Source organism: Pelobates fuscus, chromosome 3, assembly GCF_036172605.1.
Source record: "Pelobates fuscus isolate aPelFus1 chromosome 3, aPelFus1.pri, whole genome shotgun sequence".
NCBI classification, from domain to species: Eukaryota; Metazoa; Chordata; class Amphibia; order Anura; family Pelobatidae; genus Pelobates; species Pelobates fuscus.
This window is the reverse complement of record NC_086319.1, coordinates 368,028,078-368,100,166: the sequence shown is the minus strand read 5'-3', so window position 1 is coordinate 368,100,166 and position 72,089 is coordinate 368,028,078. Positions and strand designations below refer to the sequence as shown.

Genomic DNA, 72,089 nt, shown 5'->3' with positions numbered 1-72,089 from the left:
AAATTGGCGTGGTTGACAAATTTTAGCTCAAACTGTAAAAAAAAATAACGCAGCAGTTTATATAGATAACCCTCAGTGAATTTTGCAATCCAGAGCCCGACCTGAGTGAATAACTAGAGAGAACATAATAGCGTCATTCTCTAAAATGGGATCTGCAAAATCCAGGCAAAAACAGCTGAATTGGAGCAATTATTCTACTCAACTCATTTTTCAGTTTGGTTACTTGACTACAACATCTCCAATTCGATGCTAGATATTTTTGTATTTTTATTTTATTTTAAATGCAATAAGAAAGCTCTTAAGACAGAAAAATTACAATGTTTTCATTTGAATAAATTCTGTATGCTGAGGTTGCTCTAACGGTTTGGGAATTGAACGGTAAAGGAAATGTCTGTGAATAACTGTTTGTCTCTCTGTGACGGGAAACAAGAGGTTAATTGCCACCTCTCCTGCCCTGGAGAGGGTTTCTCTGAGAATTTTAAACCAATCAAACTGTTATCCTGTTCCTCCCCCTCCCCTCCAACACACACCCTGTGATATCACCACTGGGATGTTGAGGGGAAGAGAAAGAAGAATCAGCATGGAGTCTCCTCTGAGTGGGAAGCAGTGATAGGGTGTTACTTGTGGCTACTGAATCCAGTCTAGAGGCGACCAAAACCTGCACCTCACTTGGAAAGCTGCCCTATTTCACTTTAAGGTTTGATCTGCTTGGTAAGTTCTTTATCCATTGTGTGACTGGGGTGGCAGGAGGGAGGACCACCCCTGGGACTCCAGGTCAGGAAGGAGTTAAACGCATTGTGTGTCTATTGTTACTTTGTATAGGAATGGAACGCGCAGAACGCTCTCAGAACGTTTGTGTATTCCAGATCCACAATGTGCTTCCAGGTAGCTGGGAATAACGTGTTGTGCTTTGTGGTCACATGATCAGGGAGCACTCTTTAACCGTGAAATAGACCCCACCGGTAACAGTAACAGCCAGTGGTTGTAGTACACATGCGCACACTTGTTATTTAGCTGAGCTCCCAAGGCAGATCGATTTAACTCACCCCATTCCAGGAATAAACCACATATCTGTGACACACAGGACTGTTATGGCAATGCTATGTGACTTGTGCCTTTCTATTTAGCATGGAATTAGGTTTATTACACAGATTTTTATAGGGCTGCCAGCTATTTATTTGTATTTATCCTTACAGAGATATCACATGTTCATGCTGACAGGCAGGCCATGAAAAGTTCTGCCCTGTAAATAGTCTTCAGAGAAGGAATATTTTCAAAGACTGACTGTTGCTGCTTCAATTATAGCTCAGCATAATAGCCAAGTAAAATCTTCAGGCTGTGTTAAAAATAGTTTAAAATGTATTTATATTTAGTATGTTGCTATGCCATACATTGGGTATGCACTGATGGACAACATGCAGGGTTAGATATGGCAGCATGAAGGATGTCAGCTCCATGGCTTACATAGTTCTGCAATAGCTGGGGATGTACCTTTAGTGCAGTCGTGAGAATCCGATTTACTGTGGGGAAGCACTTTTCACGTGCTGCCCATCAACATGAAGAAAGTATATGCAGTGTCCAGGAAAAAGGGTGGGTCTACTTTTCCTATCCCATATGACATTGTGACTCATAGTGAAGGCAGACAGTGATCCCCCCTCAACATTATGTTGTACAGGACAAAAGGGAAGCCCTGAAGCTGTGTCTGCTGCCAAATAATATACAAACTGTCTGCTGATCTTCCTGATTCCTCCCTACTAACCCCCAACCAAAGCTGAGCATCCGCAGAAGGATGGGGAGAATGTAATGCCAAATGTTTGTATTGTGTCTGTCACTGTGTGTGAGTGGAACTATGGCTCTCTTGGTTTGTGTGAGAGTGGCTTCTTCAGCTCAATAGAGTGGGGTTATATAGGTAGATGTGAGAGAGTGACTTTAAAGCGGCACTGTCACCAGCTGCAAGCTGAGTATTTCCTAAAGATAAAATCATTATAAAATACGTACATTGATTGTGGTGGAATTTCACTGAAATCCCAACCCAGTAAAAAGATATACTGAGTGGTTGGAGCTACCATTGTCAAGTAGTGTCAATCCCTCATCATCAGTGATGGCTGCAGGGAATTGGCTCTATCTATCTATCTCTCGATCATCCATAGGCCTCAGTGCTGTACTTGCGTGCATGCGCTAGAATACAGCAGTGATTTCATCAGAAGAGGACCGTCCGGAAGACAATAGTGGCGCCTTCGAGGGACAGGTTCTGGTAAGTAAAACTTTTGCCTGCCCCCTCAATTTATCCAAAGTCTCCAGATTGTGACAGTTCCCGCTTTAAAGGGAATATATAGCCTCCTAAAGGGTAACAATTTCTTTCTGCTCACCCCCTTTGGTATAAAGAGGAAAAAACACTAGCAACATTATAGATATTCAAAAGAGGTTATTTTCCCAGCTGTCAGTCAATGCCTTGTCATGCGCTGTGGTTGCTATGGAAACTACATAGCCGGCACTTCTAACCCCACGGAGCGGAGGAAGGCCCGGAGGTGCATGTTATACAAAGAGTAACACCCACGAAATGACACTGGAACAGAGGAGAGGAAATTAAATCAATTTTTTTTTTACATTTAATACACCTTGTATGTTTGAGATATATGGCATATACAATGCATATGGGAGTGATTTCATGTAAGTGAATCTTTTCACAACAGGTTCACAAACCTGTATTTCTGACCCTGTAATGTTAAAAACACCACGTGGACCTCCCTAAACATAGTAAAATCTTACTTTAATTCCAGTCTGCTGCGGCTGGCTCTGCCTCTGAAAGCATTGGATTGGCTGAGACTGTCAAGGAGTCAGATCAGAGGCAGAGCCAGCACAAGTCAAACACAGCCCTGGCCAATCAGCATCTCCTCATCAAGATGAATTGAATCAATGTAGCTCTATGAGGAAAGTTCAGCGCAGAGGGGGGAGACACTGGTGGTCAGTGTTGCACAGTTTGCAGCACTGCCCCAGGAAGCACATCTAGCAGCCAGCTGAGGAGTGGCCAGTATCCCTAGGCTGTAATGTAAACAATGCATTTTCTCTGGGAAAACAATGTTTACTGCAGAGTCTGAAGGGAATGAACAAATACAATTAGCTGTTGTTGTTCTGTTGACTATAGTGTCCTTTTAAACATTACAGTTTCTGCAAAACTAATGTTTTACATTGCAGGGTTAAAATGACAGGACCACTTCGCTGAGATGGTGTGGTCTGGTTGACTTTAGTGATCCTTTATTTAAGGTCTGTGTGAGTTGCTGATAAATTACCCTTTGACCCTGGCTTCTAATTTTTTGTGAATTCCATTTAGCTCGGTATTCTGCCATTAGACTAGATGAAAATACTCCAGTCCTTTGAGGGATGAAGGAAGTTAGTACTCGAGAATGTACCCTGAAGGCTCAATAATCTATAGATCTGGTGATTGTAGGGGCTCTGAATTGAGTTTGGCTCCATCCTGGTGTTTGTGAAGCCACTCCTTTTAGTCAATGTCTGCGAGGGCATTACCATCCTGAAATCTGAAAACATCACAAAGCAACACAGTATTTGCTATAACATGTAGCTTGCCTGTTAAATAGCCCCGTATTCCCTAGTCATTCTGCATCTATACCTAATGACTCCCACAAGATGGCTGTCAGTGACATTACAGTTCCTTTGTTATATTTCTAACAAACAATGTTGGATCTATTCACTAAAGGCCAAATTTGCTTTTGTAATTACATCTGTTTGCATTTGGCTAAATTACACCACCCCAACCCCACCCGCCCCTCATTCATGCAGTGAGATTAAATTTGAAAATAGCTCAACCGAATTGCAGACAGATTGTAACTGAATTTCTCTGCCACAAGGGGAAAAAGATGCCAATAACGTGAGTCAGGTTTGGGGGAAAATTTAGGGTTGGAGAATCCTTATAATTTTTAGGAGGTTTGGAGTAGCATTAAGGATTCAGATTATGGGGCTCGGTTTTAGGTGCAATTCCCCTGCTCCGTATCAGGAGAATTAGAACAACTGAATGAAGGCTATATGGCATATTGGTAGTATTATTATATGAAAGGCTGACTATACAGAGAAATCTGTCATTTTATGCCAGGTTGTAGTTACACCCCCATCACACATGACGCAGTCAGCATAGGACTCTGTTCAGAGAAAATACAGTGTTTACATTGATTGATAGGAATACCTCCAGTGGCCGTCACTCAGACGGCCACCAGAGGGACTTCCTATCATGTAGGGCCCTAAAAAGGCCCTGTACACGTCAGACATATTAAAATACGTCTGACGTGTTCAGGAGAGAGAAGGCACTATGTGTGCGCCTTCTCTCTCCAGCCTGTCAGCAGAGAAGGGGGCGGGCAAAGACTGCAAGCTGAGCTGTCACTCAGCTCAGCTTGCGGCCGCGCACACCGTGCGCATGCGCGGTAGTGCGCTAAGGACTTCAGAGGGCGGCATGAATGCTTCCCTCTGAAGTATGTGCGCATGTGTGGCGAAGCCGCGCATGCGCACAAGGGAGCAATGACGCTTCCAAATGGAAGCGTCTGATTGCTCCCTGCTCGCGCCCACCTATTTCGTCATTTTGACGAAATAGGGGGCGCTGCTTCACGAGGCTCCCGGCGCTGGAACGAGGTGAGTAAAGAGGCTTGGCTGGAGAGTCCCTTTAAATTAGAGGGGCAAAGGTTTAAAAATAATATCAGGAAGTATTACTTTACCGAGAGGGTAGTGGATGCATGGAATAGCCTTCCAGCTGAAGTGGTAGAGGTTAACACAGTAAAGGAGTTTAAGCATGCGTGGGATAGGCATAAGGCTATCCTAACTATAAGATAAGGCCAGGGACTAATGAAAGTATTTAGAAAATTGGGCAGACTAGATGGGCCGAATGGTTCTTATCTGCCGTCACATTCTATATTTCTATATATAATTTCATTCTAAGTGTATTTTGATATAAATATAATAATATAAAAATACAGTTAGAATAAAATAATATATATATATATATATATATATATATATATATAAATATGTATTTAAAATTTATTTATTGAATCAATGCATCTCTATGGGGAACGTTCAAGGCCTCTGAAAAGGCAGCGTTTACGTTAATCTGTAGTGGTTATGGTGACTATTGTGTCCCTTTTAATGAGTAAACTGTTGTATCAATGACCTAATATAAACTGTTCCTCCTAGATGGGAACATCCCACTGCAGTTGTTGGAAAGATTAAAGAATGTACTTTGGGTAAGCTGCTACCCGAAAAATATAACAGGATGTGGGCATAGTGGCCAGATGTCCAGGTCTGAATTGGGCAGTAGCGCTTTTGGGTGCTGTGTCCAAGATATATAATGTGGAAATACTACCAGAGACATGTAAACAGTGCCTTGATTATTTAAAAATATTTCCCCCAGATGTAAGCTTTCTCTGTGTGCGGTGATATGCTCATCACATGCGTCTGTGCAACCTTCAATGAGTAGGTTATGCTGAAATAATAGCCGGATAAATAGCTAACATAACTTCCCTTCCAGATCCCTTTTTTGATACCCAGGGGAGGTTTTGGTTAATAAATATATGTAGGAAAAACGTTCTAGCTTCATCGTATATATGAGAACATTTAAAAACAAAACAAAAAAAAACTTAATTCCAGAGGAATAATGTGGGAAGGAAATTTTACATTTCATTAGGAAATGGCCGGTCTAGGTGGGGCAGTTGTGTTTTTCTTATTTTATTTTTTTTATCGGCTATGAAACTGATGGTTTACTTATTTAACCAGGCATTCTGGAAAATTAAGGAGGTGAAGAAATTGTACGAGCCATTTGTACAGCATCTACCTGATATATTATTCCATCAATCACACAGTAGATAGGGGAGGAAGATGCTAGTGCCATTTGCAAGTCTGCTACCTAGTGAATCCTTTGCGGCCCTCACCCTGTATACTGGATTCACTGCCCCCACCCCCATCTTGTGGTCAGTGGTAATGCTTGTCAATAAAAGTACCATTACAAATTTACATCCTGCAAAGTTGAGGCTGCAGAGAGAACTCTACACTCACTCTAAGCTCACAGTAGAATTTTGCACAGATGACAATTCGTAACCTGCAAATACTTTTTGTGTTTACATAGTTACATAGCTGAAAAGAGACTTGCGTCCATCAAGTTCAGCCTTTCTCACATTTGTTTTTTGCTGTTGATCCAAATGAAGGCAACCCCCCCCCCCCCCCCCCCAAAAAAAAACAGAATGGCAGTCAGATTAATCCTTGGATCAAGCAGCTATTACCCTATTTTGAAAAATTATATCCTTGAATATTCTGTTTTTGCAAGTATGCATCCAGTAGCTGTTTGAACATCTGTATGGACTCTGATAAAACCACTTCTTCAGGCAGAGAATTCCACATCCTTATTGTTCTTACAGTAAAAAACCCCAAACATTTCCTTTGCCTTAGACGAAATCTTATTTTTTCCAGTCTAAACGCATGACCTCGTGTCCTACGTAAAGTCTGGTTTCTGAATAGATTTCCACACAATGGTTTGTATTGGCCCCTATTATATTTGTATAATGTTATCATATCCCCTCTCAGGCGACGTTTTTCTAAACTAAAGAGGTTTAAATTTGTTAACCTTTCTTCATAGCTGATATGTTTCATTCCTTTTATCAATTTTGTAGCCCGCCTCTGCACTTTTTCTAGTACCATAAAATCATTCTTTAGAAATTGCACAGCATATTCAATATGTGGTCTTACCAGTGATTTATAAAGAGGCAAAATGATATTCTCATCCCGTCTCATTCTTTAAAAAAAAAAAAATTCTTCCTGATTTCCAAGTATTTTATTTTATTTTATGAGTTATGGTTTCATCCACCCCAGTATAGAAGGCTGTCAGTCACCGTTCTATTTTAAATTTGTGAATACTTATTCAGTACTTGTCCACATGCCTAATAAATCATTCTAGCCTTGGAATCTAACATATTTTTTTTTAAAAGTCTTTTTCATCTAAGCAAATTTTATCTGTCATTTGCTGAAGGGATTTTGTATCGCATGGTTTTCTAAATCCTTTCTCAGTAACAGCCTGTTTTCATGCTTGCTTAATGTTTGCACGATCTTGTTTACTGATGGCATTCAGGAAATGAAGATGAAAGAGAATATCGGCAAACAACATTTTACACATTTACCATAAATTCCTCACTTTCGCTGTCGCACACTCTTACACACCACCCAAGTGTCCCTATTTAGGAGGGACAGTCCCTATTTTGGAGGCCAAATCCCTGTGTCCCTCTTTTCTATTCTAATGTCCCTCTTTCCTAGGAGCTCCATATTGTTAGTGTGTGAGTGTATAACGTAGCTCCAGAGCAATAATACTCCCAGTAATGTGTCTTTAAACGACAATAAATGTGTTTAGAAATCAGTCTGTACAAATAAGATGCATTGTTCGTGTTCTAAATGCCATTTTTGCTGCATTGATGGTTAAAGGGACACTATAGTCACCTGAACAACTACAGCTTAATGTAGTTGTTCAGGTATGATCTATAGCTCCCTGATTGATAGGAATACCTCCAGTGGCTGTCACTCAGATGGCCAACAGAGGGACTTCCTATCATGCAGGGCCCTAAAAAGGCCCTGTACACGTCAGGGGTATTAAAATACGTCTGACGTGTCTAGGAGAGAGAAGGCACGTTGCCATGGTTGTAACAGAGCTCCCTGTACCTCCATCAAGGACCGCTTCCTAGGTGGAACAGGGAACAAACCTCAGCACTCCTGCCCCCCAGTCGCCGTGACTTGACTGGGGTCCTGGAACCACCCTGTCCTGGAGCCGAATGGGGGAACTCGCTCTATCCACTCCCAGGCACTGGACGACACTCAGTCCTGGGAGCTCTAGTCCTTACAAGGACTTTCCCCGTTAAATCCTGTACACTGGAACAAGCTGGAGTAGTGATTAGCCCTTTCCCCTCCCAGTAACCATTCGACACATAGTTCTGGGAGTACATGCTGGAATGCTTTAATCTGGCCAGATGGCCTGCATTTATACATTTATGGACACAGTCAGACACGCCCATGACACTCCCATACAAAACAGGGTAATTCCTCCCCTGTGCCTGGGAGATAATTGAGTCAGGAACTGTACTAACTCTATTATCTCCAGGGACAGAAAAACACATAATTTATAAAACACCCAAAAATACACATAAAATACACGAAAGCCCCACAAAGGTTACACCCCTGATAGCCCTGATCTGGGTGACCACATATCCCAAAATCACCCATATCGCCCAAAATCACCCATATCAGTTCAGGGGTTTGTGATTTTCATGGAAGTCAATTATTTTACTGACTGTGCACATGGTCCTATGCCCAAAACAGTATCATGAAATCATGGCTAGCGGTCGGTCTAGTTTGGTAGTTTAAAAACGAACAAACTACCATACATAGTCAATAGTCTTACCCTAGAGCTTATTCACCTAGTTTGTGGGAACATTTCCACCGAACAGTGCCCTTCTTAGTGGTGTAGAACCGAATGCAGGCGATGCTGGAAGTCCAGCGCTGTTCGGGAGTTTCTGTGTCCGATTTCAGTTCCATGAACTCGACAACCAAACAATGCTGGCTGCGTTCATGCGAACAAGATGGCTGCCATCTTGTGATCGTTCACGCGAACAGCTGCCACCTAGACAAACACTGCTGTGGAACATGTTACAAACTCTCCATTAGGCTTATCAAGCTCCCGGGTGGTCCATGGTTCGTGCGCCTGTTCGGTTCCCGAACAGAATAGAGAAAGGGCACAAACAAAGTATTTTATGAGCCTTTTCGCATGGCCCATAGTCTTGAGGCAGGAGGCTGGCAAGCAGACTCCTCCAGGAGCTTGTGGAAAACTCACGTGGGAAGGGGAGTTTGTCACAATGGTGACCACGCACCATGAGTTTGTTGAAACATTTTGGTAGAACTACAATCGGAATCAATATTCCATAGTAACGTTCTCTCAAACCATAACTAGTGTAATATTCTGACAAGTTGTGCGCATACTCTGATTGTCCTACTTTAATGTACGCATGTATGTTTAATGCCTGAATCCCTGACACACTTGCATCAACTTGTCTGTTAGAATGTAACCTGCAAATTTCAATACACCTGTTAATTATGTCAATCGTGTGACTGTCCTATATTTAAAGATTAGCGCTAAAAATAATCAGTTGCCATGGCAAAGAAATGTAAAAATATGATCTCTCTAGAAAAAAAAAGTCCTTTCAGTTTTTGCGTATGTGGAATATGAAGTTGGTTCAGTATTTTGTTTAAAGGCAATATTCAAGTACTATTATTTATTAGCACCAACACATTTATATAATTTTTAAATGGGGATATATCCACAAATAAAAAAACAACTATTACTCATGATATCAGACAATGAGTTGTTATATAGGACCGTGGTCCATTGAGGTTACAATCTAGAGCAGGTGAGGTATAAAACCAAAGAATAAGAGCACTATGAGTGGAAGCGTCTTTGTCCGTGGTGAGTTACCGTAATCTGCCAGGGTTGGAAATGTGACCATCTTGAGGTGTATGTTTTGAGTGCGACTTCCTTGCCCAGGGCAGGGGTGAAGGTTGCACAAGGAGATGGCCATGGTGAGACAGGAGAAAGTAGAATGTGGTGAAAGTGAAGACAAGTGATGAGCAGAGAGAATTAAGGTTTCTGCTCAGTTGAGAAGACTAGGGCTAAGGGATGTTGGGTGAGGGGAATATTGAGAACAAATGGTAAGCTATGGTGATCTGAGAGAGGAAATAGGATGTTTAAAGAGATCTGAGGCTAAGATGCTTTTTAAAAGATGAGGTCAAGAGTATTGCCAATAATAAGCTGGCGCTATATAAATACAAATAATAATAATAAGTGAAGAAGTCCACTGGGATAGTCCAACAGAGGAAGCAAAAGAAGTCTCTGAAGCTACTGAGCTACAAACCGGGTTTACGGGATTGTTTAGGTTTCTAATGATAAGGGTTGGAATGTTTAAGGTAGTGGAGAACCAAGCAGAGAAAAGGAAATGAGAGCCACGGGGTGGTATATAAGAGTAGTGTGGGCAGAGATGTGTTTGAACAGGCGGACTGAGGACTGTGTCAACTTCAGATGAGCAGAAGGAGGAAGGAACAGTGGTTGGAATGTTCAGCGGGTGCAGGGGGAGACAACTCTTTTGGGTCTCAGACCCTTTGTCAATGCATTGTGTCCTTCAGTCTAAAGTCTAGATTCTAGAAGATAATTTGCATCCTTTTTCCCAGGGGCAGGGCTATAAATATCTGTTATACTACAGAAAATGGAAGTTTGCGGTATATTTTCTCTATGTTGCTTTGACCTTCTGTGTGCAACTCAGGTGTGAAATGCTTGTGTCAATTTGCTCAGAAATGCTTTCGTTTTGATAAAAGAGATTCTCCATCTTTATCTATTTTACATCCGCATTACTGGACTAATACAGATCATTATTAGACTTTGCTATATATATATGAAGTCTTGTTGTCTGAATTCTTCTTGCATCTCATATTCATAATATTAGAACAAATTAAAATGTTCTAAGAAGTCCAGTTATATAAAATAATTTCTGCTGTATTTATCAAGGTGAGAACCCAAGCAATTTTGAAACCCAATAAATGCTGATGGTTTCAGAAAAAAATGTTCTTGTAAAAGTCAATATTTTTGTGTCTTTTAGAGAGAATTTCACCAAAATGTGTTCTATGCAGACCTACTGAACCAAGGGATATTTTTAGTGTTTGCAATTCCTCATGATACCTAGGACAATTAACAAAGCATTTTCATTTTTTTTTTTTTCAAGTATGTTGGAGTTTTATAATTAAAATGTGAGAATGGTCATTATATGTATCTATGCTTTTACTATTAAATAGTGCTGCATGTTACCAGTCAAGTTCGGGAGTTCTGCTTTTACACTGTGACATACTGTATAATGATTAACATTCCTATTTAGATACAATGCTATGTTTATTTAATGCCGATTTTCCTTTCTGTGCTGGATGTGGTATAACCCATAACTTACAGTCATTTTTCTCTGTAGATCTGCGTGACCTAAAAATGTCTTCCGTCTGTTTGCTTCTGCTACTTCACTGTGTGGCCAGTAAGTTGTGTGTTTTTTATATTTTTTATTTTGTCCTATTATTTCTTATCCTGAGGCAGTCAGTAACGTAAGACCCTGAGGTCTATAAGTCAGTCTTTGTTAGATGAATGAGATATAAATAATTGTTGGTAAATGGACCAAATATTGCACATATCAAAAATGCACCTCCCCCACCCACGCCAAATAAATAAATCACTAATATATTAAGGTAACGTAATGTTAGTAAGCACTTCTTTGAGAAGTACATTTTGGTTTTCCTCAGAACAGAGACTGTATTCCACGTGGTTGTAAGTACTGAGTGGAACCTTGGATAATGGATTCTTGGTACTACAAGGTACTGGTTTTTCTACTAAAATTAGGCAGCGTAGTTAGTCAATACTTGCACCCTGTCACTTTGTAATGAGGTGGAAGAAGATAAGGAACAAAGTAGTATTTTTGGCAAATCACTGAGGATCATGGCCCTAACCAAATTTAGGGATGTCGTTTTTATCATCTCCTTTTTTACATAATTTTTACATTTATTATATTTACACCCTATTGTCTACCAGTTCTACTTTCTCCTCTCTCTAGTTTAATTTTGTACATTCAACATATGTGTCCTCACACCTTCCTGCCTTCTTGTTTGCTTCAGGTGCTATTGAGCTACAAGTCCCAGATGCTCCAGTCATTGGACTTTTAGGTGAAGACGTTCTGCTCCCTTGCTGGTTCTCGCCTCCAGCCGGCTTCTCTTTGGAGGCGCTCAGTGTGTTTTGGAAGGTGACAAACTTTCAACAGGTTCATGCTTTTTCTCGGGGTCAGGAGCAGCTGGAGAACCAGGATCCAGAGTTCAAGAACCGTACTCTTTTATTCCCTTCAGAGCTTTCCAATGGTAACATGTCCCTCCTCCTTCGAGAAGTACGTCTGTCAGACGAAGGCATCTATACTTGCTTTGTTAACGTGGAGACCCCCAGCTCAGCTGCTGTTATACTGCAGGTGGCAGGTGAGATTAAGCTTATGTAGGTTGGGACAGAGGGCTCTGTAGTGTTAGGAATACAGATTTGTATTGCCAACACTATAGAATATCTTCAATTAAATATTTTCTCTTTCCAACTGCAGCCCCTTTCTCCAAGCCTGTTCTGCACTTGGAGCCTAGTGAGAGTCTTAAACCTGGAGACAATGTCACGATAACATGCCATACCTATCACGGATACCCACAGGTCGAGCTGGTATGGCAAGACGGAAATGGACACAACTTAACAGAGACAGTTACCACATCACAGGTGGCTAATGATGAAGGCCTATTCCATGTCCAGAGCAACATCGTAATCACCCTGGAGACCAGTGACACCTATACATGCTTAGTGTACAATCCAGTGCTAAGAGATGTGATAAATTCATCTCTCACGGTGACCGGTTAGTGTGTGACGGGCTTCTTTCTTTTATTGGGATTATTTCAAAACTTTAAAGTGTCCATATTTAGGAAATACTTTTTTTATTTGTATTTTTTTTAACCCCAATTTACCTTTTAAATGAAAACAAGATGCCGGATGTGTGTATCTCACAGCAACAATTCTGGCATGAACAAGCGTTCACGTTTTTAAATTTTTGTGTTAAAATAAATACTTGTTTGTTGTTATTCGTGCATTACTGAAAGGAACACTCCAGGTACCATAACTTCTGCAGCCTGGCGTGGTGTTGTGGTGTTTCGGTAACTCCTTGTCCCATTGCTTTACGCCTTAAACATTCTCATTCTTTTTTTTTTTTAAATGCCAGGACATATAATATCTCTCTGTCATTACTCAGGATGGATTACACGGTATTGTGAATTAATGCGTTGCATGTAGCACTAAAGATAGAACCGCCACATTCTCAGTGCAATATTTTTAATCACAATGATTGTTTCCCCAGGTCAGCATCTCTCGTTTCCTCCGGTAGCCATGTGGGTGACAGTGGGTCTGTGCGTGTGTCTCCTGGGTCTCCTTGTGGCTCTGGCATTGGTTTGTAGAAAGCAGCTGATACAGACCTGTGAGGAAGAGCAGGCGGAAGCAGGTACTTGGTGTGGGGTGAAATCTGTCATTGCTATAGGGGGACACCCAGAACATGCATTCATTTCCAAGCAGTGGTGCTGCCGTAAAGAGCAAAGCATATACAAAATACAGTTAAAGGAACTGCGCACACACAAACAAAAATCCAGCTTTACAGTTAACAAGGCTACTTAAAATCACCTATATTAGCAAATAAATATAGGGATTCAGTTCCACCATATGGCCATATTGTGCTAAGCTCACCACTACGTCACAGTACCCCAATATCAGTGGGTCCTACACTATTAACATTGGAGATTTATGCTATAGAGGGAACAGCAAACATTTAATGTTTCACATTGGAATGGGGTGTAATTCATGCAACCCATAGAGGTGTGAAGGTGCTGCTCATTGTTTGTGTTCCATCTAGGGAATGAAGAAGTTGAAGAAAACGGAGAGCTAAAAACAGGTAAAGAGTTACATTGTCCCGCCCACTTCTTTTGTTCCGAATGTGCTTCTTCTCTTTGTTTGTTCCAGTCGTGGAAGACACTGGACTCTTTTACCTTCCTAAACGATATTAATTTTAATGTGGTGTGTTTCTTTTTTTGTTGTTGTTATTTCTTTCGCACTCTCTCTGCTTGTCTCTTATTTATTTATTATTGTCCGTGTATACCGTCATTGCCCAACATTTCTACTTGCCCACTAGTCGTCGTTCAGTGAAACCACCCAGGCTTGCAGTGGCGTGTAACATTTAGGCCTTGCAAAAAGCGAACAATATTAAATTTTGAGCCTCGCTGTCTGTCTGTGTGGATAAAAAATAAATATATTGTCCGGTTCCTTCTTGGCCTCTGCTCACCCCACTTCCTCCCTTTTCTCATTTTCAGCCATGCAGCCTCTGAAAACGAATTCAACAGGAGACGGTGAGATTTATTTATTTTTCCCTGTACTTCCTGTCCGTATAAGCAACTTCCTGTGATGCCATAGTTAGGCATAAGATAACTGGGAAATGTTACAACAGTATGGTTTAACATGTTGTAGATGAGCAATGACTGGTTTGTTATTGTCGTGTGGTGTGTGGGTTTTGTTTTGTTTTTTTCCCCAGACGTGAAAAAAAAAAAAGTGACAAAATGTAATGCCTCAGAGCTATTAAAATAATATTTCTCAATAAAATTTAATTACACAACATGAAAATGAAAAAAAGGAAATGTAAATTTCCATCCACATTAAAATCTAGGTAATTAGTCATTGGAGTGTAGTAGATGCTCGTGTGTGTATATATCTCAACAGAGGTATTTATTAATTACATTGCTGGTGTCGTAAATCAGTACTACTATTTATTATTCCCAAGAGATCTATCCTGACTCAAAAGATTAATAAGTTTCTTACTCCTACCAACATAACTGCATGAAATGTATGAAAGATTCTATTGTCTTTATAAGAAGCATGAAGCTGGGCCACTTAGCATAGGGAGAGCAGAATAAAAGCGCAGCTCAGGCAAGTTAAAAGGTTACTATAATCCTATTGAGAAGGGGGACCTTTCTGGCACAATATGCCCTAATGGGCACTGTGGGGAAGGTCCTCCCTCTCAATTTGTTGTAAAACCTGAGGGGCGGAGATTAGATTTTATTTACCCCTGACATCACTGGGACCACTTGCAGTCCAATCAGTGACCAATTGCTCGCTTGGAGTGCATAGCGAGGGAGTGCGTAGGAGGAAGGTTTAAAAAAAAAAAAAAAACACACACTGGCACATACAAACACACACACAGAGACACACAAACTGACACATACACACTCAGATATACAGTGACACATACACATACTGACACATACACTGGCACATGCACACACACAATCCGACATATATCAGAGCCACCCTCCTGTTTTCTTACTTTTTATTTCCAGGAGGGTGTCTTGCTTGTGGTCCTGGTGATGTTGGCTGAGGCTGATGCATGCAGCAGCTCACTCCAGCCTCTCCTCTGCCATGCATGCTGCTCCCTGTCTGTGCGGCCATCTCCAGGCTCTAGCCTCCTCCCTCCCTACCACGCTGCATCAACTCTTTGATGCTGGGAGGAAGTCATCTGCTGTCCGTTCTTCCCAGCTGGCCAATACTACAGGGACCCGGTCATGCTCTTAAAAGTGTCGCGGCACCCGACCGGGCCCCTGTTAAGTGATACAATTACTTTGAACATTTTGGTTAGAGAAATCACGGCGGAATCTCATTCCAGGGAAGGGGAAATCCTGATCCCTGTGGGTCTGGTGGGAGATGCAGCATGTCTGCAACCCTGGGGAAAAGTAAGAGCGTTTTCTTGGTAACCTGCCGCAATGCTCTGATACTGTTGAAGGAGCAGAGAACTTGGTCTGTACCTGCAGGAGGGTCAACCCAAGTTCTCCCTTCTACCTTTGGCATCAGGACAGCCTGGCTGGCGAGAAAGATCTTTGATCTCCCCACCAGCTGTACAGCCCACTCTCCCTCTGCAGTGCCTGGCCGGGGAGATGTTCCTTCTTTACTTCTCGGGGGAACTTGCCGTGACTGCATTGGTTATGGTTGTTAGAGTAACCCTTTGATAAAACCATTATTTCCCTAGTGTATTGAAACTGTATGATGGTGGTGATTTTCTGCTCGTACGTAAAATATACAGCTCACTATACCTTGCTGGGTCTGAATTTGCTTCCTAGCTTGTGGGTGCAATATTTGGTGGTCCAGAGTTATTTTCTCCCATGGCATACTGTTCCCTATGCACTTTGTTTTATTTTTTTGGAGATGGAAATGTACACCTGCATGTGTTTGCTGTATTCCAAGGTTCTCTTACATGTGAACTCCTCTGTTCTTCCAGATGATGGCACGTCGTTCTTAGAGTGAGACTATCCATCTGCATCGTGCTATCATCATGGGTTGATGATGAAGGTTTTGTATACGGATTTTACAGAGGTTTCCGCAGCACACTGGCTCCATGCTGGGTTATCACAAGGGATCTCCATCAAGACGATCCATCCACTTGAAAAATGCAACTTGCAGATTCTGAATTCTTTAAAATAAACTAGGACATTTTATAGGTTAAACCTCCTGTTGCCAGGTTGGCTGGCTTATGGCTGCATAAGTACATTGCCATATTCTACTGGCAGCAGTAAATGATATGAAATAGGTGGCCTTATCGTACTGCAATGGACTAATACTGGAGGATGGAAGGCAACCTATTATAATTCTCCAAAGTGCATTTCGAATAGACACGGTGGGCCTCTCTTCCTCCATTTTTCTTCCCACAAGGCAGACATACTGACTCAGGCCTAGTTCTGTGTAAAAGGAACAATCCATGTTTAGACCATTCCAGGAAGGCAGGAGGAATATATGGACCCTTAGATGACTACATGGCTTTTAAATGTGCCGTTGCTGACCAATAGAAACACTGTATTTTATCCAAAAGTTAGCGAACTGTGGATGTAAAGACATTTCCGTGATGAGAGAAGGCCCTAATACAAGTTGCTGTTTTTAATATATTTTATCTTGCAAATCCGCTGGTTCGGATTTGTTGTCGAAGGTCACGGAAGCATGAATCAGCTGCATCCCTGTCAGAAAAAAAAAAAAATCTTCAATATTGTGCCTTACCTAGGTTGCACATGCCTGTACAAATCAGATGTGGACAATCCCAACAAGTGTGTGTTTTTGTAGATTTTAAATAAAAAATAAATAAAAATGTAAATTGTTGTACTGTGTTTATGTCTTGTATCGTTTTATTTAAATGTCACGTATAATAATATTTGAATGCCCGCAATAATCTCTGTTTCAATGCAATACATCCATTGGTTGCTTAACCATGTAGAAATGTCATCTCTGTGTTTAGACAATGTATGAGTTCCGTTTTCCTGCTGCCTTAGTAACGCTTTTTATACTTAACCCCCAAAGTATCAAAGCGTATAGGCAGTGGTGAATGACAAAGACTATGTCATTTAACAGGCAGCAATCTCTGACTGGAAGTGACATTGTATTGACCTTGTGTATTTGTATTAATTCTCCAACACACTATTACACCATAACCTGCTTGAATGTCCTGCCACCCCACGCAATAAGGCTTTTTAAAACACAAGCCCCGTCTAGCCTATCTTTTAGGTGTTTCACAGACACACAATCTAGAATGACAAAGGGACACTGTGTAGAGGGGACACAACTCTACACAGTGATATAAGGTTGCTGTCAATTCGTTACTGTTTTGGCCCACTTGACTTCAGTTTAATATTATTTAGGCTGGCTATGCACTGGACTTGCTCTAATTAAAGAGATTTGTAGATGTAGAACATTTTGTGATCCTCAATCTTAAAATCATAATGATAACTGGATCACGTGCACTGCATGTCAATGAAGCTCACTAGTACGTCGCAGACTCCCCACCGCCCTCTAGATGGCAGACTGCTCATTGGACTTTACTAATACTCAGTGAAATGGCATCTAGCTAGTAATTTAGAGCACTGATATTTTTTGGGAATAATTGCAATAATTTGTATGTCTTTAACAGAAGAAGATGAAATTTAAAGAAACCTGTTCAGACGTTTAGCTGCAGTTTTCCAAAATGAAAAATAATTTTTGAAGCTTGTTTGTTCTCTTTCTTCAGTCGGCAAGGATTGGTGGGAAATTTCCAGATAAATAGTGGAAGGAGCTCTGATTTTACTTGGCCAACTAGACGTTTGCTTAATCCACTAATTATGAAGACACCAGCTTCTTCCATCCAAGTGCTTTCAAGTGGTGTTCAAGCTGAGCTTCTAAAAGTTTATCTTTAGTGCATATATCTTTATAGAGCAGGGCTAGAGGCAACCTCTGGCACTCAAGACATTTCTGGATTACATCTCCTATAATGCTCTTACATCCATAATGCTGGCAACGCATCAGGGGAAATGTAGTCCACAACATTTCGAGTACTGATGGTTGCTTACCCCGGTTATAAAGAATACAACACATTCAATAGACAAGGAATTGATGGGAATTACACATTTTAGACCAAAAATAGATGAACTGCCTTAAACAGAACTGAAGAATTAATCTAATTTGAATGGATTGACTTGAACTTGCAATTTCCTATTCATTTTCCAGCTTAGTGACTAGCTCCTTATATTGTACGCAAGAACCTGGGGTCAAGACTAATCTTGGGGGTCAAGGTAAAAAAAAAAAAACTGATTGAAATTGTCCTTCAGCAGGGTTTACTTTTATGATCTTCTAGGCAGTCAGTTTTTGAGGCAGCTTGATTTTATTTTTATTTTTATAACCATTCATGAGATTGTGTACTTTTAGGAGCACAGAACACGTTTCAGCGGTAATGTCACAGATAAGGACTGACTATTAATATCGTTGCTGCCCACAGCATACTGCACTGTACACATCCACTGTTTGCTGCAGAGGGCATTGAGGACAATGCTGACACTCGTGTTGTGCATTTCAATGATGGGGATTGCTTGCAGGGCTCACACATACTATTTGTCAAACTAAGGTTCGTTTTACCATTTACTCTGTTTATCCAGGGCTGTGGAATTGGTTGGCTGGCCCTAAATAAACCATAAATGATAGACTATTATTAATGTACCTTAGAATGATATGCAGAGTTAAAATATATAAATAAAATGTAGGCTCACACACTACAGGACATTAACGAAAAAGTCAGTTTGAGCCAAAGTCTTTCCTACATAAAATGTTCAGAGAGGGCAATTAATATTTGGCAATCAATAGTGGTGCTCCAACACTGCGGTACTGGGCTTCTCAGTCTTATGTTAGTTTGAGTTTCCGAGAGTGTTCTTTGGATGTTGGTGCTAGTTCCTGAGGGTGACACTGATCAGACATAGCTGGGTTGATGCCTTGTGTATAGAGAGGAAACATATATGGATATCTGTGTGTTGGGGGAGATAGAAGAGAGCAATAAATAGTGAAATGAATGGAGAAGAGAGAAAGGATTGGAGGACAGGGGATGGCTGGGGCAGGGGGGTTTATTTTCTTAATTCCAGGCAGATGTGTCTCCAAGCAGCCATCTATTATAGAAAGACATATCACAAGGATGGGCTGTGCCAGGCTACTTAGGGGGAGGCGGTGGTGCCCTCCTGTTAAATAAAAGGTGCTGGGGAACAGAAGTTTGCCACTCATTCCTCTATTAGTTAGGAAGCATGGCGGGATCGCATTAAATACCTGGCTGTGCAGCATGTACTAGCTCCGGGCTTTGCTTTCACTTAGATGCTGGAGAGCACCGGCCACAGTACTGTAATTGGTAGAAACTATGGGACATTCTGACATATCCTAATATCTGTTAGTGTAGGGGTTATCAAGTTTTCTTTTGGGTTCAAGCGTGTGTGTGTTATTCTTCTCTTCCCAGATACTGGAGGTATGCATCCTGTTTGAAAAGACTGTAGATTCATCATGTAGGCCTGATGTGAAATTGCTTAATTCATACAATAAAACTCCACTTGTATTGGACCCATATAGGGTAAGCCATAGAACATAATTTAGGTTTCATTCGGGTAGAGCTGAAGGCTATGCACCTACATTTATTAGTTATGTTTGAAAAGAGTCACTTTTCAACTGTTTTTCTATATTGACTAATGTATTCCCTTATTTGTCACAAACTATTTCTTACTATATGTTTTATGTTCCTATTTTTCCTTTCCATTTTTTTGGGGTTTCACAAATGTGTCGCTTCCAATGTATAAAAAAGCAAGGAGTGCGAAAGTGCACCTTTACTTTTAGCTGAGTTTTTCCACGACTGGTGGATTGGTGGGTTTATTGAGAGGGGTAAGCGGCTTTTATAATCTTCCTTAGTATTTAACAGATGAAAAAAAAAAAAAAGTTTAATCGTTTGTCTTCTTTTGTATATATAATAATGGTAAAATTCTCAGGGAACACAAAAAAAGAAAAAGAAAATCCAAAAAAAGAATAAGATAGATTGATTATTTGGAACACTGCAGCAAAGTTGAAAAAAGTCACCAATTTATAAAATGAGTAACAGTTTTATACATAAGAAAATAGCGCTTGAGCATAAAACTAGTGCAAATGTAAAAAAGAATGCTGCAATTTTTGTACGTGAGCACTATATATCGCTGAGGGTCTTTCTGTAAAGCACTATGAGGCAGACATTACAAATCTACCCTATATCTGGCAAAGTTATTAAAATTTGAATGCACTTCCACAGTTATTCCTCTGGTGCCTTCCTCTCTGAGATTTTAGATCAAATAGCTTTTATCATATTTTTAAAAAAAAAAATAATACTTTCTCCTTGAGACGCTCTCCGACCCTCATGTCTTACCAGCAGCCATGATCTGGTTCCTGGTGTGCAGTCCGAGTGAGAATGAGAGGGGGCACAGTACAAGTATTAGGAAGAAGGTGTTCCACGGTACCACCAGCTGTTAGGATAATAGAGAGAGAGAAGCAGAGGCGTAACTAGATACCATGGGGCCCCAGTGCGAAAATTGCCCTGGGCCCCCCCATAGTCTACAGCCCCCCTCCTCCCCCACACATGCAAACAGATACACACACACACAGACACATAGACAGGCATGCAGACACACATACATACAGACACAAACACACACACATACAGAGAAACATTCATACAGACACACATACAAAATGTTTTAGTCACCCTCCTATTTCCTACCTTTTAGATACAGGAGGGTGACTTTCCATGTGGCCCAGCCTGATGGGAGTCAGAGTTCCCACTCGTGACGGGCCTGGTCGCAGCTGCGACCGCGCTAGTTCCACCACTGGATAGAAGCATTTACACCTTTCCAGTAGTGAAAGAAATCCGTTATGACTGAAATCTTTGAATGCCCAATATATAGCTGATCCCCTACACTCAGGAGTCAAGTCCTGGGGAATAAAGTGTGGGAACTCACCCAAGATCCACCCGCCCCCCCCCCCCCAAAAAAAATCATATACACTCGTATGCATATATAAATGCGTGCACACACACACTGACAGGTGCACACATACACACTCACAGACACACACACACACTCTAAGACACACACACACTCACAGACACACACACCTACACTCACACTCTCACATACACTCACACACAGACATTCACAGACACACACACATACTCAGACACATACACTCACAGACATACACTCACAGAAACACACAAATTATTTATATTTAAAAAAAAATTTAAAAGTCCACCCAGCCTCCCTACCTGGAGAGCTGGCATGGACCTGTCCCTGGGGTCCAGTGGGGCTTAAGTGAGGCTGGCGCCTGTCTACCAGTCAGACGCGGCGAGGGGGCTGTATTCTCTCTGATCTTCTCCCTCTCGCCGAGCGGGCTGTCTACTGATGCCAGGAGCCAGAATATGATGTCATATTTCGGCTCCCGTCATCAGCAAACAGCACGCGAGGGAGGGCTCTGATTTGCAAAGGACGGTGTCAAACCGAATAACAGAGGAGACCGCAGACACAGGGGTAGGAGGCGCAAGTGTTACAAGAGGCAGACGAATCAGCTGCGCCAAGATGTACCACACAAAAGAGCGCATGGCAGGTGCCGTGAGAGCAGGTGTCAATTGATCCCTTAGACTTTCCTCTGTCAGCTGGGGCAACACTGACCGATGGGCTGTCTGCAGTCAGCGCTGCATAAAGCACTTTAACTTCATTCCACGGAGATTGTGCTCAGCTGCCTACTGTGTGTCTGGGCTGCAGTCCTCTAAATAGACCCTAGCAGGGTCTCTACGCCTGTCCACAATCTCATTCAGCACAAATTACAGCTTAATTGGCTGGGAAGCAGATGTAATTATGAATACAGTCAGTAAATGGCAGTAACCCCATCTTTTGATAACACCATTGATATTTGCAGAGGGTTTCTTAAAGGTTCGGGGTGGGATTAGGGTAGAGGTAGGGTTAAAATTAGGGGTAAGGTAGGGTTAACTGAAGGATTAGTGTTAGGGAAAAAATGTAGCTAAATTACTTTAGCTAAATAAAGCAGTCTTAGTGTATAGATCATTCCCCTGCAATTTCACTGCTCAATTCACTGTCATTTCGGAGTTAAATCCCTTTGTTTCTGTTTATGCAGCCCTAGCCACACCTCCCCTGGCTATGACTGACAGAGCCTGCATGAAAACAAAATTGGTTTCACTTTCAAACAGATGTAATTTACCTTAAATAATTGTATCTCAATCTCTAAATTGAACTTTAATCACATACAGGAGGCTCTTGCAGGGTCTAGCAAGCTATTAACATAGCAGGGGATAAGAAAATCTTAATTAAACAGAACTTGCAATAAGGAAAGCCTAAATAGGGCTCTCTTTACAGGAAGTGTTTATGGAAGGCTGTGCAAGTCACATGCAGGGAGGTGTGACTAGGGTTCATAAACAAAGGGATTTAACTCCTAAATGGCAGAGGATTGAGCAGTGAGGCTGCAGGGGCATGTTCTATACACCAAAACTGCTTAATTAAGCTAAAGTTGTTCAGGCGACTATAGTGTCCCTTTAATGTTGTTTTAGGGTAAGTGATAGTGTAGGGTTCAGGGTAGGTATACAGTTAGCTTTAGTGTAAGCATAGGGTTAGGGTTGATGAAGGTTTAACATTAGCGACCAAAAATTTATTTAGATCCTAGACGTCATGAGGCATATAACAATCAGTAGTGTATTATAGTGTATTATGAAGATCACCTTCTAACAACAAGTGATAGTTAAAAAACGATAAAATGTCTTAGCTTCACATCAAAGATCCAGCCTTCCAATGTTACCTCCCAGTTGGTAATCCGTAAGAGTCCAGAATATATACACACACAAAAATATGGGATACAGCTGTATTCATTTTTTGTGTATGTGTATATATTAACTATCAGGATTGATATATGAATCTATTTTGAGTGCGTTTTCTTTAGCAGTGTAGGATGTGCAAAAAACTATCATGAGAAAAAATGTGAAAAAAATTGTTTTTTTTTTTCATCTTTTCCCCATTTTTAACATTTCATTCACACTTAATTTTGTGTAAGGTATACAAGTAGGGTATTAAATTAAATCCACTTTTGACCTGTAAAAAACAAGACATAATACGTATGGGGGCACTTAAAGAGAGACGCTTAAATTACTGTGAAACAAACACAGCGCTAATTCTAGGATTTGTTTTGTATCAGATCTTGGACCCACCGCACCAATCTAGATGTCTACATTCCTCTGGAACTACCCAGACTTCATCAAAACAACCCCACAGATGTTTTACCCCTCCATTCATCTCCCACGCGTGCTGGTCCTCTTGCAGCCTGGGTTCAGGAACTTGGATTGTGCTTTTCCAACTTGCACACACGTCTCCAGGGTGTCCTGGATTGTACATGACGCAGAATCGTGACATCATATAATCATATAAAATATCAGTATATCGTGATGTCATAACCCTGCACCGTGTACTTTACAGGTGTACAGCCAGATAGCACACTAAATAAGGAGTAGTTCGACCCAGGCGAGAGCAGGAAGGGGGATGCTGTCAGGGAGCACCCAAGGCTAGTGTGTTGTGAATAATGGCTACTAGTCAGAAAATATGATCTTTGATGTTTTCCATGAGTAACTGAAGGCTGGCCTATATGGTAAGGCTTACGTGCCAGAAAGCCTTCCTGAGTTTTAAAGAGTCTTCAAAGAAGTTGTACCTAAAGTAAAATACTCAATAAGTGAAAAAGAATATGAAACTACAAGAAAAACCAAACAACTATAGTAACAAGAGTAATAGCTGCTGTATTGGTAGATTGATATTGGAAAATGTGGAGCACTTTTAACATTTGGCCCAGGGTCGAATAGTTTCTTCATTGAATCCTGGAGAGTCAAACGGTTTGCCCCAGATATGGCTATCAAAGGACTATCATCTTGCAGCTGCTATTTATTATTAACATTATGCTCACATAGACTTGGTGTCCAGATGAACTGTGACCTTTCATCACTTCACAATATTGTTACATTTTGCACCAGACTTTTCTTTTTAAAATTCCATGAGTTGGTCAGAACCGAAGCAGTTGTCCAGCAGGAAGACTCGAGCCTAAGGGATAAAACCTGCTCACTGTGTTCCTTTCAATGCGTTGGTGCATGACTGGATCATACAGCGTCATACAAACAATGCTCGGACTTTTTAATGCTGGATCAGCAATAAATGTATCAGATCTTTTTGTACAGGATCACAGTACAGTGGCTTTATTCCTGAAATCTCCACCTTTGATAGCTGTATGGGTGGATGTGTGAGATCTGTGACATATGACCATACTTAGAATACATTGTTGCTTTTGTTCTCTTTAATAATATAGATGTGAGGTGAAGATTTTGCTTGCGCAGGGTAAAGAAAAATGTGAGGTCACAGCAGGGGTTGTGAGGTCATAATATGGGGTATGAGGGTCCACGCTCTGCTGCCCCTTACCCCCATAGTTCATAAGAAAGATTAAAAAGTGCACCATATATTGCCCATATTATATAATAAGTTAGAGTGAATATAATTCACACTGCATTAATTAATTACTTGCTCTACTATTACGGTCGCTCTGTTCTGTTTCACACGCTCATTCAATCTATTCATTCAAACTATCAACACAGATGGATTTCTATTATTTTTTTGTTGTTGTTGTTGCTACCTTGACTTATTGTCATTTTGCTCAATTGACACTCCTTCTACTCCCACCATCTCATACATTTTTGCCGTGTTTTCAATCTATGCCCATGATATACTCTCTTTTTACTCAGTGCTTATCTTTTCCTTTTTTTGGCACATATGGTAGCACAGTCTGGGTGCTTTTGTCGCACACAGTTTGGGTACTGCAGTTCCTTGTCCCTTTACGGACTCCAGTTAGTCCTCCTTGCTTGTTCTTCAAAACTGCACTAGGGGCTGCAGGTCTTGGAGCATCACGTAGAGTGTCCTGGGGAAATGGAGGATCTTCACTATCATCACAGCACAGGGCATGGTACAGGACTTTGTCACTGAACCTCACCCTGTCCCTTGATCCAGGGTTCCTTGTTGGTGGGGGTTTCTCTGGGGGAATAGGGGTTTCTTCACTGGAGGAATCTGGTCCATTGGGGGTGGCACTCCCATTGAGCAACCTGAAGTCTGAAGGGCGGTCTGAGCCATCTCCAGAGTCGGATGGGGTGGAGGCTTCAAGGAAGGAACAGAATTCCCAACTATCAGAACTGAGGAAGTCCAGGGGTCCCAGGTCACAGAGAGGACCCCCCTTCTCACTGCTAGATGTGCTGCTAACAGTTCCAGGGGTCCAGTCATCTGCATCCAACTCAAACTCAAAGTCCGAAGTGAGTCTGTCTATCTGCTCCACCACCTGCAACACATACACACATATCAGAAATTGCATTGAACAAAGGATAGTCATAAACCACAAGATGGCATGATATCGGTGTTCTTGTAATTTGGGTCTCATCTACAACACTGTATGGTATCTCTCTGGTCCTGCCCTTTTCATTCTAATTATACTGTTTCATGTATTGAAATACCACGAGGAGGGCAGGAGGAGAAGGGAAGGTGCTGTTAGTTTTATGTCACAGGAGAGGCAGGAAGTCCCGCAAAGTCAGAGTGATTGTAGCTCCGTTTGCCCAAACATCAGCCACAATTTCATGAAGGGTAAAACAACAACATTGCAGACAACAGGTTTATGTACACAGACCCCCAGCAAGGGGTCTACAGTAGAGGTGTAGGTAATCCCACCCAGGTGCCTCTGTGTTTGGGGGAGGATTGCAATATACACTGCTACTTTAATTCTCTCTCAGACACATAGGCGTATAACACATATATTCACAAAACACAACTTTATACATGATAACTTCTCACACTTATTGTATCCTCAGATATCTGATACCAGAGCGACAAATTTGTGATTTTTTTTTAAGCCCACGATGCATTATCTTGCCCTTATCCACATTAAATGTCAGTTGCCACAGCTCTGAACATTTTTCTAGTTTACCTAAGTCATTTGCCATTTGGCTTATTCCCATTGGCAGATCCAGGGGGGGTCAACGGGGCAACTGCCCCCCCCCGAGAAAATATTGCTGCCCGAGGCTCTCCCCTGCCGGTCCATGCAGGGCGCTGATTGCCTTCACGGACCGGAGGGGAGATCAGTGATCTCCCTCCCCGGCCCACAGGCAGATTGCTGGGCGGCCGGCAGAAGAGGGAGTGAGAGAGAGAACCCAGGGGAGCTCTTACCTGCAGCTCCGCAGGGTTCTCCTCTTGCAAGCACGGAGCGTTACCATGGCAACGCTCAGTTCTCGCGAGAGTGAACTCTAGCCTGAGCTGCAGGTTAGAGTTCACTCCCCCACTAGAACCACCAGGGACTGGAAGAAAAAGCAATGTCTCCCCCTCCCTCAGCAAAGGTAGGAAGGGAGGAGGGACATTAGCTATATTTATTTATTAATTAAAATAAAAAAATATATATTTAATCTGCCTCCCTATCCCCTCACACACTGCACGACACACAGCCCCCCCTTACATACACAGGCCCCCCTTACCTACACAGCCCCCCCTTACCTACACAGCCCCCTTACATAAACACCCCCCCTTACATAAACAGCCCCCCTTCCACACACAGCCCCCCTTACATACACAGCCCCCCCCTCCACACACAGCCCCCCTTACCTACACAGCCCCCCTTCCACACACAGCCCCCCTTACATACACAGCCCCCCCTTACCTACACAGCCCCCCTTACATACACAGCCCCCCCTTCCACACACAGCCCCCCTTCCACATACAGCCCCCTTACATACACAGCCCCCCCTTACATACACAGCCCCCCTTACACACACACAGCCCCCCCTTACACACACAGCCCCCCCTTACACACACAGCCCCCCCTTACACACACAACCCCCCTTATATACACAGCCCCCCCTTACACATACAGCCCCCCTTACACACACAGCCCCCCTTACATACACAGCCCCCCCTTACATACACAGCCCCCCCTTACACACACAGCCCCCCTTACACACACAGCCCCCTTACACACACAGCCCCCCCTTACACACACAGCCCCCCTTATACACACAGCCCCCCCTTACACACACAGCCCCCCTTACACACACACACCCCTTACACACACAGCCCCCTTTACATACACAGCCCCCCCTTACATACACAGCCCCCCCTTACATACACAGCCCCCAGTTACACACACAGCCACCCAGGGCTCGAGTCCTGCAGGAACGCGTGGGAACGGCGTTCCTGCACTTTTTTTAGTGCAGGAACGCCGTTCCCGTTTATGGTCCTGCAGGCACTCAGGGGGCGGCAAAAAATGCCGCCCCCAAATGTCCCCATGTTCCCCCTGTCATGGGGGGCCCAAGAGGTGGCCTAATGGCCACCTGAAGGACCCCCCCCCGGCCGGCTCTTGTCTTGCTGTCAGACGCGGCGAGGGAGCTGTGTCCTCTCTGCTCCCTCTCGCCGCGCCGTTTGCTGATGCTGGGAGCCGGAATATGACGTCATTTCCGGCTCCCGGCATCAGCAGACAGCCCGCGCGGCGAGAGGGAGCAGAGAGAACACAGCTCCCTCGCCGCGGCTGACAGAGAGAGACAAGAGCCGGCCGCACTGAAGCCCCATTGGACCCCAGGGACAGGTCCACGCCAGCTCTCCAGGTAGGGAGGCTGGGTGGACATTTTTAAATACACAAAAATTATTTGTATTTTTTTTTTTTATGTGAGTGTATGTGTCTGTGAGTGTATGTGTGTATGTATGTGTGTGTGTCTGTGAGTGTATGTGTCTGTGAGTGTATGTGTGTGTGTCTGTGAGTGTGTGTCTGTGTATGTGTCTGGGAGTGTGTATGTTTGTATGTGTGTGTGTGTGTGAGTGTATGTATGTGTGTATGTGTCTGTGTGTCTGTGAGTGTATGTGTGTGTCTGTGTATGTGTCTGTGTGTGTGTGTCTGTGAGTGTATGTGTGTGTCTGGGTGTGTGTGTGTGAAAGTTTTTGGGTTGGGATGGGTGGGGTTCTGTGTGGTGTATAAAAATAAAGGAGAATTACAAAAAACATGTAAGATATGGTCAATGGTATCAGTCCAAATATGGGTGGTGTCTCAACACATGCCCTACTTGTTTCTTGCTCTTCCTTGGAAAGTGACAACCTGGGCATGTGGCTGGTCTAGCTAAACGGAAATCTGGACCTGGTAACGTAAACTGCTCGGCAGGCTGTCTGTAGCTTAATAAATAGGGTTAGGCAATATCAAACAGAGGTTAAAGGTAAAGACACGTGAATACCTTTACAAACCATTCAATGAGGAATATCACGTTTTTGCTTAAGAACTAAAAAGATCCATTTGATGGCACATTTTTAAAATTATTTAAAATTATTGTATTATCTTCAGCAGTGTACTAGGTTGTTTAGTCTACCAGTGTTTACCTCACAAAACTAAAGATAGCCTTCCGTACGATTTATTATCCCTAGTAGTGTGTGTGAGTGTATGTGTGTGTGTGTGTTTGTCTGGGAGTGTGTGTGTGTCTGGGAGTGTGTATGTGTCTGTGAGTGTATGTTTATGTATGTGTCTGGGAGTGTGTGTGTGTGTGTGTGTCTGTGAGTGTATGTGTGTGTGTGTGTCTGTGAGTGTATGTGTGTGTGTCTGGGTGTGTGTGTGTGTGTGTCTGTGAGTGGATGTGTGTGTCTTTGAGTGTGTGTGTGTCTGTGTATGTGTCTTTGAGTGTGTGTGTGTCTGTGTATGTGTCTTTGAGTGTGTGTGTGTCTGTGTATGTGTCTGGGAGTGTGTGTGTGTATGTGTCTGGGAGTGTGTGTGTGTATGTGTCTGGGAGTGTGTGTGTGTGTGTGTGTGTGTGTCTGGGAGTGTGTGTGTCTGGGAGTGTGTGTGTCTGGGAGTGTGTGTGTGTCTGTGAGTGTATGTGTCTGGGAGTGTGTATCTGAGTGTATGTGTATGTGAGTGTGTGTGTGTGTGTGAGTGTACGTGTGTGTCTGTGAGTGTGTGTGTGTGTCTGTGAGTGTATGTGTGCATCTGAGTGTGTGTACGTGTTTATATATGCATGCAAGTTTTGTTTTTTTCTGGTGGTGGGGTGAGGGTGGAACTCGAGTGAGTTCCCACACTTTATTCCCCAGGACTTGACCCCTGCAGCCACCCCTTACACACACAGCCCCCCCTTACACACACAGCCCCCCTTACATACACAGCCCCCCTTCCACACACAGCCCCCCCTTCCACACACAGCCCCCCCTTACCTACACAGCCCCCCTTACATACACAGCCCCCCTTACCTTCACAGACCCCCTTACCTACACAGCCCCCTTACATACACAGCCCCCCCTTACCTACACAGCCCCCTTCCACACACAGCCCCCTTTACATACACAGCCCCCCCTTACATACACAGCCCCCCTTACACGCACAGCCCCCCTTACACACACAGCCCCCCTTACATACACAGCCCCCTTACACACACAGCCCCCCTTACACACACAGCCCCCCTTACATACACAGCCCCCCTTACCTTCACAGCCCCCCTTACCTTCACAGCCCCCCTTACATACACATCCCCCTTACATACACAGCCCCCCTTCCACACACAGCCCCCCCTTCCACACACAGCCCCCCCTTACATACACAGCCTCCCCTTACATACACAGCCCCCCTTACACACACAGCCCCCCCTTACATACACAGCCCCCCCTTACACACACTGCCTCCCCTTACACACACTGCCCCCAATACACACACAGCGCCCCATACATACACACACAAACACACTGCACCCTTAACACACAAACACACTGCTCCCAATATACAAATTGCTACCCCATACATACACTGCACCCCTCTCACACACGCACTACCCCTCCATACACATATTGCGACCCTCACATACACTGCACCACTCACACACACACACTACAGCCACTATCCCAGCAGACCCTGGGTAAGTTATCAAAGTTTTTTTTTAAACGGTTTGACTACTTACACTAGGAGGGCACCACAGCAAATCCTGGCACCAAAACCACTACAGAGAGCTGTAGTGGTTATTGTGCCTGGATTGTTTCTTAAAATGATCTGCCAGTGCCCCTCCCGAGATTAGCTTCTGCATCCGCCACTGCTTATTCCTTCTGGAACATCAACCCTGTTGCAAATCTTTGTAATAGCGCTGGATCTTGGCAGTCGGCATGCCGATGGTGCCGAGTGACTCGCGGTCATGGCGCTTTTTCTGGGCAGTGCCTCCTGGGTTGCGGGGAAGTCATATTGAGTGATTATGGTTCCTTTTAGTGTTGGTTCTTCACAATGAGGTATACAATACTCAATGTATTGTCTTAATTTATCCTGGACTAATATTTCATATTTATATTTCATATTATAAAGCTTACACTTTTTATTGTGATAATTATTTTTTGTATTTATATTTTATATTGTCTCAGCAGAGCTGAGCTCAGTGCTATTTGTGCAAAACCAATTAACTTAACTTATTAACTCATTTTCCTCACTCCTCCTTCTAAAGCTGTTGGGACCAATCAACTTCAAGTGTAACCATTTGAGGATTTATTAACAAACGCTTACCGCAAGAATTTTAAGAAGCATTCTAGGCTGGCATTAACTCTCTGTTTTAATGTATTATGGAGATAATGCAAAATAGACACAGTATCTTACAAAAGTGAGTACAACCCCAGCATTTTTGTAAATATTTTATTATATCTTTTCAGGTGACAACACTGAAGAAACGACACTCTGCTACAATCAATGTAAAGTAGTAAGTGTACAGCATGTACAGTGTAAATTTGCTTTCCCCTCAAAATAACTCACAACAAAAGTAAATACACATCTAAGTGGAGATGCCCAAATTGGTCTCAATCAGCCATTTTCCCTCCCCGGTGTCATGTGACTTGTTAGTGTTACAAGGTCTCAGGTGTGAATGGGGAGCAGGTTTGTTAAATTTGGTGTTATCGCTCTCACACTCTCTCATACTGGTCACTGGAAGTTCAACATGGCACCTCATGGCAAAGAACTCTGTGAGGATCTAAAAAGTTGCTGTACATAAAGATGGCCTAGGCTATAAGAAGATTGCTAAGACCCTGAAACTGAGCTACAGCCCGGTGGGCAAGACCATACATTGATTTCACAGGACAGGTTCCACTCAGAACAGGCCTCGCCATGGTCGAACAAAGAAGTTAAGTGCACATGCTCAGCGTCATATCCAGAGGTTGTCTTTGAAAAATAGACATATGAGTGCTTCCAGCATTGCTGCAGAGGTTGAAGGGGTGGGGGGGTCAGCCTGTCAGTGCTCAGACCATACGCCGCACACTGCATCAAATTGGTCTGCATGGCTGTCATCCCAGAAGGAAGCCTCTTCTAAAGATGATGCACAAGAAAGCCCACAAACAGTTTGCTGAAGACAAGCAGACTAAGGACATGGATTACTGGAACCATGTCCTGTGGTCCAATGAGACCAAGATAAACGTATTTGGTTCAGATGATGTCAAGCGTGTGTGGTGGCAACCAGGTGAGGAGCACAAAGACAAGTGTGTCTAGCCTACAGTCAAGCATGGTGGTGTGAGTGTCATGGTCTGGGCTTGCATGAGTGCTGCCGGCACTGGGAAGCTACAGTTCATTGAGGGAACCATGAATGCAAACATGTACTGTGACATACTGAAGCACAGCATGATCCCCTCCCTTCGGAGACTGGGCCGCAGGGCAATATTCCAACATGATAAGAATCCCAAACACACCTCCAAGACGACCACTGCCTTGCTAAAGAAGTTGAAGGTAAAGGTGATGGATTGGCCAAGCATGTCTCCAGACCTAAACCCTATTCAACATCTGTGGGGCATCCTCAAACGGAAGGTGGGGGAGCGCAAGATCTCTAACATCCACCAGTTCTGTGATGTTGTACTGGAAGAGGACTCCAGTGGCAACCTGTGAAGCTCTGGTGAACTCCATGCCCATGAGGGTTATGTCAGTGCTGGAAAATAATGGCCACACAAAATATGGACATTTCCACTTAGGGGTGTACTCACTTTTGTCGCCAACGGTTTAGACATGAATGGCTGTGTGTTGAGTTATTTTGAGGGGACAGCAAATTTACACTGTTATACAGGCTGTACACTTACTACTTTACATTGTAACAGAGTGTCACTCACTTTTGTGAGCTACTGTGTATGTATAGATATTTATTATGATTAGAAAGTTACGTTTAAACCTGTAAAAGGCATTGAGTACTTGTGTGGAGGCACAAGACGCCTACAGTTATTTTATTTAGATGGGGAAGTATAGTTCAGTATTTGGCAACAGTAAATGTGGATTTTATTGCAGGCAATTCACGCTTTTATAAGTGGTAGTCTACACAAAACTGTGAATTAGTTTTCTTCACAGAAAACTATGAACAACACAGTTAGGCGAGACAGGAGTTGTCTGCCCCCTACTGTGCAAGTACTTGGATACACAGGGGGATGATAAGCAATATTCAGTGATGTCTTACAGTGAGGGTATTTATGTGACAGGGGCCCTATTTAAAATAATAATTACTATTTAACTCATGCAAAGAATAGTGGCAGTTATAGTACTTGTGCAGTGAGGGAAAAAAGTATTTGATCCCCTGCTTATTTTGAACGTTTGCCCACTGACAAAGAAATGATCAGTCTATAATTTGAATGGTAGGTGTATTTTAACAGTGAGAGACAGAATAACCCCCCAAAATGTAAATGTAATATGGACTGACAGTGAGAAATAAATATACCCAATGAGATGAAATAACAGTAGGGCTGCGTCACATACAAGGGAGCGACTTATTAAATGAAACCGAAAAGATATAACTGGTATGTGAGCGCTCCAATTAATTATGCAGATCTACATAAAAATCAAGATAAAAATATCAATAAACTTAAAAATGACCAATCTCGCCGAGATCACCACAATGACCACCATAAACCACAATTGAATGTACTGGGTGAGTCTTATCTGAATCAGAATACTCTACACATATATATAAGAGTATAACAAAATATCATTTATTGTATAATAAACCAATCATAAAAAATGAAACAACATCTCAAAACGTCCAGTATCAGATGTAATCGTGATGAATAGTAAGGGGCCCCTTATTCATATTCTTGTCGACAAAGGACTGATGTAAAAAATCAGAGATGTGCACATTAGCATAAAAACTATATGTGAACTCAAAAAAGTTCAAGCAGTAGGCTCCAGTCCAGTCCGTGAAAAAATATATAAGTGGATAAACGGATAGTGCCCAGACGACCAAGCCGTCTTACGGAGAGGGAGCTCAAACACCAGCCAAACACCCTGGTCAAGACTAAGAGGGAAGCGATAGGGATGGCCCCAAAGGTGAAAAATCACATCCAGATATGGAAAACTATGGGGATATCACTTCAGCAACTTACCCTATCCGTCCGACCATCGGGTGAGAAACTGGGAGCACATAAACTCCAAACCGTGAAGGCTGCAGGAAAAAGGCCGTTCTCGCCAGGTCGCTTGCCGAAAATCAATGGCGGGTCGTAAAGGACGAATCGGCTGGGAAGTTCAAATCCGTCGGCGGTGTGGTGAGGTAGCAGACAGCACGTCTACGCGTTTCGTCCTAGCTGGAGGACTTTTTCAAGACAATGTCTGCTGTCTAAGAGCCGGGTTTATATACCCACTCTTAATTGATTCATAGAATGGTCATGATTGTTAATTGATTCATAGAATGGTCATGATTGTTAATTGATAAACTGAGATCATTACAGATCTAAAGTAAATGGTCATAATTGTTAATTGATAAACTGAGATCATTACAGATCTAAAATAAAATATGCTGCAAGTGGATAGAAAAACACAAAATATAATAAATGAAAACATATATCCTTATTAGGACAATCTCATATTATTAACATCGAAAAATTATATATATATAGACATAAAATAAAGATTAAAAATATATTTTTATTTTTACTTTTATTTTTACTAATAAAGTATTTCAATCTCAAGTTTAACAGAGATAATTAATCAATCTTGATTTGTGAGCCTTTTTTTAAAAATAATAATAATGATAATATAGTTCAATTGTTTTATAAAAATCTGTTATTTATATATATTAGATTAGGAACAAGAACATTAAAATAAATGTTGAGCACTATATTTTTGTATATATATTTATATGTATAATTAAGAAAAAGAACATTGGAAAAAAATGCTGAACACTCATATAGGATTCATATAAGTGTTAAAGAGACCATGGGGTCTAAGGTGAATCGTAATATATATGTGGTTCCCGATTCATCCTCTCCCACATATAGAGACAGTGAAAGATCTTTCACTCACAGGGACAAATAAGTATGTCTTCCAAATTTTAAATGTTACATTCCACTTCTTCATTTAACCCATTAGGAGTAAGTGTGTTGAGTCTAAAGATCCATTTAGTTTCTGCTGTAATTAAGGCTAATTTTCTATTGGGTATATTCTCTGCAATATGCTCGATGCCCATTACTAAAAGCTGTGAAGGGTTACTGTCATGGGCCATTTGGAAGTGTCTGGCTACTGGAGATTTTTTATCACGGTTGCTGATGGCTCGTCTGTGTTCCCTGAACCTGGCTTTATTCCAACATGATAAGAATCCCAGACACACCTCCAAGACGACCACTGCCTTGCTAAAGAAGTTGAAGGTAAAGGTGATGGATTGGCCAAGCATGTCTCCAGACCTAAACCCTATTCAACATCTGTGGGGCATCCTCAAACGGAAGGTGGGGGAGCGCAAGATCTCTAACATCCACCAGTTCTGTGATGTTGTACTGGAAGAGGACTCCAGTGGCAACCTGTGAAGCTCTGGTGAACTCCATGCCCATGAGGGTTATGTCAGTGCTGGAAAATAATGGCCACACAAAATATGGACATTTCCACTTAGGGGTGTACTCACTTTTGTCGCCAACGGTTTAGACATGAATGGCTGTGTGTTGAGTTATTTTGAGGGGACAGCAAATTTACACTGTTATACAGGCTGTACACTTACTACTTTACATTGTAACAGAGTGTCACTCACTTTTGTGAGCTACTGTGTATGTATAGATATTTATTATGATTAGAAAGTTACGTTTAAACCTGTAAAAGGCATTGAGTACTTGTGTGGAGGCACAAGACGCCTACAGTTATTTTATTTAGATGGGGAAGTATAGTTCAGTATTTGGCAACAGTAAATGTGGATTTTATTGCAGGCAATTCACGCTTTTATAAGTGGTAGTCTACACAAAACTGTGAATTAGTTTTCTTCACAGAAAACTATGAACAACACAGTTAGGCGAGACAGGAGTTGTCTGCCCCCTACTGTGCAAGTACTTGGATACACAGGGGGATGATAAGCAATATTCAGTGATGTCTTACAGTGAGGGTATTTATGTGACAGGGGCCCTATTTAAAATAATAATTACTATTTAACTCATGCAAAGAATAGTGGCAGTTATAGTACTTGTGCAGTGAGGGAAAAAAGTATTTGATCCCCTGCTTATTTTGAACGTTTGCCCACTGACAAAGAAATGATCAGTCTATAATTTGAATGGTAGGTGTATTTTAACAGTGAGAGACAGAATAACCCCCCCCCCCTCCCCCAAAAAATCAAAAAAACGCATGTCAAAAAAGTTATAAATTAATTTGCATGTCAATAAGTGATATAAGTATTTGACCCTTTCAACTTAGTACTTGGTGGCAAAACCCTTGTTGGCAATCACAGAGGTCAGACGTTTCTTGTAGTTGGCCACCAGGTTTGCACACATCTCAGAGGTATTTTGTCCCACTAGGCTTTGCAGATCCTCTCCAATTCATTAAGATTTCAAGGCTGACGTTTGGCAACTCGAACCTTCAGCTCCCTCCACATATTTTCTATGGGATTAAGGTCTGGAGACTGGCTAGGCCACTCCAGGACCTTAATGTGCTTCTTCTTGAGCCACTCCTTTGTTGCCTTGGCTGTGTGTTTTGGGTCATTGCCATGCTGGAATACCCATCTCAATGCCCTCGCTGAGGGAAGGAGGTTCTCACCGCAGATTTGATGGTACATGGCCCCGTCCATCGTCCCTTTGATGTGGTGCAGTTGTGCTGTCCCCTTAGCAGAAAAACACCCCCAAAGCATAATGTTTCCACCTCCATGTTTGATGGTGGGGATGGTGCTCTTGGGGTCATAGGAGGCAGTATTCGTCCTCCTCCAAACATGGCGAGTTGAGTTGATGCCAAAAAGCTCAATTTTGGTCTCATCTGACCACAACACTTTCACCCAGTTCTCCTCTGAATCATTCAGATGTTCATTGGCAAACTTCAGATGGGCCTGTCTTGAGCAGGGGGGGACCTTGCAGGCGCTGCAGGATTTCAGTCCTTCACGGCGTACTGTGTTACCAATTGTTTTCTTGGTGACTATGGTCCCAGCTGCCTTGAGATCATTAACAAGATCCTCCTGTGTAGTACTGGGCTGATTCCTCACTGTTGTCATGATCATTGAAACTTTACGAGGTGAGTTCTTGCATGGAGCACCAGACCGAGGGAGACTGACAGTTATTTTGTGTTTCTTCCATTTGCGAATAATCGCACCAACTTTTGTCACCTTCTCACCAAGCTGCTTGGCGATGGTCTTGTAGCTCATTCCAGCTTTGTGTAGGTCTACAATCTTGTCCCTGACATCCTTCGACAGCTCTTTGGTCTTGGCCATGGTGGAGAGTTTGGAATCTGATTGATGGATTGCTTCTGTGGACAGGTGTCTTTTATACAGGTAACGAGTTGAGTAGAGTGCTTTTAGTAGAGTGCTCCTAATCTCAGCTCGTTACCTGTATAAAAGACACCTGGGAGCCAGAAATCTTGCTGATTGATAGGGGATCAAATACTTATTTCACTCATTGACATTCAAATTAACTTATAACTTTTTGACATGCGTTTTTCTGGATTTTTTTTTGGTTATTCTGCCTCTCACTGTTAAAATACACCTACCATTAGAATTATAGACTGATCATTTCTTTGTCAGTGGACAAACCTTCGAAATCAGCAGGGGATCAACTACTTTTCCACCTCACTGTAGCATCAATGCCCTCCTTGGCATACAGATACATTATCTACTAATATCAAAATATTAATAATTATTTTTCAATTAAAGTTTATTAATCTTCAACGTAATATAACAAGACAAGAAAAATCAAGAGTGTACATAGCTAGGAATATATCCAACATATATACGTGCGTGAGAAATTAAATGCTCATTGCTGAGTTTGGCTTGACTTTGAACCCAAGGCTCAAAGAGAGTGGACCCTTGAAGGTAACAGTGCTGACTATTTATTAATGAAATGCTCATTGCTGAGTTTGGCTTGTCTTTGAATCCAAGGCTCAAAGAGAGTGGACCATTGAAGGTAACAGTGCTGACTATTTATTAATACTCATATACGTTCAGTACCATAAACTAGGTCAGGTAGAAGGTAGTGTATCCTTGTGAAACGTTTTTCGGTTTGCCCTCTTTTTCCGTAGAAATGTGAAGAATAATGTAACGTGTAAGACATTTATTCTCATTAATTATTAATCATGGCTGTTATTCCCAAGAATTTAAGCAACTCTGTGGACTTGTTGGGTAAACTATATTAATGCTTTACAGCCAGAAACATGTGACAGCTACGTTTCTGCTTCTTCCTCAGGATATCATCAGGGAATATTTGTAGTAATGTAGTTTCTGCATCCTGTGATTCTGTGAGTTAACAAAGTTAGACAATTGACTAAGGTAAAGGCTTCTCCCCAGACTGGAATAATCAGTGAACACAAACACCAGGTATGAATGAATGAGCCCTTCTGAATCCACCTATATATTTTTAAGAGAGGTATTTGAGTGAGTCTGGATGGAATTAGGTGCACCCCAGAGAATGATCAGATGCTTTTCTATTTCGGATCTAAGATTATTCTGCCTATGTCTTTCTCCAATCTTTGTTTATGACCGGATAGGAATGAGAGCCAAGATTGTAAAAAAAATGACAAGTATGTGTAAAAGTTACGGTGGAGGACTTTAAAAGCCCTGAAAATATCCTGAAAGGTTTACAACTGTGCATTATATAGAATATCTCCTAAATTAGTTGTACTCGCCCTTCTCCAGTTCAGAAGAGAAAAATACAGCACACGTTTTTTCAAATAGCCTAAAGGAGTTGTATCATCTAATTTAGCTAAGGCTGCGAACCTTTGTACATTTTTGTCTCACATGAAAAGAGAATACAGATTTTCAGTAATAAACCCATAAAGGACAGACAATGGGGTTTGAGCAGTTTCAATTTATAGCTAACTCTTCTCGGGTCTATCATTAAATATTCTAAGACAACCCACTTCATTTTGCTCTTGTGAGCAAAAATATAACATACTATGCCCCAAGGGGGATTCCCAAGGGACAGGGCCAGATTAAGAGCCCATTGGGCCTGGTGCTGACAATAAAGATGGGCCTAATGATCACAAAATCTTATCAACAGAAAACACTAAGCCAGTGCTGAAGGGAAACTCACAGGATACAGGTATAAGAAAACACATACCCGATGCTAGTCTCTCGCTTTCATCTTTCAAGTATATCCATACCCCCTAACAGCAGGTCCGGCGAAGCAGAATGTTGGTGGGCGAGGTAAAAGGGTGAGCCACTGATGCGAATCACGTAACTAGAACTTCCAAAAGGAGTGAACATGCCCAAAAAGAGGGCGTCTGCCCAAAGAATTTGAAGATTGGCCTGGTGTAAATGTATGACAGGCTGCTTGCCAATCATGCATGCTGGCCAATAAAGGGGCATACCATGCAGAATGCACCTTGAGCTGGGCATAAATGCATCTAATGATGTGCTTGCTTTCTATGACAGTCCGCTCCCCTCCTAACCTTCTTACTAACAGGCAGAAGCTCCAGTTATATAGTCTGGGACAGAGGAAAGGTGTACGTAGTGAGTGTAGAAGAAAGGGAACATGTCACAGTGTTACAGAGACTGAAGCAGCAGGAGCATTTGCATAGTGCGCAAAGTCAGCTTTACCTTAACTAATTTCATTGTCAGCCAGTCCACACAAGTTTTGTTCCCCTACATCCCTCTTAGGTCTCCACACTTAAGCAAGAGTATGGTGAAGAGTAGTAAAAAAATAAAATGCTTTTTTAAAAAAAGGGCCTATTCCATGGGCATGGACCTGGAGCTGCAGCTCCATCAGCCCCACGTTAATCAGGCCCTGCCAATGTTAGCATCACACGCAAGGGTGACGTAATCCACCTCCTGGGGCTGGATTGATTCATGGAAATTCCAGATTTTTGATTTTTTTTTTTGATTTTTTTTTTAAGAGCACAACATGGTCCTCCCTCCACTGATTTAGGTATTGCTATTGTAATCTCTCTCTCCGTAAATGCATAGTCACTTACATATTAATCTTTTTTTTTTTTTTAGACATTCTTTATTTATTAAAGTTTTTTCAAATAAGGGAAGGAGACAGAAAAAAGGAAAGGGAGGGGAGGGTAGGGGGTAACAAATATCAAGTTACAAAGTATGACATATACTGGAACAGTGTTTCGAGCCCAGCATTAAGACAGAGTCAGGTACAACGTTTCACTTATAACCAGATCACAACCAGTTTACAGCATTTCCGCCTAGGCGGGTCTTGGTTGGTGTTGTGGGGCGAGTTCCACGGGTGTAATATGTGGTACAGGTGAGTCCACAGCAGTTTAGTGAATCAGAGATGTGCGTTGGTGCTCAGTGGGGTGCTATTTCCCCGTAAGAGGGGGGGGGGGTAGGGGAGGTGTGTTCTCAACATACAAGGAGCCCCTGGAACCTCAAGCTAATGGGTTGTCGCGTTCTGTCGGTGGGCATGTCTGGTGATTCACAGGTTGGTTGGGTAGAGGTGGGGGTGGCTGGGTCTGGGATCTTCCCTACACAATAGGGATAGGGGTAGCAAGGGCGGGTATCAGGCGCCTCCTGTGAGGCCAGGAATACGGGATCAAGCCCGTCCCCGTGCGGTGTAAGACGTCCAGGGGTACCATTGGAGGGCGCATTTGTCCGAGCGTTCCCGCAGGGACGCAGTCAGCATTTCCATCCCGTGAATCTCCTCAACCTTGTCAACCCATTGCCTGTAAGTGGGTACCGCCTGGCTTTTCCAGTGCAGTGGGATGAGGCTTTTCGCGGCAGAGAGCAGGTGTATCGTGAGGGATTTTTTGTACTGTTGTGTGTAGGTATGGATGTGTGGTGAAGGAGCATTGTCAGTGGCAATAATGGGAGGTCTGTGTCCATAATTTCCTTGATCTTAGCGCGTACCATGCGCCAGTATGGAGCTATGCGGGAGCAAGACCACCAAATGTGGAGGTTGGTGCCCAGGGCGGAGTGGCATCTCCAGCAGTCGCCAGAGGTTGTACCGTGCATGTGTCTGAGCACGTCCGGGGTCCTATACCATTGTGTGAGAAGTTTATAGCTCATCTCCTGGTATTTGGAGCTAATGGAGCATTTGTGGGTTAAGAGAAAGATTTTGTCCCACTCCTGGGCAGTCAGGCGTGTATCCGTCTCCCGTTCCCACTTGTCCGTGAACCCTAGTGGGCGTACATTGCCCAGTGTCTGTAAGCTGACGTAGAGGTAGGATATAGCGTGGTCCAGGTGTTTTCTGTCTGTGCATAGTTGTTCGAAGTCAGTCAGTTGTCTATGAATGTGGTCCTTGCCTTGAAGGTTTGTGTAGTATGTTTTCACCTGGTGGTAGTGGTACATGTCAAGTGGGGTCGGTCGCTGAGTCGATATGACTGCAGGTAGTGGTTTAAGGGCTCTGTCGGCAAGCCATTGATGCAGGTAGAGCCAATCCGTCTGGTGGAAATTCTGCAATGCCGCGGGGGTGAGACCACCCGCGAGATTCGGGTTATGTGTGATCGGGGTAAGCGGGTTAGGTGACGTGGTGAGCCGGCATGCGAAGCGTAGTGAGCACCACACCCTAAGGGTGGCGTCGATGAGGGGATTTTGGAGTCGGAGCTCCGAGTAGGTAAGGGAGCCAAGCCAGAGTCTGGCAGGGATCGTACCGCGTGACTGTGCGTGTGTGCCAGTCCACCACCCTTTGCAGATGCGTGGCCTGGTAGTATTGTTGCACGGAGGGTAATCCGGCTCCCCCCGCCGTCTTTGGGCATTCCAGGGTGGTTCTGCGTATGCGGGAGGCGGAGCGGTTCCATACAAAGCTACGGATGTCTCTTGTCAGGGTGCGGAAAAATGATTGCGGGATCGTAACAGGCAGTGTCGTGAATAGGTATAATAGTCTGGGGAGGACGTTCATCTTCAGGGCTTGTATGCGGCCGAACCAGGTGAGGTATAGTGGGGACCAACGGAGGAGGTCCTTTTGGATGTTCGCGAGTAGGGGGGGAAAGTTCATTTGATAGAGTTGTGTGAGATCTCTTGGTAACCACGTGCCCAGATACCGTAACCTGTCCGGTCGCCAGGAGAAGGCGAACTCTGTGCTCAGCCTGTCAACCAACTCGGCATTATCGAGTACAGGCATGGCCTCTGATTTGTTCATATTCAATTTCAGGTTGGAGACTTGGTGATATTCGTGAAACGCCTTGAGGAGGTTAGGGATCGAGAAGAGGGGTTGTTCCTCATATTAATCATTTTAACCTGTAAACACCCCTACGGATGATTGATGATATTGAACTATGAAATCTATAATGTAGGAAAGTATCAGTTTCTCTCCAAATTTGGCACATGTTCCACACATCCCTCCATCCCATATATAAAAGGCATAGAGAACTGATGGCGATACATACCCTCGTGTGACCATGTTTCCTTTTGAATATCAAAATACGTGCATAGGGTGGAGAGGGAGGGGTTAACTGTTGCATCTGTTTCTGTTCCCAAAAAAATATGAGGACAATCATTTCCATGGAAACCAACCATCTGTGCAAGGCTGAGTCTTTAAAATACTTCACATGAGCTTTGCCATGTCTGCCAGCAAACCCAAACAAACCCCCCCAGGCAAGCAGAGAACTGCGCGCTCCGTGCTCGTCGCGGCACGATGCTCTTTCTATCATTTTATTACTGTGAGACTTGTGACTAAGTTACATCAATATGTTACTGCGGAATAGCCTGGATTTATTAAATATCATGCAAATAATATAGCTCTTGGGGTGTTTCCCTAAAATTAGAATTTAAAGTGAATCACACATTTAAGGCCAGAGTAGTTACATAGAAAGCAAAGCTGACTTAGATAATTTTTCTGGTTCGGCTATTTTGACCTAGAATTTCAAATTCACTTTGCTTTCACCTTAAATTCTCACTTTAGTGAATAACCCTGTATGTGTAAATAATGTAACTGAGGGTGGCAACACCAAATCTCCACAGATCTCTACAGAGTCACTGCCAACCAAAAGAATTAAAGGGACACTATAGTCACCAAAACAACTTTAGCTTAATGAAGCAGTTTGGGTGTATTGATCATGCCTCTGAAGTTTCACAGCTTAATTCACTGTCATTTAGGAGTTAAATCACTTTTGTTTCTGTCCATGCAACCCTAGCCACACCTCCCCTGGCTGTGACTGACACAGCCTGCATGAAAAAAAAATGGTTTCACATTCAATCAGATGTAACTTACTTTAAAAGTGTTTATCTCCTGCTCTGTAATTTGAGATTTAATGACATGTAAGTCTTCTGCAGAGTATACCAATTTGAGCATAAAGGATACCAATTTGCAATAAAGAAAGCTTAAACATTAGATGTCTCTTTACAGGAAGTGTTTAGGAAGGCTGTGTAAGTCACAAGCAGGGAGGCGTGACTAGGGCTGCATAAACAAAATGATTTAACTCCTAAATTGCCGAGAATTGAGCAGTGAGACTGCAGGGGCATGATCTATACACCAAAACTGCTTCATTAAGTTAAAGTTGTTTTGGTGACTATAGTGTCCCTTTAACCCCTTAAGGACACATGACATGTGTGACATGTCATGATTCCCTTTTATTCCAGAAGTTTGGTCCTTAAGGGGTTAATGGTGATTTGGCACTGGCACCACAGCAAGAACTACAGTGATTTGCCAAAGGATGGGATGGTTTTGTGCGCTCACATCGTCCAAATTTTGAGCAGGTAATGAAGAAGTGAAATTCCTCTGAAGTACAATTTATACAAGGAAGCAATCATCATAACATCAGTTGACTGGATAGAGTTTTTAACTAACATGAAATGGGGGTTCATAAACCCAATCTAACCTCTCCATAATATAGTCCACAGTATCAAAATACAAATACATTACCCTACCTCTATAATATCTATAATATTTTTCTGGTTCAACATAATGATTAGGTACTGAGTGGGTGATTTATGTATCCTTTAAAAATATATAAACCTCTAAAATATATTAAATTAATTTCTTACATTATGGAAGATTCAACCAAAGCTATTTAAATCTTTAAATTGAAAACGTCGAACTACTGGCACAGGTTCCTGAAATGTATATTACAATTCAGTACTGATCAAAACACTCGGGGACTTCTAGTGGATTTGCTCAATTTGTTTTTCTAATGGGGTCTTATAGCACCAGTGAGATTACTAAATTAGTATTTGCCTCATGAATTCTATATCCTGACAATACACTACACCACGTCAGGCCTTGCTTAGATGAACTATGAATCCTAAGATTCAATCAAAAATACTGATTTTACCTCACAAAGTTTCTTACAAGTGTGGTTTAGAGTAACATTTAACCCCTTAAGGACACATGACGTGTGTGACACGTCATGATTCCCTTTTATTCCAGAAGTTTGGTCCTTAAGGGGTTAAAGCGGCACTGTCATGCCGAATTCCGTTTTTTTTTAACCCCCCTCCCGCCTCAACTACATCCAATCGACCCCCTAGTCACCCCCAAATGCCCCTATGCCCCCCACATTACCTATTTTTTATTCTTTATTTTCTGCCCCGATCTATATTCAGGGCGCCGCCATCTTTGTGTGGGTAGGTGAAGTCCCTGTGGGACACGTCATCTACCCACACTAGATAGCCCTGAGATTCCCGCACATGCCCAGTGAAACATCTGGACATGCGAACGGGAATTTCACCTATTCATTCATTCATCAGACAGACGAATGAATGAATAGAAAAAATCAGACGAACAAACTAACACTGTGTATCAGTGTTCGTTTGTTTGTTCGGTTTATTACAAGGAGGGAGCTACCGGCGTGCAGCTCCCTCCTTGCAATATGTAAAGACAGAAGCGGCAGGGAGCAGCGCTCCCCACCACTTCATAAGCCCCCCAGGTCCCCTCCTCACTCTATGGGGGTCAATATGACCCCCATAATAGCACAAGGGAGATTAAAATCTCCCCAATGCCCCTACTCGCTATACCGCGAGTAGGGGCATGTCCACTAAACAGTGAGCAGCCTGTGGCTGCTCACTGTAAAAAAAGGGTAATAAGGGGGGGACGGGGGACCTACTGTCCTCCCCCGCCGGTCCCCAACCCTGGACGGCGGGTGGGGGCCATAATGGGAATGAGGGGGGACCTACTGTCCTCCCCTCAGGCCCCCACCCCTGGGCGGCGGGTGGGGGCCATAATAGTAATAAGGGGGGGGGACCTACTGTCCTCCACCCCCCGGCCCCCACCCCTGGGCGGCGGGTGGGGGCCATAATAGTAATAGGGGGGGGACCTACTGTCCTCCACCCCCCGGCCCCCACCCCTGGGCGGCGGGTGGGGGCCATAATAGTAATAGGGGGGGGACCTACTGTCCTCCCCCCCGGCCCCCACCCCTGGGCGGCGGGTGGGGGCACTAAGTAAATTCCCCCCCCCCCCCATCAAGGTGACTAGGGGTGCCCAAGCCCCTAGTCACCCACCCCCCACCCAAATAAAAAATGCCCCTACCTACCCCCCTCACCCTAAAAAATAGTGAGGGGGGAATAAAATTGCTAACCTGTAAAGTAAAATTAAACTTACCATTCGACGTCTTCTTTTTTCTAAAATCTTCATTTTCAGCCCCAAAAAAGGCCAAATAAAAAACCATCATAGCCGTCGAACTAAAAATAAAATAAAAAACCCGAGCGCAAAAAAAAAACCCGACGAAAAAGAAAAAACCCGAGCGCACAAAAAAATAATCCATCTTCACCCATGGAGGGCTCCGCGCAGACTGAGCTCCGCAGGGCGGGGCAAGGCTTATAAAGCCTTGCCCCGCCCTGCAATTAGCCTAAGAACACTCTGATTGGTGGGTTTAAGCCAATCAGAGTGCTCTTTGTCATTTTACAAGCGTGGGAAAGTTCTTTGGAATTTTCCCACGCTTGTAAAATGACACAGAGCACTGTGATTGGATGGCTTGAAATCCATCCAATCACAGTGCTCTGTGTCATTTTACAAGCGTGGGAAAGTTCTTTGGAATTTTCCCACGCTTGTAAAATTACACAGAGCACTGTGATTGGATGGATTTCAAGCCATCCAATCACAGTGCTCTGTGTCATTTTACAAGCGTGGGAAAATTCCAAAGAACTTTCCCACGCTTGTAAAATGACACAGAGCACTGTGATTGGATGGCTTGAAATCCATCCAATCGCAGTGCTCTGTGTCATTTTACAAGCGTGGGAAAATTCCAAAGAACTTTCCCACGCTTGTAAAATGACACAGAGCACTGTGATTGGATGGATTTCAAGCCATCCAATCACAGTGCTCTGTGTCATTTTACAAGCGTGGGAAAATTCCAAAGAACTTTCCCACGCTTGTAAAATGACAAATGGCTTAAACCCACCAATCAGAGTGTTCTTAGGCTAATTGCAGGGCGGGGCAAGGCTTTATAAGCCTTGCCCCGCCCTGCGGAGCTCAGTCTGCGCGGAGCCCTCCATGGGTGAAGATGGATTATTTTTATGTGCGCTCGGGTTTTTTCTTTTTCGTCGGGTTGGTTTTTTTTGCGCTCGGGTTTTTTATTTTATTTTTAGTTCGACGGCTATGATGGTTTTTTATTTGGCCTTTTTTGGGGCTGAAAAGATTTTAGAAAAAAGAAGACGTCGAATGGTAAGTTTAATTTTACTTTACAGGTTAGCAATTTTATTCCCCCCTCACTATTTTTTAGGGTGAGGGGGGTAGGTAGGGGCATTTTTTATTTGGGTGGGGGGTGGGTGACTAGGGGCTTGGGCACCCCTAGTCACCTTGATGGGGGGGGGGAATTTACTTAGTGCCCCCACCCGCCGCCCAGGGGTGGGGGCCGGGGGGGAGGACAGTAGGTCCCCCCCCTATTACTATTATGGCCCCCACCCGCCGCCCAGGGGTGGGGGCCGGGGGGGGGAGGACAGTAGGTCCCCCCCCTTATTACTATTATGGCCCCCACCCGCCGCCCAGGGGTGGGGGCCGGGGGGGAGGACAGTAGGTCCCCCCCTCTTATTACCATTATGGCCCCCACCCGCCGGCCAGGGGTGGGGGCCGGGGGGGAGGACAGTAGGTCCCCCCCCTACTACTATTATGGCACCCACCCGCCGCCCAGGGGTGGGGGCTGGGGGGGGAGGACAGTAGGTCCCCCCCCTCTTATTACCATTATGGCCCCCACCCGCCGCCCAGGGGTGGGGGCCGGGGGGGGGAGGACAGTAGGTCCCCCCCCTCTTATTACCATTATGGCCCCCACCCGCCGCCCAGGGGTGGGGGCTGGGGGGGGGGGAGGACAGTAGGTCCCCCCCCTCTTATTACCATTATGGCCCCCACCCGCCGGCCAGGGGTGGGGGCCGGGGGGGAGGACAGTAGGTCCCCCTCCCTACTACTATCATGGCCCCCACCCGCCGCCCAGGGGTGGGGGCCGGGGGGAGGACAGTATGTCCCCCCCCTTTATTACCATTATGGCCCCCACCCACCGCCCAGGGGTGGGGGCCGGGGGGGAGGACAGTAGGTCCCCCCCTCTTATTACCATTATGGCCCCCACCCGCCGCCCAGGGGTGGGGGCCGGGGGGGGGAGGACAGTAGGTCCCCCCCCTCTTATTACCATTATGGCCCCCACCCGCCGGCCAGGGGTGGGGGCCGGGGGGGAGGACAGTAGGTCCCCCTCCCTACTACTATCATGGCCCCCACCCGCCGCCCAGGGGTGGGGGCCGGGGGGAGGACAGTATGTCCCCCCCCTTTATTACCATTATGGCCCCCACCCACCGCCCAGGGGTGGGGGCCGGGGGGGAGGACAGTAGGTCCCCCCCCCCTCATTATCTTTATGGCCCCCACCCACCGCTCAGGGGTGGGGGACGGGGGGGGACAATAGGTCTCCCTCCCTTATTTTACTTTACAGCCCCCACCCGTCGTTTAGGGGTGGGGGGCAATATTTTTTTTATTTTTTTTTTACAGTGAGCAGCCACAGGCTGCTCACTGCTTACTAGACATGCCCCTACTCGCGGTATAGCGAGTAGGGGCATATTATTTACTAATACCAAGTCATTTTTACTTAGTGTTAGTAAATTTGGCTGAAAGACCAATTTAGGTCTTTCAGCCTTTTAGTAGATAGCTCCCTGATACCGTGGGAATTAGGGAGTTATCTACTAAGCGGCTGCAAGATGCAGCCACAGCAATGAATAGGATCGGAGTTTCATTCATTTGAATGAAATTCCGATCCGAACAAAGTACCGAATTGCATCCTAACACCAATGGAGAAACAGTGCTCATTCTGTTAGGATGCAATTCGGCAGTTTTGCCGGCGTTCTGTCTAAGTGACAGGACGTTCGGCAATACTGACAGGAAGCATTGTGGGAACTGGGAGGAAAGCTAGGGATCATGGGAAAATTGGTCTGACCAGCGGAAATGAAGCACACTTTGCTCCTCCGCTGGTCAGAGCTGGTCAAGCGGAGGAATCCTCCATAAGACAGAGTCCCTACTTTGTCTTATGATTTTAAAGAAAACTAAAGAAAACAGGAAGAAAAGAATAACAGATCCCGAGAGAGGGGGAGAAGAGGAAGAGATTGAGGAAAGGTAAGTTCGGCATGACAGTGCCGCTTTAAAGAAAGAGAGGGACACGTTGAGGTATAACGGAAAATGTTGAGACTCTTTGTGCTCTGCTTACTGGGTCATCATGTCATAGCATGCCTGATGATTTAAAATTCATAGTGTTTGATAGTCCATTTGGGAGATATTCTGCCCCACAATACCCCTGGTTCATATATTGAAATAAATATATTTATCAAACACATACTTCAACACAATCACTGGAAATTAGAGATAACACCCAGTGAGCTCTCGATAAAACCTCAACTTCTCACTACCAATGTTTATAATCCCCAATTTACTATACATACACACACACACACACACATATATATATATATATATATATATATATATATATTATATTTTATCTCTTGGATACCAGATAGTCATTTTAATGGAGCCTTTCCCACCTATGGCTCATGGATTGGCTTGGAGGCCAGCCTGCTCCCTACTGTAACAGTCACCTGGGGACTTATGGAACAGTTTACCAGGAGTTGGAGCCCAGTTGCAGGAGATGGAGACAAAAAACAAAAACATAGTACAGATAAAGGGGTAATCCAAAGGCAGGGTCAGACGAGAAGCAGAAGTCAGGGCTGGCATCGGAGTAACGTAGTTGGTAAAGCAGGCAGAGGTTAGAGTCCAGGAAATCAGTCAGTAGTGTAGCAAAGATCCATCAGGAAGCACCAAACAGGCGAAATGACCAGATACTAGGTCTCAGGCAGGGTTGGCTTTTACAGCCTGCTAATTAGGTGCAGCTGACCCTAACTGGAAAAGGGCTGCAGGTGGATCAGTGCTGCTTAACCCCTTAACGCCGTAATGGCGTACCATGCCGTCACGCATTAAATGGGCTTTAAAGCCGTTGCGACGGCATGGTACGCCGTAACGGCTTAAGCCCCCAAGAAGAGAGGTGTACTTACCTCCGCCGCGATCCTCTTCTGGGGGGCTGCCTGAGAGCCCAGGCAGTCCCCTTCCGGCAAATGAGGCCCCCGGGGGCCATGTGACCGCTCTCAAAGAGCGATCACATGGCCTCCTATAGCTGGCTGTGGATCTGCCAGCAGGGGGACTGTCTGAAATATCAGACAGTCCCCCTGCTGGTAGGAGGTGTAAAAAAAATAAATTAGACATGTGTAAAAATAAAATAAATATATTTATATATATATATAATATGTATATATATTATATATATATAATATATATACATATTATATATATGTAACGTCATACAAAGTGTATTTTAATATTAATATAAGTACATATATTAATATTAAAATACACTTAGAATGATGTTACATATATATATATATATATATATTATATATGTATATATATTATATATATAATAGATGTACATATATATTATATATAAATACGTATAATTAAAATAATAAATAAATAAAATAATAAAATAAATAAATAAAATATTGAAACAAAATTTAATATAAATTATATATGCATATGTAATTTCGCTCTAACTGTATTTTGTTATTAATATATCTATATCGGTAACAAAATACACTTAGAATGACATTCTATATATATCTATCTATATATAAAATACAAAAAAACGCAAATATATATATATAGATAAATACATATAATTACATAAAAGATTACATTAGTATACGCGTAGAATTTAAATACCTATAAATGCATATATATTAAAATTCTACGTGTATATTTAAATAATCTTTTAACGTAATTATGTGATTTGATTAATTAAAATTTGATTGACATGCCTGACAACACAGGGAGAAAGTGCAGAGAATTTAATTCGCAAGCACTATATTTGACCCTGTAACTCTCCAAGACACCATAAAACCTGTACATAGGGGGTACTGTTTTACTCGGGAGACTTCGCTGAACTCAAATATTAGTGTTTCAAACTGGTAAATTGTATTACAACAATGATATTTTAAGTAAAAGTGACGTTTTTCGCATTTTTTACAAGCGAACGGCACTTTTATGGTCTATATTATTGTTGTAATATGTTTTACGGTTTTAAAACACTAATATTTGTGTTTAGTGAAGTCTCCCGAGAATAACAGTACCCCCCATGTACAGGTTTTATGGTGTTTTGGAAAGCTAGAGAGTCACATATAAGGCTTGCATTTCATTTTTTTCACATTGAAATTTGCCAGATTGGTTATGTTGCCTTTGAGAGCGTATGGTAGCCCAGGAATGAGAATTACCCCCATGATGGCATACCATTTGCAAAAGTAGACAACCCGAGGTATTGCAAGTGGGGTATGTCCAGTCTTTCTTAGTAGCCACTTAGTCACAAACACTGGCCAAATATTAGTTTTTTGCTTTTTTCACACAAAAACAAATATGAACGCTAACTTTGGCCAGTGTTTGTGACTAAGTGGCTACTAAAAAAGACTAAACATACCCCACTTTCAATACCTTGGCTTGTCTACTTTTTCAAATGCTATGCCATTATGGGGGTAATGCTCATTCCTGGCTACCACACCGTCTCAAAGGTAACATTACTAATCTGAAAAATTTCAATTTGAAAATGTAATGTTCTATATTTGACCCTGTAACTTTCCAAAACAACATAAAACCTGTTAATGGGGGGTACTGTTGTTCTCGTGAGACATTGCTGATTACAAATCTGTGCATTTTTTTGCAGTAAAATCTAACAGTGTTATGACATTCACAGTTAAAATGTCAGACGGAAATGCACATTTAAAAAAAAATCAAATTTTCTCACATTTTTTTTAATTTTATTCATAATAAATTATGTTCCATATATGAATAGTTAATGATAGATTAAAGCCCTGTTTCTCCTGAACAAAATGATATATAATAAGTGTGGGTGCATATAATATGAAAGAGGGGAACTACGGTTGAACAGACATTTAGCGCAAATTCCAGTTTTTGTTTACGTTTTGTTTTGATCAGAACGTGCACTATTGACTCCGTCCTGAAGGGGTTAATGCAGGGCAAGGTGGTCAGGAAGCAGAAAAAATGCAAACAGAAACTGAAGCCCCCTGGTGGATGTCATGGCAGAGAACCTGAACCTTAGAGGTCTGGCAAACCTATAACAGGGTGGCGATTGGACAAACACAGGGTGCTCTTTAGACAGAGGGTAACTAAAGCTATTCAGGGATGTGGGGGTTCTATGTTGTGGAGGGTTCTTTAGGACTCTGATTTTCAAGCACCCTGGCTGGCTGGATGGGGCTCAGCACGTGGGAGATTGATATCAGCCCCAGACTTAGTGGCACCAGGGAGGGGACTACATTTTTCTTTATTATTTTGATCACCCACTGGAGGGTGAATGCACATTTGGAAGTATAGAAATGCTGTGTTTGTGTGCCATGAAAAGTGTACTTGGTTCACCCTTCATCAAGTCTCGGCTGATTTTTGGGGAAACTGCTAAACGGGTTATAACCCCTCTGGACGCCCAAGCTATGAGAGGAAGACTAACAGAGATACTCTAGCTGAGTGCGGGTGTTTCGTTACAGCCATATTGTTGCATTCATTGTCCTACAACCTGAGCTTCTCTGCTCTCCTTCTTGCGCTTAGAATTTTTTTTAGTAATAATATGGATTGCCCAGTCTATCTTACCTCGGCCTACATCTCTGATGGCCCAATCCATTGTCTTACCTTTCTGCAGCTAAAAGATCTCCTGTTCTAACTGCCGTACTGCCCTGGTTAATTTATTCTACATTGTGAGTCCTGGCAAGTACATCGTTTTATTAAATAGAACATTGCAAAGGAGTTCTCTAGAGGTATGAGAGCGATGCACTGATTTACATAAATATCACATAGAAAAAGAGGTCAGTGAAAAAAACTACAATAGGTTTGTAAAATTGAAGGATGTCAGTGACATGTATGGTACATGAAATGGTGATAGGTAAGCAGGTTAGAGTTTCAGGTAACAGAAAGTTATTATGATGGAATTAAGTCACTCACCTCTCTTAATTCTTTGGCCACTTCTTTGAGATCCCGCAAAATCCCTTCTAGTTGACTGATGACGGCCCGAACTCTGCTTCGGATTCTCTCCCTCTCCCCAGCTTTGGAACTTCGTCCCCCCTGTTCCGTGGTCCTTCCCACTCCCCGAGAGCACATGATTCAGAGAGAGGCCTCCAGCCTCCTCTGCAGCTTCTCTCCTCTGGGGGGAGCTCTGCATCTTAACGCTTGCAACCCCTCTGCCCCTGCACCCCCTCCCTGCTCACTGTCACACACCTTCTCACAAAACTCTTTAGCCCTCTTTGACGAGGGCTTCCAAATCTTATCCTGTCTCGCAGACAAACTTGCTTTGGTTGAGTCTGGGTTTTGGAGGGGGTTTCAGATGCAGATTCAAAAGTGGGATTCAGTACGTAGGGATGCCAGATGCTTACATGAATCGAGAAATTAGATGATGCTGGTCTCGTATTAAAGGCTCATAATACCTGTAGGTAAAAGCAGAGTTTTGGTCAGTTTATTATTGAAATTTTGAATGTGTGCTATTAGAATACATTACCTTAAAGAATGACAAGAGCTATAGGGCAGGGGTAAGCAACTTTCAGCACTCCAGATCTTGTGGACTATATCTCCTATAATTCTCTTACAGTCCGTATCAAGGGAGATGTAGTCCACAATATTTAGATTGCTGAAAGTTGCCTACCTCTGCTTTAGGGTAATGATACTTGAAGCAATAGAAGGGATGCAGGCACATACAGCATTATTAAGAATGGTTATATGAATAGAGATAGGTTGGACAGGTTTGAACAGATAACGAGAAAGTAACATTTTCGCAGTTTGGCTGTGCTATTTTGGGTTTTGTCCATTTGGCGTTTCGGTTTTGGACAAATATCATCCATGTCATCTTTTTGGGAAAGATGATTGGGACCAACCAAATGGCACAGAAATTGGCCAATCAGTGAATTGCAAAATATAAATGTGCTTTTTTTTTTTGCCTTTTGGTTCATAGATCAAGTGAGAAGAGGTAATTAATAGAAGGAAAAGAGGAGGAACAGTAAACTTAATTTATATATTTATATGTTTAGATTATTAATAAATATATAATATTATGTTTTTTCCCTCCATTCGTCACTTCTCGCTTGAGGTGTGAATACAATAAACATTTAGTTGCTTTTCCGTAGGCATCAATAATCTTTTTTTTTTGGAGCCACAGACAGGCCTACAAATCTCAAAACCAACAAAACAGTTTTGTCCATTGTCCATGTTGTTTGTTTTTGTAATTCGTCGACGTAGCATTTCGGAGTTCGGGATTTCAGACAATTGCTGATTACCAAAATTCGAGCTTGCGTAGGTATATCCTGAGGTCTTGATGTTATTATTAGCCTGCTCAATGGTGCTCTTTTTATTGATCTAGGAAGGATGAATGGTTAAGTTGACCTGTGACTCAGAGATATGCCATCTGGAATGATATCACTGGCTACTCATGAGGACTTTCTTAATCACATTGGCATTATTTAATTCCAGAAGATATTTTTTCTAATTTTACATTATACACAAAGTTAGGGATACTAGGTCTGGGCTTATGGCACCATTATCAGATGTATGGCAGGCTTTACAACAATAGTTATGTATATTTTATAGAGGTTATGTGCTATTGCATGCTCGTTATGTGCTATTGCATGCTTGATGTTTTACAGATGCGTGTCCATGACATGGCACCAAGCAGATATACCCAAACAAGTCCACTGATTGTGGGCTACCACCACAAAACACTGCAAACTGCTTACCCCACACATGCTACCTCACAAGCAGATTTCAAATGCAAGCAAATCTCTACAGGCACTCTCCACATACACACACCTACAACACCCTCTTTCAACCCTGCCCATCTTATGTCCTTTTACATTCCACTTTTGGGGAAACCAGAGACAAGTTACCAGTGAACGCTGGTAACTTGTCTCTGGTTTCCCCAAAACAAGTGTGTAATTAAATCTGCTTGCACTGCACTTAACAAACACAGGGTATTTTTCCAGTGAGAACTCTTTAGAAGGCACTGACATGCCCATTTTCAGGGGGTTTGTGTGTCATTGGTGATGACACGGCCTTCTCTGGCCTGTTCTCCTCATATTGGGCTATTTTGTGTTTAAATGCCCCTGATACATTTTTGTCCCATTCAGCCCCTGTTGGGAGGTGCATTTAATACTGTCTGAGTAGGTGATTTGTAGATGTGTGCTTGCTTGGTGCTGTAGAACTGAGATGTGTCTGGTCACTGTGGTATAGATGAAATGCTGGTGTGGTGGGGATGGTGGGTGCTGTTGTTGGCAGCTGTGTGGTTTAAGGGTGCTGCAGGAATCATTGTACTATGGGTTGTCATGCTCAATACCATGCGGTTTGTAGGTAATTGAGAATCTTGGGGATAATATAGGTTTTATGTTGCTTATATTTGCTATGTAGCTGATACTTTCTGAGTGGTTCTTGTTTAATTTTAGAGATCTGAGAGAACCCAGATATTATGTAGAAGAAGTTAGCACTGGTTTTGTAACTAAAATAAGGCCTATGCTATGACTTTGCTTTCCACATTAAAGGGAACTTATAGTTCCAAAAAACAGCAATTTTTAGGTTCCCTTATGGCGATGTAAAACCTGATGTATTCATTCTCCCCTTGGCTGAATAAAATTAGGTTAAATCTACGGTAAGCCAAGTTGACATAACCCACAATCTCTTCCAACCCATTGCTTCTCATATAGAAGAAATGGATTGGAACTATGCAAGTGCGGTTAAACACCACGCTCCTCCAATAAAATGCAGCTATTGATTCCAGTACTGAGTTCTACTCAATTTTGGAGGACGGAGCGACCGCTAGTAGCTGTCTGGAATGGTCATATATGGTCTCCTATGTTTCCTTTTCTACCCTCAACTGATAATTTAATATTGGATATCAGGAAAGAAAGTTACTCAAGGCCACAAATCCAGAATAATAATAACAATCCAGCCACTGCGGTGAAATCTTTGTGATGGTTGGTGTAGATATAGTGAAATCTTTGAGATGGTGGGTGTAGCTATGATGACATCTTTGTGATGGTTGGTGTAGATATAGTGAAATCTTTGACATGGTGGGTGTAGCTATGATGACATCTTCGTGATGGTTTGTGTAAATATAGTAAATGTGGTAGAATGAAAGGAGAAATACAATGAGAAAGGTCTAGTGTTCAACCATACATGCATTACGAATCAGCATTTGGTTTTCTTTACTGCAACCGACCAGAGTTAGATAGGAGAGGCTATATGGACCCATTTAATGGGTAACAAGGACTGATTAATACAATACAATAACAATAAGACACAATTAGTTAACAGGTATTGCGGGTCTATGGGAGGTTGTATAAATGTACCCTTTTAGCAATATATTATAAGAATGGGTATATAAAGGATGGCTACATAGGGCAATATCCAAAAATGGCTATTGTGAAGAAGAGAAAATACTATCACTGCTGTCATTTGTCATTAGGTTGCTTTTATTTTTACCCTATTACATTTTAGACTTTCTGTTTCTCCGTTTCCCTGCATTACGTTTCCATTTGACAATACTGTACAAATCTTTCTCTCTTTTTTCTCTCTCTCTCTCTCTTTAGCTCCACCCCTTGTCCTCCTTCTCATTTTTGTCTCCATCCCTTCATAATTTTCAGGGGTGTCAGAGGATGACAGTTGCCTCAACTTACCTCATAATCACTTTGGGTAATCCTTCTCTCCTCCTCTGGTATTCTGTCATTCCTTGTAAGTAAGAAAGCATCTAAATATCCCCCAGGAATCCAAGGTATCAACCAACATTCTATTTCCAAACGTTCTTCACCAGGCCACCAAAAACCAAATCTCTCGTCTTTTTTTTTTTCTCCGAGATCAGGCACCACACAGGAAAGGATGGGAAGAAGACTGACTTGAATTACCAACCTGTTTGGGACATAAAAATCAGCATTATCCTCTAACAGCGGTCTATTGTGTCATCCTTTTCATCTTTCTCTTTTACGTATTAATCTCCGTACACTATTCCCATTCTCCCCTTCATATACATTGTATCTTCTTTTATTTTGTACCCATTTCCCCTATTCCTATTTATCTATTTTATGGTTAATTTGCTACAATTCTCCACATCTTCTAACCTTCTTCTCTTCACTTCTGCATTTCTTTTTTTTATATATATTTTTGGGGTTTGCCCTTCCCTTTTCCCCTGATTGCCCTCTGTATCCTTTCCTTGATCCGTTATCATCTTCAGTGCTATTCTGTGTTCCCTCCCCCATTTCCATTTTGTGTTCCTGCATTTCTCTCAGTCTCCCTCTCTCTCTCTCTCTCTCTATCCCATTCTCACTGTAAATCTTCTTCCATATTCTTCATTCATCTGCTACCACCAGCTTAATGCCTGTCGATTTTCTACTCCTATAAGCCATGCCACTGCGATACTTCAACCCCTCGCCTTTTCATCCTCCATATTTAGTTTCTATTTTTTTTCTTTCCTACTTCCCTCGTAATTCCCTCATTTCCATTGCGCTCACCATGCCGTGTGGGAACGAAGAATCTGTTCTATTCTGTATCTGTTCCTCTCCCCTCCCAGGTAGACGGAAGCAGATACACTGATCAGGCCTCATCTCCCAAGATCTGGTCCTGATGCTGTAGCAAAGCTGATTCAGTGCTGGTTTCTTCAGCTCTCTGCGGCATTCCGCTTACTGTTTCTTATGCTGTATTGAAGGAGGGTGTCCCCCGTCTCTCTTCCCCTCGTCTCTACTGGGGGATGCACAGGTTTTGCTAGCTGTGGGTTCCCCCTTGTTAAACACAGCGAGCAGAGCATGTGCCCCAGCTCAGCCTTAGAGAGGGAGAGAGAGAGGCAGAGAGAGAGAGAGAGAGAGAGGGAGGGGGCAAGTGATAGAGAGAGGGAGGGAGAGACAGTGAACACTGCTTAATAGAGGCTTGCATATCATGGCTATACTAAACCTTCCACACTGGTCAGAAGATTGGTCAGTAGTTACAGACTTTGTATCAATGTTCTTTTATGGCCATTTCCATGTTTCCAAACAGAAAACATTATTTGCTTAGGTACTGCGGGGTGACACTTAATGAAACTCTCCGCTAACATAGAGCCATAAAAAAGCATTGATACATTAGTCATTCCTTTAATAGCGGTGGGAAGAACATTGTTCCTTTATGAGTCCTTTATTTACAGAACTGCAGAACATTTCTTCTATAACCAGCGATCGTGGCAGAACATTGCAGATCACTGCCTGTGTATCTCTACATCGCATCTCTGTCCTACACTGCAAATAAGCATCTCCCACTTTACGGATCTAAATATGAAGGTTTGGTATATTTTAGCCACAATGTCTCTAGGGCCAGAATAGAACAGATTCTAGGTGAACAAAATAATAGAACAAATCCACAGTTTTATTGGTGTGTTGCATCACAGGATTGTTGATTATGATGCTCACAGACTCACACAGTGCTCTCACGCCAGTTACAGGGTTGATGTGATGCGATAGAGCACTCACTTGATGGGATAATATATGCGTGTCTGTGAAGGGGGGGAGTAGTGAAGTAACCCTTGCTCTCCCAGTCACGGATTTGCGTTGTGTCATTTGTCTACCAATCTGTGTCTTGTGCGTGACCACTTTCATGAGGAATCTTTCCAATACAGTCCATAGAAATGTACTTTCTAGTCTCCTTCCACATGCAAGACCCAATAATTATTAGCTATTGATAAATATTGGTAGTTATGTCTGGTCCCCAGTTCTCTAATAAGTACTCATCATAGGCGTAGGAACCCAAAAAATCTGGGGGGGATAGCATTTTTACTCGCCGGGTGTATTCTTATTCCGTAAACTAGGAGTTGTTTATCCCATTGTACAGCGCTACGGAATTTGCAGTCGCTATATAAATGACTAAATAATAACATTAAAGGGTCACTACAGGGAAGGGGTTTTACTTACCCGGATACAGCGCTGGGATCCTCCTGATTAGAACCACCCCTACCCTTCCCATGAATATTAGAACCACCCCTACCCCTTCCATGCACAAAAGAACCCCACCTACCCTTTCCACGCATATTAACCCCCCTACCCCTTCCATGCATATTAGTACCCCCTAACTCCTTCCATGCATATTAGAACCCACCCTACCCCTTCCATTCATATTAGTACTCCCCTAACCCCTTCCAATAATGTTTCTACCTCCCCCCTCCTCCCATTCATATTAGTAGCCCCCCTAAACCCTTCCAGTTATTTTTCTACCTACCCCTCTCCCCCTATCCTTATTAGTAGCCCCCTTAACCCATTCCAATTATTTTTCTGCCATGTTAACTAACGCCAGTGCTGGAGTGCCGCCGTGTTTACATTAAAAGGCCTGCAGGGACAGGCTATAGACACCAGAACCACTACATTAAGCTGCAGTGGTTCTGGGGACTATAGTGTTTCTTTAATGTGAGGTAAATTAGAGATTAGTGCCATGAATAATATGGGATGCAGTGTGTGTCTGTAAGGGGTGCATTGAGTGTGTGTAAGGAATGCATTGTGTGTTTCTGTGTGTGTAAGGGTTGCATGATTGTGTGATTGTGTGTGTGTGTGTACGGGCTGCATTGAGTGTGTGTAAGGAATGCATTGTGTGTTTCTGTGTGTGTAAGGGTTGCATGCATGGGCGTAGAAACCCCAAAAAATCTGGGGGGGATAGCATTTTTACTCACCGGGTGTATTCTTATTCCGTAAACTAGGAGTTGTTTATCCCATTGTACAGCGCTACGGAATTTGCAGTCGCTATATAAATGATTAAATAATAACATTAAAGGGTCACTACAGGGAAGGGGTATTACTTACCCGGATACATCGCTGGGATCCTCCTGATCAGAACATGATTGCATGATTATGTGGTTGTGTGTGTGTGTGTACGGGGTGCATTGAGTGTGTGTAAGGAATGCATTGTGTGTTACTGTGTGTGTAAGGGTTGCATGATTGTGTGATTGTGTGTGTGTGATGGATGTCAATCTCTCTCCCTCCCTTGTCACTCTCTTTCTCCCCCTCCCTCCCTCCCTTGTCACTTTCTTTCTCCCCCTCCCTCCCTTGTCACTTTCTTTCTCCCCCTCCCTCCCTTGTCACTCTTTCTCCCCCTCCCTCCCTTGTCACTCTTTCTCCCCCTTCCTCCCTCCCTCCCTCCCTTGTCACTCTCTCTTTCTCCCCCTCCCTCCATTGTCACTCTCTCTTTCTCCCCCTCCCTCCATTGTCACTCTCTCTTTCTCCCCCAACCTCCATTGTCACTCTTTCTCCCCCTCCCTCCCTCCCTTGTCACTTTCTTTCTCCCCCTCCCTTGTCACTCTCTTTCTCCCCCTCCCTCCCTCCCTTGTCACTCTCTTTCTCCCCCTCCCTCCCTCGTCACTCTCTTTCTCCCCCTCCCTCCCTCCCTCGTCACTCTCTTTTTTCTCCCCCTCCCTCCCTCCCTCCCTCCCTTGTCACTCTCTTTTTTCTCCCCCTCCCTCCCTTGTCACTCTCTTTTTTCTCCCCCTCCCTCCCTCCCTCCCTTGTCACTCTTTTTTCTCCCCCTCCCTCCCTTGTCACTCTCTTTTTTCTCCCCCTCCCTCCTTTGTCACTCTCTTTTTTTCTCCCCCTCCCTCCCTTGTCATTCTCTTCCTCCCCCTCCCCTACCTCTATAGTAGCGTGGCCGAGCTCTGTATGATCCGTGGGTACAGGGAGATTTTGTTTCCTATACCCGGCCGGACTAAAAGGAAGTGCCCTCAGTGTGCACTTCCTGTTAGTCCGGCCGGGTACAGGAGACAGATGCTCCCTGTACCCGCGGACCATACAGGGCTCGGCCAAGCTACAGTGAGGGAGTGACAGGAGGGAGCGCTGAGCGCTTACCTCCTGTCAGCCCCTCTCCTCATGCTGCGCCCGGGCGGTGCGCCCTCATGGACGCACCAGCCCGGGCAAAGCTGCAGCCGCCTGAGGCTCTCTGCAGAGCTCTCGGGCGGCTGCAGCATGAGGGCGGCCGGCGGAGCTGGGGGGGATTTCTCCATAACCTGTCCCCCCCGCATGATTTTCTGGGGGGGATGCGTCCTCCCCATCCCCCCCGGTTCCTACGCCCATGGTAAACACCAATAAACTGTGGAAACAGAGCTGATCCCCCCAAATTTATAAAGACTTGCTTACTGGATTTGTTGTAAGATTAAATCATGCCTCCTCCTCTCTCTCTCCCATGCGCTGCTCTGTAGGCTGGGAGGAAGTGAAGAATTCTCCCAGCACAGTGCCACCTGTGGCTGCATGGGGAACAGCTGGTTAATGTAATGCTTGCAGGACGGCCAGTTGCCGCAGAACCTCTTTGTTCCTGTCTCTGCAAAGGGCTCCAGGCACTGCTTGCTGTGAGTGTGAGCCACTGTAAATTAGGGGCAGAGGGCACTTGCGCTGGGATAAAGTCAGGTCTGGGCAGGAGGAGAGTGCTGTGCAATCAGTGCACTCCCCTCCTGTGGGTCACCAGTAGACTGGTGCACCAGCCCAGGATCAGAGCCGGTGCAAGGAGTTTTGCCGCTCTAGGCAAAATAAAAATTTGCCGCCCCCATGTGACATCACAATGCCCCACCCATATGATCTGCCATATGAACTAACGTTAGTGCTGCACACAGTGTGTGTTTACATTAAAAAGCCTGCAGGGACCAGATATAGACACAAGAACCACTTCATTAAGCTGAAGTGGTTCTGGGGACTATAGTGTCCCTTTAATGTGAGGTAAATTAGAGATTAGTGTCACCAGGGCTGCCATCAGAAATTTTGGGGCCCCTGACAAAGCACAAGGTCTGCCCCACCCCCTCCCTCCAGAGCCCGCCCACGCCCTACACCTAGTCCGCTGACAATGTTGCAGGACTGAATGTGGTGTGTAAAGTGGAAGTGAATTAGAATGTGTGTAATGGATGTAGTGTTTGTGTGAATTAGATACTGTTTATGCAGTGAATGCAGAGTGTGTGTTTGTGTAGCGGATGCAGTGTGCATAGTGAACGCAGAGTGTGTTTGAGTAGTGGATGTAGTGTGTGTACAGTGATGTAGTGTGTGTTTGTGTAGTGGATGTAGTGTTTGTATGTACTAAATGAAATGTGTTTAGTGGATGCAGTGTCTGTAGTGGATGTAGTGTGTGTATTAGACGCAGTGTCTGTGTATAGTGAATGCAGAGTGTTTCAATTTGTGGTGGATGTAGTGTGTACTGTGAATACAGGATGTTTGTGTAGTGGATGCTGTGTGTACAGTTAATGCAGAGTGTATGTTAGAGTAGTGAATGCAGAGTGTGTGTCAGTATAGTGAATCCAGAGTGTGTGCATAGTTTAGTGAGTGCAGAGTGTGTGTTAGTGTGTAATGAATGCAGAGTGTGTGTTAGTGTGTAGTGAATGCAGTGTGTCAGTGTAATGAATGTAGTGTATGTGTCAGTGCCGTGAATGCAGAGTGTGTGTAAATTTGTAGTGAATGCAGAGTGTGTGTTAATGTGTAGTGAATGCAGAGAGTGTGTTAGTGTGTAGCAGATGCAGAGCGTGTGTGTTAGTGTAGTGAATGCAGAGTGTGTTAATGTGTAGTGAATGCAGAGAGTGTGTTAGTGTGTAGCGGATGCAGAGTGTGTGTTAGTGTAGTGAATGCAGAGTGTTAATGTGTAGTGAATGCAGAGAGTGTGTTAGTGTGTAGCGGATGCAGAGTGTGTGTTAGTGTAGCAGATGCAGAGTGTGTGTTAGTGTAGTGAATGCAGAGTGTGTTAATGTGTAGCGAATGCAGAGTGTGTGTCAGTATAGTGGATGCAGTGAGTGTGTTAGTGTGTAGTGTATGCAGAGTGCATGTTGTATTCGTGTATGCAGTGTGTGTATTGTATTAGTGTATTAGTGTATGCAGTGTGTGTTGTATTAGTGTATGCAGTGTGTGTGTGTTAGTGTATGCAGTGTGTGTTGTATTAGTGTATGCAGAGTGTGTGTCGTGTTAGTGTATGCAGTGTGTGTGTTGTGTTAGTGTATGCAGAGTGTGTGTTGTGTTAGTGCATGCAGTGTGTGTGTGTTAGTGTATGCAGTGTGTGTTGTATTAGTGTATGCACAGTGTGTGTTGTGTTAGTGTACGCAGTGTGTGTTTGTGTTAGTGTATGCAGTGTATGTGTTGTGTTAGTGTATGCAGGGTGTGTGTTGTGTTAGTGTATGCAGCGTGTGTGTTGTGTCAGTTTATGCAGTGTGTGTGTTGTGTTAGTGTATGTAGTGTGTGTTGTGTTAGTGAATGCAGTGTGTGTGTTGTGTTAGTGTATGCAGTGTGTGTTGTGTCAGTGTATGCAGTGTGTGTGTGTTAGTGTATGCAGTGTGTGTTGTGTTAGTGTATGTAGTGTGTGTGTGTTGTGTTAGTGTATGCAGTGTGTGTGTAAATGTGCAATCTGGGGGGAGGAAGGGGCATTTTCCCATTAAATTTTATTTTTTTTACTAAATTTAATTAAATGTTATTCCCCCCTCCCTGCTTACCTGTGTCCAAGAAGGGGGGAGATTCCATGATCCCTAGTGGTCCAGTGGCATGGGGGCCCCCCCGGCTCCCTGTTAACACTGAGGGGGCTCAGGCAGCACACTGCCTCTACTCTTTTCTTCTCCTCTCTTCTAATAACTCTCGCGAGACCACGGAGCGTTGCCATGGTAAGCGGGTCTCGCGACAGTTATTAGAAGAGAGTAGAAGCTGTGTGCTGGACCCCCTCTGCGGTAACAGGGAGCCGGGGGCCCGCGGCTGCATACATAGATAGCGATATTCGCTAACTATGTGTGCAGAGAAAGAAAGTGTAGCCCGGGACTGCCAGAGCAGTCCGGGCCCACCGGGTCGCCGGGCCCGTGACAACCATCATGGTTGTCACTCCCTGATGGCGGCCCTGAGTGTCACTAATAATATACTAGATTGCCTATTTAAAACCAGATGAGGATGATGATGGGCTGCAGTTTGGCTCCACTGGTCTGGTGTAGAACAGGATCTCTGGAGGCTGTTTCCAACTGTGGTCACAAAATTCAATGTTCTGTGAGAATGGGAAGCAGCTCCATTTTTGGGGGCCCCTTACACAGCTCAAGGTCTGGGCCCCAGGGCCTGATGGTGAGTATGCCTATAAGGCCCACTCATAAGTCCACTTATATGTTCCACCCACCCATGAGTTCGCTCACAGGGAGTGGAGTGTGTAGGGGATGTGTTATGTGTTATTGTAGAGGACCTTATATGGGTGCTTATGGTATGTAGTGTATAGGGATACCAGTTTGTGTAGGTGATGCAGTGTAATTGTGTGTAGTGGAAGCAGTGTGTGTTTGTGTATAAGAGAGGTATTGTTTGTTTCTGGGTGTGTGTAAGGTATGCCTTGTGTGAATCTGTGTTTGTATGCATTAGGGATGCAAGGTGTGTGTCTGTAAGTGTGCATTGAGTGTGTGTAAGAGATACATTGTGTTTCGTTGTGCATGTAAGAAAATGCATTGTGTGTTTCTGTGTATGTATAGGGATGCATTGTGTGTGCGCGCGTAGTGTGAAAGAGCTCCCTGTCTTGCCCCCTGTCCTATAGAGCTGTCTCTTCTGTCCCTTAGAGCTCTCCCCTGCCCCTTAGTGGTCTCTCCTCTACCCCCCCTTCCCCTAGCGGTCTCTTCTCACACTACCCCCCTCCCTGTGCTCTTATCATCAACCCCCTCCCTGTGTTCTTCTCAGTCCCCCCCCCCTGTTCTCCTCATCTCCCTTTCTCTTCACCCTTACTCTCCCCCCTCCTCCATGTGTTCTTCTTACCCCCCTCCTCCCTGTGTTCTTCTTGGCGCCCCTCCTCCCTGTGTTCTTCTTACTCCCCCATGTTCTTCTTACTCCCCCCTTGTTCTTCTTACTCCCCCCGTTCTTCTTACTCCCCCCGTTCTTCTTACTCCCCCCTGTTCTTCTTACTCCCCCCACCTGTTTTTCCTACTCCCCCTCCCCTGTTCTTCTTACTCCCCCTCTGTTCTTCTTACTCGCCCACCCTCCCCTGTTCTTCTTACTCCCCCCTGTTCTTCTTACTCCCCCCTTGTTCTTCTTACTCCCCCTTGTTCTTCTTACTGCCCCCATTCTTCTTACTCCCCCCTGTTCTTCTTACTCCCCCCACCTGTTTTTATTACTCCCCCTCCCCTGTTCTTCTTACTCGCCCACCCTCCCCTGTTCTTCTTACTCCCCCCTCCCCTGTTCTTCTTACTCCCCCACTGTTCTTCTTACTCCCCCCCCGTTCTTCTTACTCGCCCCCCTCAATTGAATACATTTAATTTTATTTTACCAATATTATTTTCAAACTGCCATTAGGTCACAACTGCATAATCAGTAAACAAGAATGGAATTGTGAAAAAAACTAAACAAAAATAAAAATATGTTCAGCATAGAAAGATTCAATGAAATATCATTATTATAAATAAAATAAAAGCCGGATACAATTTAAACTAAAGACTTTTAAAATTAACATAATAATGTTATAACATATGAATGGTTCATTTGTTGCCATATAATAGATAGAGTAGTTTAGAATAAATCAAAACACAATTTACAACCAGATCTCATTCCATGGTTTTGATTCTGTGGTGGTTTTATAGGTCAGGGAGCCAGGAGACAAGCCATGTATACTGTGTATCAAAGATGCTGCTGATTAAAACCACAGTTATTATGTTTTACACTGGGAGTGTTGCTTATCAGTGTATTGGCTTCCTGTATCCTATAGGAGTCAATTCAAAGTGCTAACCAATACCTATAAAGCACTGACCAATTCTAGCCCCTCTTTTATCTCCTCACAGATGCCCCTTCTTGGTCTCTCCGCTCTGCCCGTTACCTTCTCCTGTCCGCTCTGCCCATTACCTTCTCCTGTCCGCTCTGCCCGTTACCTTCTCCTGTCCGCTGCTCGCACCCGTAAGGCGAACACGCGCTTACAGGACTTCTCGCGGGCGACTTCCTATAGAATAGCCTGCCTACCGCCATCAGACTCTCCCTTAGTCTTCAATTATTTAAGAAGTACATTAAAACCCATTTCTTTAGGAAAGCTTATGTCTCCCAGACTAACCTCCACCTCACATACCTGCAGTGGTGGATCTTGGTTTTGTGCTGCCCTAGGCAGGACAAAACTCAGACCCCCCCCCGCGCGCGCGCCACCCCCACCCAACCCTTCCCCCGCCTTCTAAATACACACACATTCACTGACAGATACGCATACACTAGCTAACAGACACACACAGTCAGACACACACAGTCGGACACACACACACACTAACAAACACACACAGTCGGACACACACACTAACAGACACACACAGTGAGACACACACACACTAACAGACACACACTGTCGGGCACACAGTCAGACACACACAGTCAGACACACACACTAACAGACACACACACACTAACAGACACACACACACTAACAGACACACACACACACACACACACACTAACACACACAGTAACAGACACACACACACAGTCAGACACACACACACACACACTAACAGACACACACAGTCGGACACACAGTCAGACACACACACTAACAGACACACACAGTCAGACACACACACTAACAGACACACACACACTAACAGACACACACACACTAACAGACACACACACACACACACTATCAGACACACACACTATCAGACACACACAGTCAAACACACACACATTAACCCTTTTGTTTTTATTTACTTCCCCCCCCAGCCTCCTTACCTTTGGGAATGCTGGGGGTGGGGGGTTCTCCCATTCCCTGGTGGTCCAGTGGCTGCAGGGCGGCACTGGCGGGCAGGCTGGGTGGCCGGCGAGGGAGCTCTTCCCCTGAGCTCTCTGCTCAGCTCCCTCGCGCGCCGCCCGCAGAGTGAGGCTGGGAGGCGGAGCCGGAATATGACGTCATATTCCGGCTCCCAGTCTCACTCTGCGGGCGGCGCGCGAGGGAGCTGAGCAGAGAGCTCAGGGGAAGAGCTCCCTCGCCGGCCGCCCGCCCAGCAACCAGCCCAGCATGTCTGTTAGCCGCAAGGCTAACAAGACATTTGCCCTGGGCATTTGGGGGCGGCGTTTTTTGCCGCCCCCTGGAAAATGCCGCCCAAGGCAAATGCCTTGTTTGCCTCGCGGCTAATACGCCCCTGCATACCTGTCTCTTGCTCTCTCCTAAAGGACAGCACTCTACTCTCTCCTCTCGTATTTACCTGGATCTCATCGACAGTCTGAAATCTCTTACCTTTTAAAAGTGATTTCGTTTTGGGAAAAGCCAGAAGTCGCAGGGCACCAATTCTCTTAACAGATTCTCGACCATCTTTAAAGCATTTCTGCCCCACTTTTATTTGCGCTGCACTCATTTCCGCAGAGGAATGTTCAAACTTAACCCAAAATTGTATGCAGATTCATTGCTCTACTCGCTCAGTCATTGAGAATGTGATGGCCCCACAGTACACATGCTCATGCAATGGCGTCTAGCACCACCACTGACTAGTACTGTGAAGTCATCATTGTTTACGCATGGGCATTCCAGTCCATTCTCCTTGGCTGCCAGGTTACATTGATGCTGTACAAACCATTCTCATTATATTAACAATGGCTGGACTTTTTCCATGGCCATATTGTGTTAAGCCCACTACTACCTCACAGTACCCCAATATCGGTGAGTCCTACACATGCTCACTGCAATTCATCCTGCTTAAACTGCTTCCACAAACTCTTCTCAATTTATGCTTTCCTGTAGTCACCTCCAAAAGGGCACCTATAGTGTATGGGTAGAGTAGGACCCACCAATATTGGGATGCTGTGATGTAACGGCACCCTGAGCATAAAAGGGTTAAACCGCCGTTTAGGAGATCTTACCCTTTCAGAGATACAGGCACAGCTATTGCAGAACACCAAACTCCCGAACTGAATACAAGGGAATGCTCCAAACTCCCGAACTGCATACAAAATAGCACTCCAAACTCCTGAACCGGAACCTCACGAATAGCTGTTAGCAGACGAACAGGAAAAGCATCCAAGCGGCTTACTCTTCTGGCAATCAGTCTCTAACAGCATACAGTAAATCCCCCCCCCCCCCCCCAGGCTACCTGCCTGGTATTTATGCAGGTCTTCCACCTGGTGGACACTCCCCTAGGGGACCAGATGGAAGACTGGGACACAAATGGTAAAATGGCCAATCACAGGCATACAGGGTTAAAACACTCCCACAGTACATTACAATCCCTCCCCTCTATCCTGGAGATAATTGGGAAGTAATCAAATTATCTCCAAGGACAGAGGCAAAACTCCATTAACCACATGGTTACAGTAAAACACTAAAATACAATAAAATACATAATGTTACATTTGTCACATAAAATATATACATGTAACCCATCCCCAGACAGCTGGGATCTGAGCGCACAAAAGTACCGAATAGCGCTCAGATCCTATGCACACAGTCCAATCGCCGTGGAGTTAAAGTGTTCACAAAGTCTGTTCTCCATACGAATAGACTCTACGGGATGGCTATCTGGGGAAATGCTGTTCATACGGTTTAAACTACCGAAGGAACAGGCATCCGGTTAAATGACCGACTGTAGAAGCAAGGAGGCTGACGGCTCAGCGGTGTTCGAGCAAATAAGTGTCAGTTTCCAGTTCCATATTTTGGGCGCTGAACACCGCTGGCCGTTCGGGACTTTAAAATGGCCACCGCCACGTGTTCGGCAAACGAACAAAGGCCACCCAGTATTCTTCAATTAAGCTGCGGTTAACCGCAGCTTCTGGGAGGTCAATTGATGGCACACTCCAGATCCCAGGTGGTCCAGTCATTCGTTTGTTTGTTCGGTAGATTGAATCTACCGACCGCCGGGCAGAAAAGGACGAACAAGCCTTTTCTGCAGGGGAAAAGAAGGCTTTTTAACATGGGGCCATAGTCCAGAGGCAACAGGCGGGCAAACAGGCTTCTCCAATGCAATGTGGCGAGATTGGTCTCGTCACATGTGACAATTGTGTGCTTAACATAACATGGCCCTATGGTGTAACTGAATCCTCATATTTGTTATCCTCATATCAATGTTAATTTTGGCGGCAAATTTCTATTTAGTTTTAGTCATTGTCTTTTGACAAAAAAGTCATTTTAGTTTTAGTTGTATTCTAGTCATCTGAATTGTTTTAGTTTTAGTCTACTTTTAGTCGACTAAATCTACTGGAGATTTCAGTCGACACTACTAAAATCTTATGGGTTTAGTTGAAGCCTCTATCTGTCTTGTTTGCCCCTTCCCTAGCCCCTCTGTGTTGCTATTCTTCCAGCGCCTTTTGTCTTCCATCACTGCCAGAGTTTCTTTGGCTAGTGTCTGACTGTGCTGTAAGGCTGTCATCTGTCTCTCGAGCGCTTGTATGCGGTTCTTGTGGTCCGCAGAGTGTGTTGCAAGAGTGCCGAGACTGCATTAATTTCCTCCCGTAACTGCCCGATGTTGGTTGCTATGTTACAACGTGTCCTCCGTAACAGGAGGCTTTGCAGCTGGCAAGGGCTTTGGGGGTTCATGTCTGGTAGGTAGTACCTTAGCGTAGTAGTCCTCCCAGTCAGCCGAGATCTTGATGCTGGAGGAAAGTCCATCAGACATTGGCGCCATTTCGGGCCGTCCTGTTGCTTGCGGCCTTCTCAGGAGCTCAACAATGTTGGCCATTGCGGGGGGTCTTTTGGCTTTATATTTCTTGTTGCATCCTCCCATGTCTTTAGTGGGGTATATAGCAACTGTATGTGGTGGTAGGCGAGGAATTTCCCGTGGAAAATGCTTTTTATTTCGGCGTTTGTGCTCAGAGCTCGAGGGAGATGCAAATTGTTTTACTTTTAGTGTACTTTTAGTAGTTTAGTTGTGTTTTGATAGTCTGGAGTATCACCTAGAGTCAGAGTCTTATCTCATTGTCCAATCAGCATTGTGGTGAGGCATATATTAATGTCTGCATATATTAATGTCTGCATATTAGCTGGAAATACAGACTTTTCTAAACCTATAAGTGTTTTTCACAGAGCTTACTTTTCCATCCAGTCCTGATCAGCTGTGTTCCGTGTTTAAAATCCTGGCATTTTTTTTTTAATGATACCATTATGAGATACTGGAGGAGGGAATAGAGCCACATTACTGGAGCAGCAATCCCAGGCTCAAGAAGGCCCAAAGCGGTCATAACTTAAATGTTCAGACTTTTTTTTTTGCTACATTATTTATTATGAAATAGGCTGCTAGCAGCCCACTGGTGTTCCACTAGTTATGTATCTTTTTCTTCTTTTAAATATAGTCTCCTCCTTTACTGTGTTGATTCCCTTTATGTATTTAAATGTTTCTATCATATCCCCCCTGTCTCGTCTTTCCTCCAAGCTATACATGTTAAGATCCTTTAACCTTTCCTGGTAAGTTTTATCCTGCAATCCATGAACCAGTTTAGTAGCCCTTCTCTGAACTCCCTCTAAGGTATCCATATCCTTCTGAAGATACGGTCTCCAGTACTGCGTACAATACTCCAAGTGAGGTCTCACCAGTGTTCTGTACAATGGCATGAGCACTTCCCTCTTTCTACTGCTAATACCTCTCCCTATACAACCCAGCATTCTGCTAGCATTTCCTGCTGCTCTATTACATTGTCTGCCTACCTTTAAGTCATCAGAAATAATCACCCCTAAATCCCTTTCCTCAGATGTTAAGGTTAGGACTCTATCAAATATTCTGTAATCTGCCCTTGGGTTTTTACGTCCAAGATGCATTATCTTGCACTTATCCACATTAAATGTCAGTTGCCACAACTCTGACCATTTTTCTAGTTTACCTACATCATTAGCCATTCGGCTTATCCCTCCTGGAACATCAACCCTGTTACATATCTTAGTATCATCAGCAAAAAGACATAACTTACCACCAAGACCTTCTGCAATATCACTAATAAAAATATTAAAGAGAATGGGTCCAAGTACAGATCCCTGAGGTACCCCACTAGTGACAAGCCCACGCCCACGGAGTCTGCGGTGGTTGTGCTGTCCGGTGCGGTGCTAGGAAGCGTCCATCAACGGAGGGTACTTGGTCGGAGTACGGGGAGCTCCGTTACAGTGTGTTTCTTCCCCTCCCCCATTTCCTGTCTATTGTTCTCCAGCAGGGTGTTGTCCCAGGCACACTGCCAAACCAGTGGGATCTGACTGCTTTTGTCCCTCCTTGGTTTCTCAACAGCCCTTGCTATGCTTTACCCCATGGCAAATTTACTTTGTTCATGGGATCTGAGCGCTGTTCACCTAGATTGGGCGCTCAGACCCGAGCTATCTGGGGATAGGTTAAATGTGAGGGTTCTGTGTAATATAATAAGAATTATGTATTTTTATGTACTTTTACGTATTTTTGCTGTTAGTGTAAAATGTAGATATTTTCTGTACCTGGAGATAATTGAGTTTACTGCAGTGCCTTAAGCCAATTATCTCCAGGATGGAGAGGAGGGATTTTCATTGTGTATGTGGGAGTGTTATTATGTTAATTAGTGTTCCCATTAGTTTGTGTCCTTTTTGTCACAGTTTACCACCAGGTCCAGGGCGTGTGTCTCTGGCCTGAAAACTTGTATATAAGGGGTAATAAACGCTCATTGGAGTCAGATCATCTTGTACCTTCATGAAGTTTCGGCTCATGTTTGGGGGATTGGAGAACTACACTCTGGGGATTGCTATAATCACTATACTCCCCAGGGTATGATCACTAAGCTCTGCTAAGAGCTTGTTCCTGTTCCTGCTCTCTGTAATTCGGAGAGGTCGACCTACTGGAAGCTGGACCCTGATCTTGGGTCCAGAGTGGGTGGAGACGGCGAGACCCCAAACAAGCTGCAGCGGTTTGTGGGGTCTGCAGTGGTTATGGTGTCTGGCGGAGCGCTTAGAGCCCTCGGGAAGCACTAGGAGCATCCATCAACGGAAGGTACAAGGGGTGCAAGCGGTTCCGTTACAGCCCTGTTCAATGAACTTACATGCTAGAGGGAGCGGGGTATAGTGACACAAAAGAAAAGGGTAGGGTAGAAAAGTAGGTTGCTAGGATAGTATTCACTGAGGGTTTATTATTTTGCTTTGATTACAGTTTCAGGAGAGGAATCAGAAAGCGGGATGGGAAAGCTGTTGAGAGTTTAATTGATATGAAGTGAGTTTTCAAATAGTTTTTGAAGGAGTGGAGATTGGATGAGAGTATAATAGAGAGGGGAAGAGTGTTCCATAGGAATAGTGCAGCCTTAGATAAGTCTTTAAGGCAAGCATCAGAGGTAGGAGTACGAACAGAGGATAGACGTAGGTCTCTGGCAGAGCGCAGGGGCCTAGATGGGGCATATTTGTGTATTAGTGAGGATAGGTAGGTCGGAGCAGCATTGTGTAGAGATTTGTAAGTAAGTACCAGGTTCTTAAATTGAGTCCTATACCTTTTGAGAAGCCAATGTAGGGACTGACAGAGGAGGGAGGTGCAGTCGGACAGGAAAATGAGTTTCGCCGTCGCATTCTTTATAGTCTGTAACGGGGCAAGTTGGGAACATGTAAGACTACTGAGAAGCAGATTGCAGCAGTCAAGGTGAGAGAGGACAGCAGCATCGACAAGCAACTTAGCCACATCAGGCGTTAAATAGGGGCGGATGTGCGCTATGCTTTTAAGATGGAAGCGGCAGGATTTGGCAATTGACTGGACATGAGGGGTGAAAGAGAGGTTGGAGTCAATGATCCAGTACTGACGTCCCATCACCATTGAAGGCTCTTTCAGCGGTGGACTAGGGGCCATCATGGGCACTCTGACTGGGCTGCAACTATGCAGCCCCATATACAGAAAACTGCAATTCACTTTGTGTTCTGATGACTTTCAATCAAGGCCAGCATTATGTTTTTCAGCAATTTGAACTACAGTAGCTGCTCTGTGAGATCAAACCAGATAGGCTTGCCTTCGCTCCACATGTGCCTCAATAAGCTTTGGGCGACCATGACCCTGGTTCATCAGTTGTCCTTCGTTGCACCAGTTTTGGTGCGTACTAATCACTGCATATCGGGAACACCCCACAGTACTTGTCATTTTGCTCTGACACAGTCATCTAGCGTTACTATTTGGCTTTTGTCAAAGTCACTCAGATCTTTTTGCTTGCCCATTTTTCCTCCTTCCAAGACATGAAATTTACGAACTGACTGTCCACTTGCTGCCTCATATATCCCACCCCTTTGACAGGTGCCATTGTAATGATATAATAAATGATATTCACTTCACCTGTCAGTGGTTTTAATTTTGTGGCTGATCAGTATATAGGCCAGGGGTACGCAACCTTCAGCACTCCAGA

General features: G+C 43.8%; 2 protein-coding genes across 2 annotated transcripts; one reads left to right on the top strand and one right to left on the bottom strand.

Annotated features, from left to right (window-relative positions):
* The first annotated feature begins 539 nt into the window (after positions 1-539).
* Positions 540-16,784, top strand: CD276 (CD276 molecule). The gene is made up of 8 exons (XM_063445898.1): positions 540-711; positions 11,040-11,099; positions 11,731-12,078; positions 12,195-12,491; positions 12,987-13,127; positions 13,533-13,571; positions 13,987-14,022; positions 15,939-16,784. Exons 2-8 carry the CDS (start codon positions 11,057-11,059, stop codon positions 15,962-15,964), a joined length of 930 nt encoding a protein of 309 aa, XP_063301968.1. The 5' UTR covers positions 540-711; positions 11,040-11,056; the 3' UTR covers positions 15,965-16,784.
* Positions 16,785-24,051: 7,267 nt separating this feature from the next.
* On the bottom strand, positions 24,052-56,676 carry INSYN1 (inhibitory synaptic factor 1). The gene is made up of 4 exons (XM_063449355.1): positions 56,352-56,676; positions 55,524-55,752; positions 51,814-52,292; positions 24,052-25,369 (listed from the first exon to the last, which is right to left on the bottom strand). The coding sequence occupies exons 3-4, from the start codon at positions 51,967-51,969 to the stop codon at positions 24,782-24,784; spliced, it is 744 nt and encodes a 247-aa protein (XP_063305425.1). The 5' UTR covers positions 51,970-52,292; positions 55,524-55,752; positions 56,352-56,676; the 3' UTR covers positions 24,052-24,781.
* Positions 56,677-72,089: the final 15,413 nt, after the last annotated feature.

Excerpts from the sequence above, each read along its gene's own strand:
- CD276 (XM_063445898.1), top strand. The coding sequence starts at position 11,057 with ATGTCTTCCGTCTGTTTGCTTCTGCTACTTCACTGTGTGGCCA. Across the intron at positions 13,128-13,532 it reads GGAAGAGCAGGCGGAAGCAG|GGAATGAAGAAGTTGAAGAA; the intron begins GTACTTGGTGTG and ends TGTTCCATCTAG. Across the intron at positions 14,023-15,938 it reads AACGAATTCAACAGGAGACG|ATGATGGCACGTCGTTCTTA; the intron begins GTGAGATTTATT and ends CTGTTCTTCCAG.
- INSYN1 (XM_063449355.1), bottom strand. The coding sequence starts at position 51,969 with ATGTGCTCTCGGGGAGTGGGAAGGACCACGGAACAGGGGGGACGAAGT. Across the intron at positions 25,370-51,813 it reads TGGCCAAAGAATTAAGAGAG|GTGGTGGAGCAGATAGACAG; the intron begins GTGAGTGACTTA and ends TATGTGTTGCAG.